This window comes from Nicotiana sylvestris, chromosome 6, assembly GCF_000393655.2.
Source record: "Nicotiana sylvestris chromosome 6, ASM39365v2, whole genome shotgun sequence".
Lineage (NCBI taxonomy): Eukaryota > Viridiplantae > Streptophyta > Magnoliopsida > Solanales > Solanaceae > Nicotiana > Nicotiana sylvestris.
The window spans coordinates 154758015-154830103 of NC_091062.1; the positions used below are offsets into that span (position 1 = coordinate 154758015).

General features: G+C 38.0%; 3 protein-coding genes across 3 annotated transcripts; 2 read left to right on the forward strand and 1 right to left on the reverse strand.

Moving 5' to 3' along the window:
- The first annotated feature begins 20556 nt into the window (after window positions 1-20556).
- LOC104240667 (1-aminocyclopropane-1-carboxylate oxidase 5-like) lies at window positions 20557-23361 on the forward strand. Its single transcript, XM_009795537.2, has 4 exons — window positions 20557-20750; window positions 21440-21672; window positions 22260-22588; window positions 22928-23361. Exons 1-4 carry the CDS (start codon window positions 20649-20651, stop codon window positions 23203-23205), a joined length of 942 nt encoding a protein of 313 aa, XP_009793839.1. The 5' UTR covers window positions 20557-20648; the 3' UTR covers window positions 23206-23361.
- Window positions 23362-25923: 2562 nt separating this feature from the next.
- Window positions 25924-26873, forward strand: LOC104240668 (uncharacterized). Its single transcript, XM_070149389.1, has 2 exons — window positions 25924-26264; window positions 26429-26873. The coding sequence occupies exons 1-2, from the start codon at window positions 25924-25926 to the stop codon at window positions 26871-26873; spliced, it is 786 nt and encodes a 261-aa protein (XP_070005490.1).
- A 7962-nt stretch (window positions 26874-34835) lies between these two features.
- Window positions 34836-53592, reverse strand: LOC104234110 (NAD kinase 2, chloroplastic-like). Its single transcript, XM_070147595.1, has 8 exons — window positions 53112-53592; window positions 50782-52731; window positions 50048-50169; window positions 49796-49937; window positions 49484-49708; window positions 49237-49311; window positions 48293-48394; window positions 34836-35199 (listed from the first exon to the last, which is right to left on the reverse strand). Exons 1-8 carry the CDS (start codon window positions 53328-53330, stop codon window positions 34996-34998), a joined length of 3039 nt encoding a protein of 1012 aa, XP_070003696.1. The 5' UTR covers window positions 53331-53592; the 3' UTR covers window positions 34836-34995.
- Window positions 53593-72089: the final 18497 nt, after the last annotated feature.

Here is a 72089-nt window from a genome sequence, read left to right on the forward strand (position 1 = left end):
AGCATTATAAATAAGGTGGGATACATGGATGCAAACGGTAGAGTGTTACAGAACCTATAGTCAAATGGAGAAAGAGACGAAAGGTGAAGGTCCTTAAGACATGGAAAGAGTATAGGCCATAAGGTTATATCCTCATATCAAGAAATAAGTTCACGACTCCAACACGACTATCAGAGGGGAGAGTTAATCTCCAGAGTAACAGAAATTAGTATGGACTGGTAAACAAGATAAACTAAATATGAATTAGGGACTGAATGATTGGAAAGTACTAAGCGTCATGGGAATTTTGGATTTCGTTCCGGCGATAATAGAAGGGACCACAGAAGAAGATTCACAATGAATTCAGAGAATAGTCATTCAAGGAGACGCTTCCCTAGAGCAAGCAATGTAAGCAAAGTTAAGTTTATGAGACTATATGTGCCAGTTACGCTAAGTGTCACCCTCGCGAGTAAGGGAATTTGTCATCCTTGGTACAGAAGAATTGTCGTAAGGCGAGTAAGGATCATTGATATTGAGAAACGACACCAAAGATGAAGAGGTAAAACATCTATAGGTAGATCCTCGTGGCTTCAACTCTTAGTACACCCCTAAAGGGGGGAATATGGAGTGATGTGGCATTAAGTCAGAATTAAGTGGTTCTAGTGACTATAGAATGGTAAAGGAATAATGCGATAAATGAAAGAGGAATGAGATGGAACTTATCCAAATCTTACAAATACGCTACGATTCAAGAATATTGTGCAAGCACGACATCAAGGAAAGGAAGTAAAGGTTCCTGCCCGAGCTGTTATTAATAAATAAGGAGCCAATGCGAGACGTAAGTTAAGACAAAGGAAATAACCCAAGAAAGATTACGAGGAATATTGATATGAGAACGAGCCAACAAGTAGTTAGTAATTGGTTAGGAAGATCCCAGTTATGGCTAAACAGGAGGTTACAGACGGGTCATCAGATCATGTAAGATAAACATAGTAGAACCCAACATGGAGAGTTCAGCCTCGAAGAATATCATTATAATACTTGAGATATATTCAAACAAGAGTTGGGGTAGTTAAAGATACCGTATGAGTGTTACAGGGATAAAAGAAAGTGTCATTGGGAAGGCATATCAGTTCATAAACAACCATACAAGCACAAGGGCATGGAAGTAAGCAAATACGGATGATCATAGGCAAGTAAGGACATCAAAAAGGTCCGTAATAAGCTCACAACTTTACGAGAGTCAAGGGTTCTCCCTAAGTACTACAACGAAAGACTAAATGAGGAGATAGGAAAGAAGGCTTCAACCTAAACACAACGACCTAAAGAGGAAATGGTCGTGTAACAACAATCTCGCAACAACATTGCAAGCATTCCAAAAGAAAGTGGCACCTACAGTGGCTAATGAACAAGGAGTAAAATCAGAAGGGATATTCAGGATCATATGCGTTGTATGGAATTTCAATATATGTGGGCACTAGGATAAGCTAAGTATGGATGCAACAACGGGGTAGAAAGATCAAGAAAATAATAGCTTATGTTTAAGGAGAGTTAAGATGGAAAAAAAGGGGGAATTACTTGATCAATGATCCAAAGTTAGTTACATTACGAACTCACTTAACGGTTTGGAGTTTTATATATGTAGCATATACAGCCGTAGAAGATTTTGGTATACGTTAAAAGAGCCTAGGTCATAAACAAAGGATTAAATTGTTAAAGGATTATATCATGCATATTCGTCAATGCCCATGAAAGGATAAACAAAATAACTAATACCAGAAGCAGCATGTTAGAAGATATCTTAAGCCTACATAGAGGCTGATCAGAAAAAAGAGGAGACTAAAGAGTTACATCGACTAAGCAAAATAGGAGGACCAAAACAATTATAGACCTCCGGATCACTCTTAAGTAGCAGAAGTAAAAGAAAGATAGTACAGTAGTGACATTTTATAATTGCTCTATGATGAAGCCAACTGAAGAGTACCAGCCTCATCAGAAGTCAGTACGAAGCTCCCACCGGATTGTGTATGCACCAAAGGTGTAAAAATTATAATAGAGCTTCAAGTATAGACGTGAATTGTACCTATGTGGAAGGGAGGTCATGAAAGAGATAGAAGATACAATGTGATATTTTAAGGTAAGAAGGTAGAGGTGAACAGCGTGTGAGATACTCAAAGGCAGAATATGTGAATAGTCCATACATCGGATAAAAGGCTAGATGTGTTGGGATTCAATATCCAGGAATGATAGTGGCATATCTCACAGCCTATGGTTTCTCGGTATCGAGAAACCTAAGTAAGAGAGTAAAGAAGAGTGAGAAATGATGTAATGTTTTGCCTGATATCTAGAATAACATAAGGAAATCAATGGTGCAAGCAAGTTGAATAAAAGTTGCGAGTAGTATAAACAGATATGTGTAGGTCGCAAGATAAAGAATGGTAAAGAGACAGAGTTCTGAAAGACAAGAATAAGGATAAGAAAAGACAAGTGGGAAGGTCATGAGAATGGATAAAGTCCTCAGGATTAAGTCCATGGAAACAAGAGAGATAATGGTTTCTCTAAGTTATAGAAAGCTCAGTATAACCCGAATGAACTCAAAAGAGTTTAAGACTAATAGCATTTAGACGAGATAGAATGCTGCCCTGGTAACAGAATGAAGGTATATTTGCGAAAGATAAAGGATGAAGTTTGGGCCTTCGATTGAGTAAAGATTTGAAGAGAATTTCATGAATTATACGGGATTAAAATACCCACATAAGATGAATCACGTTGGGATGCTATGAGATACAGTTATAAACGCCTGGTATAACCCCATGTGGATCAGTCTAATCATTTCAGATGTCCTGATGAGACATGGGCCCTAACGACAGTGTTACACCTAAAAGGTCAAGTTATCAGTAGTATAGTGGTATATTGTAGATTAATATTGAGGTGAATCAACAATGGATGGACAAAAGTCACAAAGTATGAGATGAGATTAGGCCGCCATTCTTAAGACGAACGGGAATGAAGGAGCATTGAAGGACTGAGATTTATACCTAAAGGATAGGCAACAAAAGTAACTGGGAACTTGGTAAGAATACCTTAGTAAAGGTAGATTGAAGCAGAAAAATTATGGTATAGTATAACCCATATAAATGCAGTAAAGTCATATGAATGGGTAACCAGATTTATGAAATGTGATATGGCCCTATTCGCAAGTTCTACAAAGTATCGAGCAAAGGACTTCAGTACACTGATAGAGGCCCAGAGAAGCATCCTATTAAGCCTTGTATATACAAAGTAAGTCCTAGATATTGACTAAAAGATAAAAGGAAAAAGGAAAGATGAATCGCATAAGTGCACTTACAAAGCTAGGGTCATACAGGTTGCATGACATGAGGTAACAACAGTTGCAAGATTAGGAAGATTTCGACCATAGGTCATAATATGAAAAGACTAAAGGGGGGAATACCCTAGACTTTGGATTTATTCACAGAGCAACTGCTTGACCGGAAAGAAGAGTATTAAAGTATTTATAAGAGTTATAAGTTACGAAAATGCTAAGAGCATCAGTCAACATTCGAGGACGAATATTCCAAAGGGGGGAATGATGTTACACCCCGCAATATTACGTCAATATTACGTCCCGCAGTATTACATTGCATAGATGTTACGCTTCACAGTAATAAGTTACAACAGTGTTGCGCCCTGCAGTATTTTATGTTGAATTTGTCGTAAGATAATTGACATCAGTCCAAGGAAAATATTATTTGGGGATTATAAGTGATGAGTAAATTCGTGAAGGTAAGAAGGTAAGTAATATCGAAGAAAACAAATTTTTATCAAAGTTTGGCATATTGGGGTAAAATACGGCCCGAGCTAAATTACCCGATATTTATGAATTAGTACCATACAAGGTACTACATGGCCATGCTACTAAGGTGTACAAGGTATGTTAAAAGAGAGTAATCTTTTAAGTAAGTGGGAATAATTTTCAAATTTTGTGGGTAATTGATTAACTACCGGGTAACGAGACATTATCTAATTAAATTAGTATTAAGTGGATAAATATCCTTTTTGGGCTGGCGCTTGGAACTAATCTAAGCCAAAGTAGAAAAAAAATCTTGATGAGTCATTAGGCATGAGATTCCCTATCTACACGTACAAATCTTGAAAATTGAAAAGCAAGACAAAATCATTTTCTTTGGTCTCTTTATCAATCTGCTTTTGACCTTAGATGCCAAGAATAATTAAAAAGCAGAAGCATTTCCATTTTCAAACAAAAGCTTCAATTGAAGCAATTTTCGTCCAATTTTTCCGAAAAATCAGGCCAATTTCGTTCCACAAGTTTGAAAACGCAGAAGCCTAAATCCAATTTTTGGGTCTAAGTTCACTCCATAAAGGTTTCCAACGGGATAAATATACGGAATTGTTCCTACTCCAGGTATGTTAAGACTATCCCTTCTTTCTTTTGGCATGATCCATATGATATGAACGAAACGTGCAAATGCACAAATTCCATAAGTGACTCTACTCATAGAAGTAATAGAAATATCTATGTTCTTTAATTCCCATGTGTCATAATATTTTATCATCTGTTCATGGGTCTTAGAAAAATACGAAAGTTGAAAAGAGTTTACTTTATGATATTACTCAGAGGCAAAATGGTCTTATGACATTCCGAATAATTTTATTGACGTACTTTTTATGCACTGCATTCATGTGCACTGACCCATGACCAGATGGCGTTATATACGCGTATATATGTAAATATATGTATATGGGATATGGGAAAAGGTTATGGCGTTATATACGCACCACCACCTGGTCAGCTGGTATATGATGATGTTGTTGCCCACAGTGGCTAAAATATGATTCAAACGACATTATATACGCATATATGGTTATGTATTCAAATGGCGTTATATACGTATATATGTATGTATTCAAACGGCGTTATATACGCGTATATATATAGGTATATATATGTATATGGGATATGGCAAAGCTTATGGCGTTATATACGCACCACCACCTGATCAGCTGGTATACGATGATGATTTTGCCCACAGTGGCCGATATGATATGATGGGATGCCCTCAGAGGCTGATGATGTTATGAAACATATACCTATGCACGACATGACATTCATACGCATATGCATGACGCTGAAAGTAATTTATGATTTACAAAGTTATTCAGACGTACGGGTTGAGTCATGTACTCCATATGTCTTCCATGTCTCCTATGTATTTATTTATGTGCCTTACATACTCGGTACATTATTCGTACTGATGTCCCTTTTGCTTGGGGACACTGCGTTTCATGCCCGCAGGTCCTGATAGACAGGTCGAGAGCCTTCCAAGTAGGCTATCAGCTCTGCGGAAGATGTTGGTGCGCTCCATTTGCTTCGGAGCTGCGTATTTGGTTAGTATGATTTAGACGTCTATTGTTTGGTATGGCGGGACTCTGTTCCGACCTTTGTGACACTTATGTACTCTTAGAGGCTTGTAGACATATGTCGTGTACGTGGAAGATTGTACGGCCCTGTCGGCCTATGTTTGAGTTTATAAATGATTATGTTAGCCTATTAGCCCCGTATGTCACATGTATATAATGATGTAATAATAAAGGTACATTACGTTGGTACTCAGTCAAGTAAGGTACTGGGTGCCCGTCGCGGCCCATCGGTTTGGGTCGTGACACAGAGGATCCATGGACAACCCATGATCCTATGCAGACAGACATGGCTTAGGGAGTCTTCTATATCTTTTTTCTCTATATTTTTGGTGCTTAGTTAGACTAGTTGGCATTAGGGACAATGCCAGCTTTCATTTGAGGGGGTGAAGCCCTACATTTTTTTGGATGACTGTATATATTGATATTTTTTTATGCTTTCTTGATTTTTCACATTTGGTCTGTATATAATTTGATATTTAGTTACTTTTATCGCACTTTTTATCTTTCTTTGGGTCTGTATATAAAGTTATATCACATTGTATATATTCATCCCATTCGTTGTATATTCAAATCCCCTCTTGTATATATTCATTCTATTTTCCGCAAATTTTTTTGTTTTTAGCTTCTTATTTATGTTCGTAGCTTTTTGTTTTGTTTTGGACGTTTTCAATAAACCTTTGGTTTTCTTAATGTCACGGTTCTTTCCAAAGGTGGAGTGTTGTGTGAACCGGGTAGCTCTTCCCAATGATGGATGGAGTGACAACCTTCTTAAGGTTTTGAGTTTGTTTTCTTTTTTGTTTTTAGTAGTTTGTAGTTAAGGATACCTCAAGCAAAGCTTCACTTGGGCCTAGCACATTTGCCTTTGATCTCATAATCAAAAACAAGTTGTTCTGTTTAGGATGGTGAAAGTCGTGACCTTGAGACTCTTGTGTTGACCAATAATCATCAAGTGGTTTTTTTCGGGACCATTGTGTGCTCAAATCGTATCTAAGGTCATTGTGGGCCCCCGACTCTATGTCTTTAGCAATCCCTTAGCTTGTGTGGTGAGTAATTGAATTGTAAGTCCAAGTCCCGAGCCATTAGTCTAGAACTTGCCTTGAATGTTTGTGAGGCAAAATCATAAGTGAATTTTGATTTGAGGCATGATTATAGGCTCTCCTTGATCCAAATGATAGTTTGAACAAATCCATAGCCTACCAATGATATGATCCCTAGTTAACCCTTTTGAGCCTTAGACTTTCATCTTTCAAGAACCATGGTACAAGCCTATACCCGTTCTAAAAGATACCCTCTCTTGGCACCTGATCTTTCCTTTAGCACATGGCAAAAGTATAAGTTTGGGGGGAGCGACGAGGATGGCAACAAAGTGGTAAAAAGGCACAAAAACGAAGAAAAGAAAAGGCAATGAAAAAGAAAGAAAAGCAAAAGACAAAAAGAAAGATCAATGTGAAAAGGAATAAAGAGGGATTCAAGAAAAGCAAAGAATGAAAGGTGTGGAAAAGTTGAAAAAGGAGAAAAAGTTTGAAAAGCATAAGAAAGAGTGGCAATGTGTCTCTCTAACCCCTTATAAAAGAAGTGAAATGACTCAAAGAATCAAGAGAATGTTTGCCAAATGAATCAAAAGAAGTGCTTAAGGGAAGATGGAACCCACTTAGACCAAAACATTTCCTACCCTAAACCAAAAGCCTTCACAATGACTCCAAAAAAGCCCTATATGATCTTGAGTTGAATGAAGCTTACATTAGTGGATACTCACATAAGGGGCAAGCATATGGTACTTAGAGACGGACTTGTAACTTTTTCTAGAGAGAGATGAGCGAATTTTCATTAACCTCAGTTTGTGTGCCAATATTCTAAAAATGTGAGGTTTGCTTAAGGAGAGTTGAGGATGTGTGAGTTTGGGTTCCACAATGACCAAAGTAATTGAGAGAGTTCTTTGATGTGTTGATTCAACTCTTGATGCTCTTGTGTCGCACTTGATCCATGGTTTTTCAAAGGTTAAATGTTGTTAATGATTCATTTGTATTGAGGGAAATTGTTAGTCCCAATTTATGCTAGTTGAGGTTGCTTAAAGACAACTGAAAATTTCTTGGATTTTCCCTTAAGGGGTGGGTCTTATTTTGTTTGCTTGAGGACAAGCAAAAGGTTAAGTTTGGGGGAGTTGATAACTAGGGATTTTGACGCATTTTATGCTCTTCTTGCTTGTGCTTTGATTATAAATTCATATAAAATAGTCCCAAAAGGCTCATAAGTTCTGCTTGATTGCAGGTTTGATCAACAAAGTGACGAAATTTCAAAGATCAGCTCAAAAGGAGTGAAACTTTCACAAGTACCAAAGACAAGACAAACTCAGGAAAAACAGGCCTAGTGCGGCCGCACTACACTTTGTGCAATCCGTACTAGAGAGGTTCAGAGACTCAGTATTTCAGGCTTCGAAGCAATGCGGCCGCACTAAACTTTGTGTGGTCTGTAGTGGACCTCTGCGGCCGCACTCCCATTCTGTGCGGTCCGCAAAGACAAGGTTCAAAGAGATGCAAAGTTTAGAGGTTCAAGCCTATGCGGTCCGCGGTCAAGTTTATGCTAACCGCGCTAGAAGCCTCCGCAGCCGCAGTACATTTTGTGCGGTCCGCGGAGCCTGGATTCAAAGAGTCAAGATTGCAAATTCAAGAGCCTAGTGCGGCCGCACACCATGTTGTGCGGTCCGCACTAACCCCGCAGGGGCAATTTTGTCTAGTTTTTCTAGCTTAGTATAAATAGAACTTTTTTCCATTTTTAGGGCATCAGATATAATCAGACGTTAGCTGTGCTCGTAAGAAGACTTTTCTTAGCCATTTTGGGCATTTTACTTAGTTTTTATCGTTGAATCTTTGTATTTACCTTAGCAATTAATTAATATGCCTTTATCTTCATATATTTCTCTGTTTTTCTCTTCAAGCAAGAGTAGCTAGACTATTATCTAAGGTTGTAGCTCAACCCTAGTATGGGTAATTGATGGGTGTTGTAATTTAAGGTTAGATTGACTATAAGTGTTTGTTATTTGGGTCAATTTCATGGTTTAATCTATGAATTAGTGGCTGCAAACACTAGTTTGTGTTAAGTTGACTTGGGTTCTTCTTGAGAAAGAGAGCCTAAGTATCCGAAATTGACATAACAAGGAATTGGGATGGACTCAAGAGAATTGATAGTCCCAATTATAGGGTTAAACCTCGAGAGAGTAATACCCGACTTGAACCCCAGTTGCTTGAGCAAATTTGCCTACCATATTGGTCTTGAGAAAGTCAATTGGGCAAAATCACTCTCTCTACCAAGAGGTGTGAGAGTGGGTAAAGTTGTGTAACGGTTATAGCATATTCCTCAATCATGTCAATCGTGCCTTAGGTTCAATTACCCGTCAATTGGCCACCTAGGAGGATGCCACTACCCTAGTGCCTTTTAAACTATTAGATACAACTTGTAGCAATTTACTCGTAGTTAATCTAGTAGCAATTATAATTTGTAGTTTGCTAATAGTAGAATATAAAAAAATGATTAGAAGTGATATTTGGAACAAATACGCAATTCCAACCTAAATAGATACTCGACTCCATTCCTAGCTCTCTGTGGAAATCGATCCCGACTCACAAATATGGTAAAAGCTATTACGACCATCTCTTCCTACTTTTTAGTAGTGTGGAGTAGGCTGTGATCAGGTAACACTGGTCATTTCAAAGGTTCCTGAAAGCTAGATTTCAATCCCAACAGAAAAATAATTTTTTTTTTAAAAAGTATCTACTGCTATGGAGCATGGTCCCTACAATAAAAACATGCGATGCCTGCTTGGACAAGAAGAAGTTTAATTCGCCCTTTTCCTCACTACAAGCGACCCAAACTTGTTTGGGTTCCTAAGTCTAATCTCTGACTTCCTTGTGTAGGGAGCAATGAAAGGAAGCAGCCAAAGATGGTACATGGACAATGGCTGCTCTAAACACATGACTGGTAGTACTGACGATTTTCTTTCACTCAAAGCCATGCAAGGTGGGAGTGTATCCTTTGGCAATGGCAAAAAGGGATACATTCTGGGAGTTAAAAAAGTTGGGAAGACACTCACTCACTCAATTGAGAATGTGTATTATGTGAATGACCTGAAATACAGCCTCCTGAGTGTCTCTTAAATCTGCGACAAAGGAAACAAAGTGGAATTCTTATAAAAGTCTTGCACAGTCACCAATCTTGTAACTGGTGAAGTGGTTCTGGTGGTGAAAAGATTCAAAAACATCTATGTTGCTGACTTTGAGTCTCTAAATAGTAGGTATCTTACATGTTTGAGTATTGTTGATAATGAAGCTGAACTGCAGCACAAAAGATTGGGACATACAAGCTTCTCCTTGTTGAACAAACTAGTCAAGAAGGACCTGGTTCGTGGGATGCCAAAGTCAAAGCTTAAGGATCACAAGGTGTGTGATGCATGTGTGAAAAGGAAGCAAGTCAGGTCCTCCTTCAAGCCAAAGAAGGAAGGAAGCACTTCAAGGCCACTAGATCTTCTCCATATAGATCTGTGTGGACCTATGAGGATGCTCAGAAGAGGAGGAAAGAAGTACATCTTTGTCATCGTAGATGACTACTCTAGATTCACATGGACCTTGTTCCTCAAAACCAAGGATGAAACTTTTCCAGTTTTGCTACCTTTGTGAAGCAGATTCAAGTGAAGATGAGCCATAATATTGTAAGCATAAGATCTGATCATACCGAGTTCGACAATGCAAATTTGACGAATTCTATGTTGAAAATGGTATAAGTCATAATTTTTTAGCTTCCAGAACACCCCAACAAAATGGTGTTGTGGAGAGAAAAAATAAGACTCTTGAAGATATGGCAAGGATGATGTTAATTGACAGTGGTGTACCAAAGAACTTTTGGACTGAGGCAGTAAACACTGCTTGCTATCTAATAAACAGGGGCATGGTCAGGTTCTTCCTAAACAAGACCCTGTATGAATTGCTAAACGGGAGAAAACCCAAGCAGACTTACCTGAGAATATTTGGTGGCAAATGTTTTATTTTCAATAATGGTAAGGAAACGCTGGGAAAATTTGATACCAAAAGTGATGAAGAGATTTTTCTTGGATATTCTTCACAAAGCAAAGCATACAAGGTCTACAACAAAAGGACTCAATGTGTAGAAGAAAACGTATATGTAATATTTGATGAATCACACCACTTAAATGGAAAAGATTCACATGATAAGAATGATTAAAACAGAGAACATTCAAAGGTTCCTGGAGAAGTCATTGATATAGCAAATGGGAAGGCAGATCTGATGAGTCAGGTCAAGGAGTCTAGTGAAGAAGATGCAGCAGAACCTCTAGCTGATATAGAGGAACCTGGTTCCTCCTTTATAAAAACTAAAGCAGAAAACAGAGTTGTTGATACGGTGTAAGGCACTCTTGGTGCTGAGGAGAAAAGTGGCACTCACTCTTCCATGGATGTTAATGATAGATCCCATACGACCGAACTTGGGTCTTCACACCATGAGACTCAACTTTCTAAGAAGAACAAAAGCTTACATATTCTCCAGAATATAATCACTCCTCTGGATTCAAGAATTCAGACTAGATAAAAAACCAGAAGCATATTTTCTATCTCAGCTTTCCTGTCTCAAATTAAGCCCAAAAATATCAAGAAACCATTAAAAGATGTTAACTGCATTGTTGCTATGCAAGAAGAACTCCATCAATTTGAGAGGAACAATGTATGAAACCTGGTTCCCCGACCTTCAGATAGAACTATTATTGGAACCTAATGGGTGTTTAGAAACGAGCTTGAAGAGCTTGAAAATAAAACAAGAAACAAGGCCAGGTTGGTAGTTCAAGGTTAAAATTAAGAAGAAGTACTTGATTATGATGAGACTTTTGCTCCAGTTGCAAGGATGCAAGCCATCAGAATTCTCATTTCTTTTGCATCTCATATGGAATTCAAATTGTTCCAAATGGATGTCAAGAATGAATTTCTAAATGGATATTTGAAGGAAGAAGTCTGTGCCAAACAACCACCTAGCTTTGAATGCCATTAGCATCCTGAACATGTATTCAAGCTCAACAAGGAAATATATGGCTTAAAGCAGGCCCCTTGTGCTTGGTATGAAAGGTTATCCAGGTTCCTTCTGGAAAATGGTTTTACTAGAGGGAGAATCGACAACACTCTTTTTTTGAAAAAAGATGGATGAACCTGCTAATTGTGCAGGTCTATGTTGACGGCATCATCTTTGGTGCAACAAATGATTCCTTGCGTGAGGAGTTTGCTAAGCTTATGGGAAGATAGTTTGAGATGAATATGATGGGGGAGCTGAACTTCTTCCTAGGTCTGCAAGTTAAGCAAACCTCTAAGGGAACGATGATAAGTTAGCATAAATACATTAAAGAGATTCTGAAGAGGTTTGAGATGGAAAGTTCAAAAGCCATTGATACTCCTATTGCCACATCCACTCGTCTAGACATGAACGAACCTGGTTCCCCTGTGAATGAAACCATGTATCGGGGCATCATTGGTTCACTCTTGTATCTTACAGCCAGCAGATCTGACATTGTGTTTAGTGTGGGGTTATGTGCTAGATTCCAATCAAGTCCAAAAGAATCTCATCTGAAAGCTGTTAAGAGAATCCTGAGGTATCTCAAAGGAACACAGAACCTGGTCCTCTATTATCCCTTAGGAGATAATTTTGACTTAATTGGGTATGTTGATGCTGATTATGCTGGTTATTTGGTGGATAGAAAAAGTACATCTGGGATGGCACATTTTCTAAGGTCATGCTTGATTTTATGGGGTACAACGAAATAAACTCTATAGCTCTCTCTACTGCAGAAGCTGAATATATGGTAGTTGCTTCATGTTGTGCCCTATTGTTGTGGATCAAGAACCAACTAGAAGATTTGGGTGTGTTTTCTAACTGTGTGCCATTACTGTGTGACAACACAAGTGCTCTCAACATGGTAAAAAACCCGATTCAGCATAAGAAGACAAAGCACATTGATGTGCGACATCATTTCCTCAAGGACAATGTTGAAAATGGTCTCATCTGCATGAAGTTTTGCAAAACAAAGGACCAGGTCGCTGATATCTTCACTAAACCATTGAGCAGAGAGCAATTTGAAAAGAATCGACTAGAGTTGGGACTAATCAAATTGAACTGAAAACCTAGTCCCTCAATGACTAGCTATGAAGGAATGGTAAGGTAAAATGCTAAAAAGAGTTTTCTGGCAACTTTTAACTCAATTATATACCATTACAGGTAAACACACATGGCAATTACAGGGCAAACAAGTAGCTAATGATATTGCAATTTTGTAGGAGAATGAGGCTCATATTTGCAAAATCAATCAGGGAACCTGGTTCCTTTGACTCAGGTTAGTAGTTCCTCTTACACTCATACGTATTTTAAACTGCCAAAAGTGACACATCATTAATATATGTCTGCTCTTTTTTCCATACCTTTTAAGCCTAAACGTCACACCCGTTACAAACCGATCTGACTGCTCAGTCCATTGCATCCAATTATAATCGGTCCCTCATTCCCTCTAAATAACCCCAAAAGACATGCTCTCTCATAACTGTCTATATCAAAGCCATCAAACCTTCTTCTTTTCTCTAAAAAACCTTTTTATCGTGTCTTTACTCTCAAAAACTCACCATGTCTTCTTAGAAATCAGAGTCTCCTAAAGCCACCATTGTCATTCCTACTGCATCTTCGACTCACGAAGTGCATCAGCTCGAATCTGACTCACCCCTTACCCAGTGAAACCCCCATCTCCGACCAACCACCACTCGTTGTCTCTTCCCCTACTCCGTCAAGTTATGGTTCCCATCATAGTCGGAAATATCAAACACCCAAGAAGTTTGTTTCATCAACTTCTCCATCTGCTATGCCAAAAAAAAAATGGCAGAATACGGACTAGTAGAGTGAGAAGAGGAAACAAATGTTTCGAGTCAGCGGGTTGAGGAAACAACTGTAGCCCAAGAGCTGTTGCTAGTCTTGGTGAAGCATTTGGTGTATCTACCACCCTCTCTGCTCCAACTTTTGATCTAAACATTGCATCACCATCAGGTAACACCTCTCTCACTTCTACTAATTCTACATTGTTGGATGTGAGTGAAAAGGAAGCCATAGAAAATATGTTACTTATTACTACTGAAGGGAGTTTGGTTGGGGAGTATGTGTCTGGTGATGTGAGTGTTGAGACTCAGTGGGAACAAAAAGGGGAATGGGGATGGAAGTGGGGAACTGGTACCTCAAGGTTACTTGGTACCAGTTAGCACTACAGGGGAGCCAACAGAGGGGCCTGCTCCCTCTGCCCAAGAAGACCACTCTGCTCCTACTTGGTATGAAATTTCATGCTCAATGAAAAAGCCCCTGGACAGTACTAACCCTCTTCCTTCTCCTCATCTTAATGCAGTTCCATTAGATTTTGTGATACCTGAGATGAAACCTCTGTCTAAAGAAGCTGATGATGAAAGTGAGGAGGATTATGATGATATGCTTGTAGCATAGTTTATCGCTGCTAGAAGTGATAGGGCAGTTTCCAAAGAGCCCATTCTTAAAAGACCCACTACTAGGCAACAGAAGAAAGAACCCTTGAAAATGCTTTGAAGAGGAATAAGAAGAAAAAGAAGAGAAGAAGATTGGTGAAATGGGGAAAATTAGTGAATGAAGAGGATCTGCCTCCGGCCAATGTTATGGATGTTGAAGATGAAGAGGTAAATGAGGAACCTACTTCCCTTGCTCATAAATCCTCTAAGAAGTCTGTGATTGAGAAGTCCAAGAAAGGGTCGTTTGTGAAAGGTGTTGGAATTGATGAAGAGAAGAGTGTTGAGAAGACGGAGTCTGGTAAGAAAGCTAAGTCTGGTAGGAAGGAGAAAGGTGTTGAGAAGAAGAAATCCCACAAGAGAAAGGCAAGTGACTGTGAGGAATTTCAAGTAGGCCATAGTGGAAATGTCTGAAGTTGGCAGAAGGGAAAAGTTGAAGAAGCAAAAATTAGTACTGTGGGGTAGAGTGTTTGATGTTGACATTCTTGACATGTCTGGCATGAGACAGCTAGTTGAAATCTGCGAGTTGTAGAAATGGACTCATATTTTTACTGTTTAGAATCCAAAAGTCTATGAAGAGGAAGTTCGCAGCTTCTACGATGATATATTCACTGTGGAGGATGATAATATATGCCTGAAGGTCAATAGAGCGGATTTTGTGATGGATGAAGCTATTATGGGGAGTATACCAGATGTACCTACTAAGGGGCTCTCGTCTGTTGAAGGGACATGTTCCGCCTATTTTAGGAAGGTTATTCTAAAGCCTCAAGTTGTTCAGAGAGGGTAACGGGTGCACAAGAAGGCCCTGCTTCCAGAATACTAGCTCATGTTTGAGATGGTGAACAAAGTCCTGCTCTCTCGCGCAGAAAGATGTTCCATTACATCAATAGCGGACCTATTCCTCCTGGATGCATTGGATTGACACACTACTATCAACCTGCCTGGAATCATGATTGAATATATGAAAAAGGTGGCAAACTTCAAGGATGGGAACCATAGTTTTCCCAGTGCTTGTCTTAGTCCCAGTGTCCTGTTTTGATTTTTTGTTCTTATGACTGTGGTACTTTAGTTTGCTTATTTTGTGGATGTTTTATAACAGTAATACTACTACTGTCTATGTTTTTCTTCTCTCTTCAATTAATGAACATCTCAGTCCTTTGCTATGCATGTTGTACTCTTGTGTTCTATTTTTAGCTATGTTGTATACATAGAAGTGGCTTATTGGACTTCTTTATTGTGTTTGCTTGAACTAATCTTTTTATGATGCCAAAAGAGGGAAGTAAAATTGAAGGGGGGAAATAGGTTCTTAGGGGGAATATGATTAATCTGCAGGGGGAATCATATGGAGATCTGGTTCTCAGGGGGAACTTCAATTCTAAGTTTGTCATCATCAAAAAGGGGAAAACTGATAAGTTATGCGCATTTGTGTTTTGATGATTTTAAAAACTTCATATGAGAACCAGATAGGAAACCTGATACAAAGCCTCTCTGTGCTCGGAATAACAAGTCACATGTTTGGCACAAGTTCCAATGATAATCAATCAAGGGACAAGCAAAGAAAATAGATGGCTATCAGTTCCTCCGGTCACAGTACAAGTCAACTCTTTACAACTATTAAAGTTGTGCAGACGCAACAGTGCAACAGTCACTGTTGAAGCATGCTATGTACCGGATAATTGCTTGCCTCATCCTAGTGACTTGACTTATATATTATCAACATGAAGGGATTATACAAACTTGCAAAACCTTGTATTTCTCTTTCAAGTGTGCAACCACCTTCATTTACTCCAAGGCTTGAAGAACGAAGTAGCAATAGAACAAAGGACCAAATCCCAGAACTGAGTTCATCGTGTGTCCTCAGTATTGTTGTATCTTTGTTAATGTTATTCACTTGTATTTCCTACTCAGCTTAGTTATAAGCATCTTGTAGGATATCCTTGTAAACCATAAATCTTATGTTTCTATTTGACTAGAGTTAGTCAAAGTGGTGAGCTTTGTAATAGAGTTATTATAAAGAGGCTTGGAATAGAGTTATTGCAAGTAGGTGAGGGATTAAGAGTTTAATTCCTAGGTTACAATAGGTTGTAATCTAAAGTTGCTCGGTTAGTGAAGTTGAAATCCTACGAGTGTAGGTCGTGGTTTTTAATCCCGTGAGCTAGGAGTTTTCCATGTAAAATACTGTTGTGTTATTTACTTACCGTTGTGTGTGTGTTCTGTGGGAGCTGATAGAAAATCAGGTTTTCTATAAAGCTTGGTGGACTCTTAGAGGGTGTTTGGCTAAGCTTATAAGCTGGTCAAACTGGCTTATAACCACTTTTTGGCTTATCTACGCGTTTGGCAAAATTAAAAGTGCTTATAAGTTAAGTGCTTATAAGCCAAAAATAAGCCAAAAGTCATAAGTTGGTCTCCCCAACTTATCAAATTTCAGCTTATAAGCACTTTAGGTTTGACCAAAATATTTACTATTCTATCCCTAAAATATTTATTTTTAAAACAAAACTCTTCGTATACCCAGTTCTTCAACTGATTATTATTAATTTCAGCACTTTTATCCAAACACGTAACTGCTTATTTTTAAATCAGTTTCAGCACTTAAAAATGCTTTTCAGCACCTAATGCTTATCAGCTACTCTAAATCAGCTAAGTCAAACGGGATCTTAGTCTGCATCACTTTAGATAATTAATTAACGTCAATTAAAAACAGCTTTAAAAGTTTTAATTAATGAATGAATTAGTGAAAAGAACTAAGTACATGCACCTTAGACGTTTTCATTATTAGTCAGCAACATGTGAGGGAGACCACAAACTTCTTCAAATGGAAGGGATGAAATCGAACAACCAGCTGCTAGTTCAAATTCAAACTTCATGCAATGAATGTTGCTTACTTAATGTGCTATTTTAGAAGACAATGATCTATACCCTGGATTCTTGGCAATTAATTCCATTGTATTTTTTTCATTTTTTTTTTCTCGTTTCAATGTATGTAGCCAACAAGATGAATAGACAAAGGAAACTACAAGTAGATTTTGACCGAGCGTTTATTGAACTCAGAATTTACTAGTCAGAATTTTTTTATTAATCTATTTTCAGCATTTGTCCTTTAATAGTTTGTAAAAGGATATGGTTTAGATAAATAGGTGCATATGCAGGATTTTTCATAAGCAGTATCGATATTTATAAAAGAATGGGAAATAAATAATATTATTTATCACATTTCTAGACAAAGAGTAACCTTAGCCCATAGGTTCGAATCTTAAGTTAAGAGGTTGGAAGTTCAATTCAATCTAACTACAGTTGGTAACAATAGAAGGTCTTTCAAATATTTGCTAGAAATATATTGTAACTACCATTTTTAATAATAGAGGCTCTTTCAAGTATTATAGCTGAGGTTCGGACCCCCAAACTCTAAGAGCAAAATCAAGAATTTAACCAAAGCGCTAGGCGATAATATGTGTCAAGTAGCGTCATTTCCTTTTTGTTATTTGTTTTTGCACAATATTAATATATATATTCTGTAAAAGTTTTTAATAAAGCAGTATCACGTGACACCGCTTCGTTTCACGTGCATCCACTCCTATATAAAAAAGTAGGGAAGGAGGTATTAAATTGTTGCCAATTGCTCAAGTTAACCAAGAATCATTTGAGAAACCAATATATGTAGTTCATTTATTGATATAGATTAGAGTTTTTCTATTTCGAATAATGATCATAATGGCAATAACTTTGAAGCATAGTGCTACAAGCGTGATTCTCCTTTTTCTTTTTCTTTTTCTTTTTCTTTTTCTTTTTCTCTTTCTTGACAGACGGATTGCCAAATATTTTCTTGGAGAGATTACATTCTGTTCCAGGTTGTCCATGTTTTGTGACTCTTCATTCATTGATAAAGACATGAAATATATATAGAGTGACAGCTTACCAAATGTCTTATGGTCTATTTGGTACAATTTGTATTACATTGCAGGATATATATATATACCTATCAAGGACCAAAACTGTACATTCTAAAATCTCAATATATAATAAGGGACCATTTGAATTTTTTTCTCATTTGTTACTATGATTTGACGCAAATGACTAGGGAGGTGCCATGACTAAAGGGCCACACAAATTATTAGTTGTTATATGGTACTCAGCTCTCTATTAAGCTAACTAACGACATATACATATTGATGCAGCGATTTCTTAGAAAATTTTAATAGCTTTTTCAGACCCTTCAAAAAGATCTAGATATTTCAAGATTTAGTTGTCTACGTACGTTTCCTTTTCGGTAAGGTTGCTTGTACTGGTATAGGGGAAGAAGAGAATGTTTGGCGTCAATTTAAGAATTTAATATGCATGACTCCAGTTAAATTTGCAATCAAGTATCTATTGTAGTTTATTTAGCGATCTTATGAATGTCTTTTTCATTACCACATATATTTGAACAAGGTACAACTTGTAAGAAATTTATAAAATATTAGGTCCCAAAAGAACTTACTGTAATAAAGGACTTCTCCAAAAATTTAACAATTCAATAATTCGTGAAACCAAAAATTTAACAATTCAATAACTCGTGAAAATTTTATCTCATTGGAGTAACACTGGAAAAATAACATTTTCAGTAAAGTGGGTGCGCGCATTTTATTGAACTTTATTAAATAAGTTTGAGGTCTTTTATTATGGTTTTATTTTAGGCTATCAATTCTATTGAGACAGTACTGCTAGTTCTACGTCTATTAACACATGCATGGAGCTTTATAATATGCAATGGAAACTGATTAAGCTTGTGCTTCAACATCTAAAAGGTACTGGATCATACATGCAACTGAAGGTTAAATGGTTAAGAAGTACTCCCTTCCATCCATTTTAATTTAAGAAATAAAAAAGAAGATTTTAAAACTTGTAGTTCAAAATTTATTTTCAAATATAAAAATATCTTACGTACTATTTTTTTCAAACGGACTAATAAAAAAAATATATCACGTAAATTCAAAAGTAATAAAAGTACCGTAAATGATTAGCAAGTACAAAAGTCAAAGCGCATGTCCTTTATCAAATGGTGAGTATTACGAAAAATTTTATTTTGTGTCTCATACAACTGACACTAGTTGTATGAGACATCTTTTTTGTCTCACAGTTTTATGGACCCAAAAATATAAGATTGGGGTTCACAAATTTGTAAGACAAAAATGAATCTCACACAACTAATGTCAGTTGTGTGTGAGGCACACAATAAAACTTCTCGAGTATTACTAAGATTTACGTGACTCCTCAATGATGGACCCTAATATTCGGACAATCTGAAATAAAATCAACGGTACGTGTACCAAATATCAGGTTTTCAATACTTGGAAAAAAGCTGGATCATTGATCATTCTCTTCTAGCATGTTACTCTCTCCCGTCCAATTTAATTGATTTTGCTTTTTCTCATAGTCCATAACATTTTTCTTTGTTTTTTTTAGGTATCAACAACAAATTAACTTCTTCTTTTTTTTTAAAGTTATCCTTGAAATAAAGAGTCTAGGAGTATTTGTTATATTTTAATGAGCAAATTTAAGCTAATATGGTCAATTTTCTTATTAATTAATATTAAAAGGTAAATTTCTTAATATGGATGAAAATAACCAAAAGTCAATTAAAATGGACAAGGAGGGAGTACCATATTTGTAAACATGATTCTCACCGTAGTTCTCTTTCTTTGAAAGGGAAAAAAAAAAACAAGTTTACTTTAGCAATTCCTTGACGTTGACTATCATTTATTTGTATTAATTAAAGTAGGGCTTTGCTGATACCTTTTTGTTTTCCCTATAATAATAAAAGTCATCATCTTCCTTTGCCCTCAAACTATGCCTACAAATTAGTGCAAATTACTTTATTCGTAAGATCGCTTACACGTAAAAGTATGTCCTGTTTTTGTTTTTTTTTTAAAAAAAAAAAAGTTAAAATAACAAAGTCAAAGGCCGGGACGGCAAGATTAATTGTTAACGGTTGTAGTCGGCAGCCATTTTCAAGATAATTATTGATGTAAGCTAATAAAAAATGCATACAGTTAACGATTTGTGTTCGTATATATAAATTCGATATATGTTTAACTAATTCGCATGAAAATGGCAGCTAATGTTATGTTCGTGTATATAAATTTGCAAGTTTTAAATATAAATGTTATGCTAAATTAGAAACATTGATGATAATTTCCTCTTAAAAATATTTTCTTAATGTATTTGACTTACTTTAAGTCATCAATATGTTCTTTAATTTGAAATGTTGAATTCAAATGTGACAACAACCAACGTAGGCTCATGTAAGGCAAAATGCATTAGAAAAAGGGACGTTGCTAATAACATGGAAGTATTTATTTAATCAATTATTTGGTGATTAATACTAACTAAGGCAGAATGCTTCTGTTGTAGGGAAGCAATGCCTCACAAAGACATTGACCTTGTTGTTTAATTTAATAAATATTAATCTGTCACCGTCCATTTACCTTACTCTAACTGCTATATTGGTTCAACTTTTTAAAGTTTTTAGACATTCAATAAGGTTAGAATATTTTTGGCTATAAAAAGGGTGTTCATGTCAATATTTTCTAGACCACCAAATTAAAACAGTGCCAGCCTCAAAAAGATAGGATCTGTCTGCTATTGTCTTAAGTCTGTTTAGTTTTTGTGTTTGTCATTTTATTACTATAACAAATGACTATTCCGGTGATTGATTTCTCAAAGCTTGATGGAGAGGAAAGAGCCCAAACTTTGGCTCAGATTTCCAAAGGCTGTGAAGAATGGGGATTTTTTCAGGTATTTTCTGCAATATATATATATATATATATATATATATATATATATATATATATATATATATATATATATATATATTTATTTTTTAATTCTGAAAGTTCAAAATATGGCTTGTGTTTCTGTAATTTACAAGGGTTAAAATATTATAAGGGTCACCGTCTAGTGACGTATAAGCAAAAGGAAAGTTTCTTAATTTCTCCCTTCCCACAACTTAACAATATGATAGATAATGTATTTTTATATCGATAAATCTCAAGGACGTTTTTCCTTTCTAGAGTTTTTTCCATTTTTCTCCTGCTAAACAGATAATTTCTTTCTTCCTTATTCAGTAGTGAGCAGGTTGATCACATTCTTCTTATCACCTCATCCATGAAAATGGGCCTCAAAACCTATATTTTGATTGGGAAAAATATTCTTTTTTTTTGTCCTTATTTGGATAATGGATAGTCGTACTGGGAATGCTTGTGTGAACTTGTTCATATTGCCGGTCTCATCAAGTTTGGATAAAGCAGGCGAGTTGCGGTAGGTTGACTGTCAACGTAAAACTAGTCAATGTATGGTGAATCTCTTTAATGACATGGTCAACGATAATTTAATTATATAGCACTCGAATTGAGGCATAGTTGTTATATGTTGATAGTTATGATGCGAATAAATCGATCTCAAGGAAAATGTCATAATTTGTGCAGTTGGTGAATCATGGGATTCCAGTGGAGCTGCTTGAAAGGGTGAAGAAAGTGTGCGCAGAATGCTTTAAGCTGGAAAGAGAAGAGGCTTTCAAGAATTCAACACCAGTCAAGTTGCTTAATGAGCTAGCGGAGAGCAAGAAGAATGGCAATTCTAAGGTTGAAAATGTGGATTGGGAAGATGTCTTCCTTCTCACTGATGACAATGAATGGCCCTCCAACACTCCTCAATTCAGGTAAGCATCAATTTTATTCAGTAAAGTTACAAAATTACTTTTATCACCTTACGTAACTAGTAAAGTTGTTGTCGTGTGACCAGGAGGTCATGAATTCGAGCCGTGAAAACAGCCTCTTGCAAAATGCAGGGTAAGGCTGACTACAATAGACCCTTGTGGTCCGGATAAGGCTGACTACAATAGACCCTTGTGGTCCGGATAAGGCTGACTACAATAGACCATTGTGGTCCGGACCTTCCCCGAACCTCGCGCATAGCGGTAGCTTAGTGCACTGGGCTGCCCTTTATTATAACAAGGTCACAATATTTTTTTTGTCACATTAAAGTGCTGAACTTTATCAAATATAAAAGTAAAGTCATGTTGACAGTATTTTTTATCATTATAGCGGGTAAAGTTTCGCTAATTTGATGTGACAAACAACAATTTTGTGACTTCATTGTTGCAGTTGGAAAAGTTCAATGGCCAATCTGAAATTAATTCAGAAAATTATTGGAATTTCATTAACATTGACAAGGTTATAATTCATGACAAATATATATTTAATTAATGAACTTAATTTTTAACATTTTGACCGTCTGATGTAACAGGGAAACGATGAAAGAGTATAGATCAGAACTGAAGAAACTAGCAGAGAGTGTGATGGAAGTAATGGATGAAAACTTAGGCCTACAAAAAGGATCAATCAAGAAAGCCTTCAATGAAGGAGAAGGTGACAATAATGCTTTTTTTGGAACAAAAGTGAGCCATTACCCACCTTGCCCACATCCAGAAATGGTGAATGGCCTAAGAGCTCACACTGATGCTGGAGGTGTGATTCTACTCTTCCAAGATGATCAAGTTGATGGCCTTCAAATCCTCAAAGACGGCGAATGGATCGACGTCTCGCCTCTCCCCAACGCCATTGTTATCAACACAGGTGATCATTTTTTTAGTTTAAAAATGCTAGGACTGTGCTTTGTTTGAGACGGGGTCCATTGGAATCAACCTCTCTACCTTCGCAAGGTATATATAGGGTAAGGCTGCGTACACACTGCCCTCTCCAGACCCCACTTGTGAGATTATAGTGAGTTGTTATTGTTGTTGTTTGTGATCATTTTTTTTAGTATGACGGTGTTTTATTGGGCCGGAGTTAAAAAAAATGAATTCTTTTGGCCTACATACGAAAGATATCGTTGGAACTTTTGTTCTCAAACACGCCGTGACATTTCTGTCCTACTATCAGCTGTTTGATTTCCTTCCCTATATACACACACAGGTGATCAAATTGAAGTGCTTAGCAATGGGAAGTACAAAAGTGTTTGGCACAGAGTTATGTCTAAACCAGATGGGAATAGGAGATCTATTGCTTCCTTCTATAATCCTTCCTTGAAAGCCACCATTGCTCCTGCACCAGAGCTAGTGGAGATGAAGGATAAGAAAGAAATGGAAATAACTAATTATCCAACTTTTGTGTTTGGAGATTACATGAATGTTTATAATGAGCAGAAGTTCCTTCCTAAAGAACCAAGGTTTCAAGCTGTTAGAGCAATGTGAAGAAGGGCTAATATATATAAATAGCTTTCTCTCCATTGTTTGGTTCATTGTAGAATTTCTGTATTTTGTTTGAGATACCTCAATCTTCATATAATTAAAGCTGTAACACTCCTCAAATTTATAAAAGTTTCGAGATACGCTATTTATAGAATCAAATTATTATTTTTTTCTTGCCTATAGTGAAAATATATATATATATATATATATATATACACTTAAATAGTTGGATGTGCAATTAGGGAAATATTAATAGTTTTGTTAATATTAATTATTAAAAGTAGGAATAATTAAATACTAGTTAAGTCAAAAAAAAAAATCACGTGCAACATAAAGCCATAAAGGGCTCTTGGTAGTTGGCTGGCAAAAGGCTTACGCCTTAGGAAAAGAAAAACACAGAACTCACATTCTGTTTGCCAAGAAACAAAGGCGTCGTTCAGCGAGGTACTCACACAGGCAACAAAAATTCTAGGGTTTTTTGCAAATCACTAATTCTTGAACCCTCGTATATAAAATTTCTATTGTCAATTACGTACCCTATAGTAGTAATAGGTAAGAATTGAATAGTTAATTCTTTTCTTCCTCTATATCATCAATAAATTTCACAATTAGGTGTAGTACTTTGAAATTGATCCAAATGCAATGGTTGTTGTAGAATCGATTGTTTGACTTGTGTCAATTGGACTGGGGTCTACGTATTGGCTCAAGGAGTATTGGGGTGAGTTGATATAGCCCTTTACTAAAGTGGTTTAACTCACAAAAGCACACACACAAAGTGTTTGATGAATTGCATAAAAGAGTTAATATATACTTAATGGGAGTAGTAAGTACCTATTAACTTAGAATTATTTTCTAGATAAAGTTTAGATGATTATTTGGATATATGTGCATAAATTTCAGATTTTTATGTTATTCTTATATGCCATTTTCATGTTGAAAATTCATGAAGGATCAAGAACCTTTATAAATACTTTTGAATGTTTATTTCATTCTTATGTCATGTCTTACATTTAAGGATATCAGTATGAGTATGTATAAAAGATTTAGACTTGAAAAGTCACAAGAAGAAGTTTTAGAAAGAAAAGATTTTTGGGGAATATCCTTTATTCTGAGAAGGGGTCATCGTCCAGGCCTAGGGTCCTGACCAAGGCGTTGACTTCCTGAAACTACTTGTGCCAAAATAGGGAGCACACGAGCCGAGGGTCTTGTTGCTGAGAATTTACTTAGTCATGCTAACGTATGAGACATGAGCGCTGAGAACCATGAAGCGAGTGGCACCTCGTGGATTGGGCCTATTCGATCAGGTTGGGATCGAACACGTGCCGATCACACGGTGACTGAGACAGAATTAAGTCAGGATAGTTGGAACTACCAAAGTATAAAGTGAAGTATTTTTTTTATAAGTAAGAAAAGGAAAAGAATTTCTTTTAGAATATTCATGAACTGCTATTATGCAATTATTTTAGAATTATTCTTATAAGTTTTATGTTTTACATGCATTTAGAACCTTTGCTCATAATGTATATGTTATTAAAGTTTCGCCCCTGTTGTTGAGACTCACTGAGTACAATGGATGGTACTGACGTTCTCTTTTGGGACCCTACGTTGGTCTGCGGTACAACGTAGGAACTGGATTTGCAGGTGAGCAGGCTACGAGTTAGGACTTCCTTCTCTTCCAGTGCTATTGGTGAGCTCCGCTTTTTTGTTCGTGGAGTATTCCTTAGAGTCATCTTTATTTAGTTATTTCTTTGTTACTTAGAGAACTAGCCAAGAAATCTCATGTCCTGAGCAGTGCGTCAGTTTATCAGTAGAGGATTCATAGACATAGTCATTGGGTTAAGATTCAGATATTTTTGATAATAACTTAGCAGCATTTTATTAGTTACTACGAATAAAGTTTTGAAGTTGGCTTATTTTAGATATTTAAATTATTTAAAAGTGTTTGGTTACAGTAGTGTCTTGTGGCATATAAAGTTTGAGGTTATAATAGATTTGATAAGCAGAGATGGTCCGTTCGGTCATGTTTAGTGATCGAGTGCCGGTCCCGGCTTGTTTAGAAAATGGGTCGTGACAAACTTGGTATCAGAGCCTCAGGTTTATGGAGTCCTAGGGGTCTATGAAGCCGTGTTAGTAGAGTCTTGTTTATATGTATGAAGCGTGTCATACTTATAAACAGGAGGCTACAAGCATTTAGGAAAAGTCTCTTTTTTTCATACTTTAGATCGTGTAGTAGAGTCTACCTCTAAGAAATTATCTAATTTATTCGTTTCTCCAAAACTCGCAGAAATGGCTCGTACTCGCAACTCTGACACTGACACTCAGGATGTTGCTCAAGAAACTATCGCTATTATTGTAGCTCAAGGTAGAACTAAGAAGGCTTCGACTCATAAAAGGAGGGGAAAATCCGCAAAGGGAGTCCAAGTACCCCGGGTTGAACAAGAAGAAGGGGTGGAGCATGATGATCCAGTACCTCAGGATCCAGTACCGCCCCTAACAGCAGCTCCGGTTCAGGCAACTATATCTCCCAAGGTGGGTCAGATGTTTAATGTTGTCAACAGTGCTATGGAGATGTTTAAAGCCTTTATGGCCAACCAGAACGAGAGAAGAGATGAGATTCCACCTCAATCAAATAAATAGAACAATTTTAAGTCTTCAAGAGTGAATGAATTTTTGAAGTTGAGTCCTCCAGTGTTTCATGGTTCTATAGTTGATGAAGATCCGATGTTGTGGCTGGAGGGTGTCAAGAAAGCCATCCGAGTGATGAAAGCATTTGATGATGAAGTTGTGGAGCTAGCTGCTTACCAGCTTAGAGATGTGGCTGGCGCTTGGTTTGAGATGTGGGAAAAGGAAAGAGATGAAAATGATGGTCCGCCTACTTGGGAAGAATTTGAAGAGGCCTTCATGGCTAACTTTATCCCAGAAGAGGATAGGGAAGCTAAGGCTACAGACTTCGAACAGCTCAAGCAAGGGAATAAAAGTGTGCAAGAGTACTACATGGAATTCATAAGGTTAGCTAAGCATGCTCCTCACATGGTGAAGACTAAAAAAGCAAAGATTCGCAGGTTTGTTGGCGTTTAGCTTACCACATTAAGGATACGACATCAGCTGCAGCAGTAGGGATGAAAGCCTTCTCCTCTGTTGTGGGATTTGCCAAGCACTTAGAGAAAGACAGACAACTAAGGAGAGAATAAAAAGAGCATAACAAGAAAGCCCGGACAACGGGCAGGTTTAATGGTACATCTAGCGGAGGTGGAAGGGATTCCTCTAATAAGGAGTCATTAGCACCAGCTCAGTCCAGTCATCAGTCAGGTGGTGGGTCTTCCTTCAGACGTACTCAGAGTTATGGAAATCAGTCTCGCCAGAATCAGAATTTCAGAACATCATCCTCACATAGCCAGAGTCATGCTGAGCAATATTCACACCAGCAAGGTTTTTGTGGAATATGTAAGCGGCAACATTCAGGTCAGTGTAAGCTCGGGTTTCATAGTTTCTACCATTGTGGAGACATTGGTCATATAAAGGCCAACTGCCCAAAGTTGCGACGTAATTTCAGTGGTGGATCAACTCGTCCTTCTAGTTCCTCAGCTACTGCAGTTGCACCACCTCAGACTCGTGGTTCTCATAATCAGACCGGGCATGAAGCAGGCAGAGGTGCAGACCGAGTTACTTAGGGAGGGGGACAACCCCGTTTGTTTGCTACACTTGATTGTCAGAGAGCAGAGGCATCTGCAGAAGTTATTACAGGTATACTTTTAGTCTACTCAAATAATGCTTACGCCATAATGGATCCATGTTCAATGTTTTCATATGTGACTCCATACTTTGCAATTAACCTGGGACTAGAACCTGAACAACTTAGTGAGCCATTCCTAGTATCTACTCCAATTGGCGAGTCAGTGAAAGTCACCAGAGTCTATAGAGGTTGTATAGTTTCAGTCCAAGGTCGCAACACCAATGCCGATCTCATAGAGTTAGAAATGGTGGATTTTGATGTGATCATGGGTATGGACTGGTTGTCTTCCTGCTATGCCATGTTAGATTGTCATGCCAAGATAGTCAGGTTCCAATTTCCAAATGAAGAAGTCTTAGAGTGGAAGGGTAGTTCAGCATCGCTTGTAGGTAAGTTTATTTCTTATCTTAAGGCACAACGAATGATCGGTAAGGGGTGTCTCGCCTATTTGGCTCACATTATTAATCCACAATCATAACCACCAACTCTTCAGTAAGTGCCAGTTGTTAGAGAATTTCCAAAAGTTTTTCCAGATGACCTTCCCGTACTTCCTCCCGAAAGAATCATAGACTTTGGCATTGATCTCATGCCAGGCACTCAGCCCATATGTATACCTCCTTATAGGATGGCTCCAGCAAATCTTAATGAGTTGAGAGAACAATTGAAAGACCTTCTTGACAAGGGCTTCATCAGGCCGAGTGTTTCACCGTGGGGTGCCCCCGTCCTGTTTGTCAAGAAGAAAGATGGATCTCTCAGAATGTGAGTCGACTATCGGCAGTTGAATAAAGTTACAATTAAGAACAAGTACCCACTGCCAAGAATTGATAATTTATTTGATCAACTTCAGGGAGTAAAGTACTTTTCAAAAATAGACTTGAGGTCAGGGTACCATCAGTTAAGAATCAGAGAAGAGGATCTATCTAAAACAACCTTTAGAACTCGCTACGGGCACTATGAATTTCTAGTGATGTACTTCGGGTTAACAAATGCTCTAGCTGCATTCATGGACCTCATGAACAGAGTTTTCAAGTCATTCCTGGATACCTTTATTATCGTGTTTATAGACGATATTTTAGTATACTCTAAGAGCAAGGAAGAACATGCAGAACACCTTAGAATAGCCTTGCAGACCTTGAAGAAGAGTGAGCTTTATGCCAAGTTTTCAAAATGTGAGTTCTGGTTGCAGTTAGTAGCATTCTTAGGCCACGTGGTATCTAGTGAAGGAATAAAAATAGACCCTCAGAAGACAGAAGCAGTCAAGAACTGGCCTAGGCCAACAACGCCAACCAAAATCAGGAGTTTCTTGCTGTTAGCTGGCTACTATAGAAGGTTTGTAGAGGGGTTTTCTTCACTCACAGCTCCATTAACTAAGTTGACCCAGAAAGCAGTTAAGTTTCAGTGGTCAGACGCTTGTGAGCAGAGTTTTCAAGAGTTAAAGAAGAGGTTGACCACTACATCTGTATTAACCTTGCCGATAGGTTTGGGTGGGTTCACAGTGTATTGTGATGCCTCCATAGTGGGCCTTGGTTATGTTCTTATGCAAAATGGAAAAGTTATTGCTTATGCTTCCAGGCAGTTAAAGAGTCATGAAAAGAACTACCCCACACACGACTTGGAGCTTGCATCAGTGGTGTTTGCATTAAAAATATGGCGACACTACCTTTATGGCGAGCATTCTGAAGTGTTTACAGATCACAAAAGCCTCCAGTACATTTTCAAGCAAAAGGAACTAAATTTGAGACAAAGAAGGTGGCTCGAGCTATTGAAAGTTTATGACATCAATATCCTTTATCACTCGGGCAAAGCTAATGTGGTAGAGATGCACTTAGTAGGAAGTCAATGGGTGTCTTGGCCCATCATGGTGTACAAAGGCGATCTTTGGGTCGAGAAATTCAAAAACTAGCCAATGATGGAATTAGATTGGATGAGACCGAAGAAGGAGATATAATTGCTTATGCCTTAGCACAATCCTCCCTTGTTGCGCATGTTAAGGCTAAGCAAGACGAAGATCTGTACTTAGTGAAATTAAAAGAAGGAGTCAAAAACAAAGAAATCACTGATTTCACTCTAGGAAGTGACGGAGTTTTGAAGTTGAATGATCGGTTATGTGTGCCTGATGTAGATGGTCTTAGGAAGGCCATAATGGAGGAAGCTCACAGTTCGAGGTACTCTATCCACCCAGGTGCTACCAAAATGTATCTAGATTTGAAAGAGTTGTATTGGTGGAAAGGCATGAAGAAACAAGTAGCAGATCATGTGGCTAAATGTTTAAATTGTCAGCAAGTCAAAGCCGAGCATCAGAGGCCTGGTGGCCTAGCTCAAGATATAGAGATACCACAGTGGAAGTGGGAGATGATTAATATGGATTTCGTAGTAGGTCTACCTCATAAATACCGTAAACATGATTAAATTTGGGTTATTGTAGACCGACTGACAAAGTCCGCGCATTTCCTACCAGTAAAGACGACAGACTCCACAGAGCAGTATGCACAGTTGTACATCAAAGAAATAGTCTGATTGCATGGTACTCCAGTTTCATCATATCTGACAGAAGCCCTCAGTTCACAGCGCATTTTTGGTAGGCATTTCAGAAAAGATTAGGTACCAATGTCAATTTAAGCACCGCTTTTCATCCACAGACCGATGGCCAGGCAGAAAGGACTATTCAGACTCTCGAAGATATGTTGCGTGCATGTGTTATAGATGTTAGAGGTAACTGGGATGATCACTTGCCACTTATAGAATTTTCTTACAATAACAGCTATCAGGCCAGCATTGGTATGGCTCCTTATAAAGCGTTGTATGGACGGAGATGTAGGTCTCCAGTAGGTTGGTTTGAACTACCAGAGGTGTCGTTGATTGGTCCAGAGTTTGTTTGTGAGGTCTTGGAGAAAGTTCAGCTAATTAGAGAAAGACTTAAAGCGGATCAAAGTCGTCAAAAGTCTTATTCTGACAAGAGGCATTGTGAGTTAGAGTTCATGGTTGGTGATAAGGTGTTTTTTAAAGTTTCACCAATGAAAGGATTTATGAGGTTTGGTAAGAAAGGGAAACTTAGCCCTAGATTTATCGGACCTTATGAAATTCTAGAAAAGAAAGGAAATGTGGTTTATAAGCTAGCGCTACCCGTTGAGTTGTCCTCTATTCATCCTATTTTTCATGTGTCTAATGCTTAGAAAGTACATTCATGATGAGTTGCATATAATACATGTCGATACCATAGAAACTAAAGAAGGTTTGACTTATGAAGAGGTACCTATAGAAATTCTCGATAGACAAGTAAGAAAGTTGAGAACAAAAGATATAGCATCGGTAAAAGTTTTGTGGAGTAATCATGATTCAAAAGAAGCTACGTGGGAGGTCGAGGAAGATATGAGGAAGAAGTATCCTTATCTATTTGAGACAAGGTATGTGAACCTAGGTTTGGCTTGACATTTATATTTCATTTATTAAATACAAGTTAGCAAGTGTTTATGTCCTTCCTAGATCATATTTAGTTGTTGTAGTGATTTAGTTTATGCAAGAGTATATTTAATTCATTAAAGTGATTTACTTTTGCTAAAGTGTTTTTCTTTAGATTCTTGTTAGTTATTATGGTACCTCCTTGCCGGAGTGTGAGTAATTAATTTATGAGCTATGCACGGTGCCTATGAATGGCCTGTTATGGTATATTTGGTTGTTATTGGTGTAGTTGTGGTATTTGTGACAGGGATATTTTTTTTTTGGATAGTCCAATTTACAAGGGAAACTCTGCATAAATTTTGAAAATTTAGGGAGTTAGCCAAAATTTTGAGTCCCTTGGAAAAGTGAGTGTGCTAAGAAAACTTAAGAGGTTCAAGGACCCAAGGAATGATTGTTAGCTTAATAATAAGGCCCTAGCATCATTCGAGGACGAATGTTTTTAAGGAGAGAAGATTGTAACACTCCTCAAATTTATAAAAGTTTCGAGACACGCTATTTATAGAATTAAATTTTTTTTTTCTTGCCTATGGTGAAAATATATATATATATACACTTAAATAGTTGGATGTACAATTAGGGGAATATTAATAGTTTTGTTATTATTAATTATTAAAAGTAGGAATAATTAAATACTAGTTAAGTCAAAAAAAAAGCAAAAGAAATCACGTGCAACCTAAAGCCATGGTAGTTGGCTAGCAAAAGGCTTACGCCTTAGGAAAAGAAAAACATAACTCACATTCTGTTTGCCAAGAAACAGAGGCGCCGTTCAGCGAGGTACCCACATAGGCAACAAAAATTCTAAGATTTTTTGCAAATCAATAATTCTTAAACTCAGGTATATAAAATTTCTATTGTCAATTACGTACCCTATAGTAGTAATAGGTAAGAATTGAATAGTTAATTCCCTTCTTCCTCAATATCATCAATAAATTTCATAATTAGGTATAGTACTTTAAAATTGATCCAAATGCACTGGTTGTTGTAGAATCGATTGTTTGACTCGTGTCAATTGGACTGGGGTCTACGTATTGGCTCAAGGAGTATTGAGGTGAGTTGATATAACCCTTTACTAAAGTGGTTTAACTCACAAAAGCACGCACACAAAGTGTTTGATGAATTGCACAAAAGAGTTAATATATACTTAATGGGAGTAGTAAGTACCTATTAACTTAGAATTATTTTCTAGCTAAGGTTTAGATGATTATATAGATATATGTGCATAAATTTCAGATTTTTATGTTATTCTTATATGCCATTTTCATGTTGAAAATTCATGAAGGATCAAGAACCTTTATAAATACTTTTGAATGTTTATTTCATTCTTATGTCATGCCTTACATTTAAGGATACCGGTATGAGTATGTATAAAAGATTTAGACTTGAAAAGTCACAAGAAGAAGTTTTAGAAAGAAAAAAATTTTGGGGAGTATCCTCTATTCTGAGAAGGGGTCATCGTCCAAGCCTAGGGTCCTGACCAAGGCGTTGACTTCCTGAAACTACTTGTGCCAAAGTAGGGAGCACACGAGCCGAGGGTCTCGTTGCTGAGAATTTACTTAGCCATGCTAAGGTATGAGACATGAGCGCTGAGAACCATGAAGCGAGTGGCACCTCGTAGATTTGGTCTATTCGATCAGGTTGGGATCGAACCCGTGCCGATCACACGGTGACTGAGACAGAATTAAGTCAGGATAGTTGGTACTCCCAAAGTATAAAGTGAAGTATTTTTTTTATAAGTAAGAAAAAGAAAAGAATTTCTTGTAGAATATTCATGAACTGCTATTATGCAATTATTTTAGAATTATTATAAGCTTTGTGTTTTACATGCATTTAGAACCTTTGCTCATAATGTATATGTTATTAAAGTTTCGCTTCCTGTTGTTGAGACTCACTGAGTACAATGGATGGTACTGACGTTCTCTTTTGGGAACCTACGTTGGTCTGCGGTACAACGTAGGAACCGGATTTGCAGGCGAGCAGGCTACGAGTTAGGACTTCCTTCTCTTCCAGTGCTCTTGGTGAGTTCCGCTTTTTTGTTCGTGGAGTATTCCTTAGAGTCATCTTTATTTAGTTATTTCTTTGTTACTTAGAGAACTGACCAGGAAATCTCATGTCTTGAGCAGTGCGTCAGTTTATCAGTAGAGGCTTCATAGACATAGTCGTTGGGTTAAGATTCAGATATTTTTGATAATAACTTAGCAACATTTTATTGGTTACTACGAATAAAGTTTTGAAGTTGGCTTATTTTAGATATTTAAATTATTTAAAAGTGTTTGGTTACAGTAGTGCCTTGTGGCATATAAAGTTTGAGGTTATAATAGATTTGATAAGCAGAGATGGTCCGCTCGGTCATGTTTAGTGATCGAGTGCCGATCCCGGCTTGTCAGAAAATGGGTCGTGACAAAAGCAGTACATATATAGTAATCTTGTGGCTGCTTTTTACAGGTTGTGTATTTTCATTTTTCGTTTCTTTTTTCCTCGTGTATTTCTTGAAATGTATCTATCAATTCTGTCTTTGTAAGCTTCAACTTTCATAGATTTGCTTAGCCATTCTTTATTTATTTAATAGCTTTGGTGAAAGTTTTTACATGCAACGTAACATTTATGAAAAAGTCATATTTTGTTTAACTGTACTATCCCTCGAATTCATTTTAAAATAAATTAGGCCAACATCTTTGTTTTTTTAATTGCTCTGCTACACTTAAAAACACTTTTTTCTCTCAAAAGCTTGACCAAACATTATATCTCTCCAAGACAAACTATTCTCACAAAAAAACAAAAAATAAAAGCACTTCTAGTTCCATCGCAGCTTGGCCAAACAAATTTATGAGAATTAGAAGAAGATGATTGCAAGTCAGTAAACTCGAAGATCTCAGCCAGATGTGTAGAGATTGGAACTTTGTGTCACGACCAAAATTGATGGGCCGCGATGGGCATCCGGTACCTTACTCAACCGAGTACCAACATAACGTATATTTTCGTATCATGCTATCATAGGTAAATGAGGTGGAAGGGTTGCCGTAGGATAGCTAGAACAGAACATGTAATACCTTCCAAAACATCCACATACGTCTAGCACCTTAATTTTTATCGTCAATCACTTGTTTTTCATCTTTTCTTCTTCAATCAACTTAATTAACACCTAGAAAAGCTTAACAACATTAGCCACATCATTATCAAATTATTTCTCACAATTTTCAGCCACCACAAACTATATTTTAGCCACAAAACAGTCCAACCAAAAAGAGAACCATATCCCATGTTCACATCTTATGATTTTTCGCTAAAACCACACAACCCATATGATCTTATAACAATAAGTCAACATTAATTAAGGACATATAAGAATCAACCTGAATCTCTGAAGTGCCACCGTATATGCATACTTATTATACTCATATATATATAATGCTTCTCTTTGATACTATTATCCATATCTTATGATGCATGACTGCCCAACTGATCAGTGGTAACTGTCCGACCGGCCGTCGCACGGTGGTAAATGCATGACTGCCCAACCGGTCGTAGCTCGATGGTAAATGTGTAACTGCCCAACAGGTCGTAGTTCGGTGGTAAATGCATGACTGCCCAACCAGCCGTAGCATGGTGGTAAATGAAGATGCATGTCTACCCAACCGGCCGTAGCACGATGGTAAATGAATATACATGACTGCCCAACCGGCCATAGCACGATGGTAAATGCATGGAGAGGGATGTATCACTATATTATGAATATTAACATATTTATCATATACTTCAATAGAGACGTAAGAACATACTTAGACATGCTTGAATATCACTTCATAGGAATGAATAACGTAGACATCCTAAACTACTAAGAATAGAACCATTTGTGGAATAGCATTACGTTTACGTATCGTTACTTGGATCATGTCAAAAGAAGAAAGAGTTAGCCTTAACATACTCGGTACATTGTTCGTATTGACGTCCTTTTGTTGGGGACGCTACATTCATGTCTGCAGGTATAGACAATCAATTTGACAAGCCCTCATAGTAGACGATGTCAGCATTCAGCGAAGGATCGGTAAGATTCCACCTCATTCGGAGTGCATCCGAGTCTATAAGTCATCGTGTCAAAGTTTTGCTACAGACTTATGCATAGTCGGGTACCCTGTCCCATTTGATGTCAAATAATCTTAGAGGCTTTGTAGACAGAGGTTCATTTTGTATAGTATGTCAGAGGCCTTGACGGCCCATATGTATTCATGGTTCATTGATACAGTGTTTTCTCACTTATAGTTATACATTACGAGTTGTGGCCAAGTTGGCCCATGATAGTTAAGAAAGAAAAATATTGGTTACAGAGTAGTTCACTCGGGCCAGTACGGCACCGGGTGCCAGCCACGCCTCCCCAAGTTTGGGGCGTGACACTTTGTAATTAAGGCTATGTCAAATTAGAGCTATACAAATTTCTCGCTTTCAAAAATAAAAGTAATAAGACAGCTGAATAGGAGGGTAAAACCTGACTGAATATCAGAGCCAGACAGTAAATACAACCTTATAGACTTACTATTGTAATTCTTTTGCTCTTACCTGTATGACTGTACAGTAATTTACATGAATGAGAGGACTAAATCTCAATAGCTTCAGAGTGCTTTCTGGTCTAGTCTTTCGTTCCAATTTAGACAACGAATCAAGCTACGGAACCAATCACCTGTCTGATCAGACTTGTTAACTGTAGGTAGTGGATGCTGACTCATATATATGCGAACGGAATCTCCTCTAGAGAGTTGCTGCCTTCTCTTCCCATCAAAGGAGACCCAAGCATTGCTACGTGCATCCTCTGGAATCTGTTCATATGCAAAAAACTTATAAGATTCTGGAATAGACAATAGGCTTTGAGCTTCCCACGAGAGAGAACTCTCTGCAAACACACCTGTACTTGAACAATGTCGTGACATGGATATCTAGTACCACAAAATGGCTCGGGCTAGCTAGGCCAGTTGGACTATTTCACTAGCACAACTACTGTACATCCCCTTTTATTCTTGTCACTACTAGTACCTGACTCCATCCGCTCGGCATTTGTGCAAACAACAACCCGTACTTAATAGGCCAATTCGAAAAGGACAAGGACAGCTGGCTACTGCTAAAAGTCAAACTAAGGGTACGCATTGTATGATTGAAAACTACCGTTGCATGCTCCCCGTGCTTGCAGGTCTTACAAGTACCTTCTCTCCACCAGCTGCTTCGATCAATGTTAAGTCTGCCTATGACCACATCTTTTTTTCTTTTTTTTTGAATTGATAACTATTGTATATATTAAAAACATCAGTACATAGGTTGCACTGAAAACCAGATTTACATGGAGAGGATTAGTAGATGATCTAATTCGAGACCTAGCAAGATCCTAGTATGTCTATGATTGTCAATGTATCTTCTATGTAAATCTGTTTGCACCAAAAACAAAAAAGAAGAATACAGTTGAGTTTGATCTTCTGCACTGGATTGCTTCAATCTTCAAAACATCTGAAAATGTTGGTTTATGTTTAGTCAACAATGGCATGCCAATTGGAAGAGTTGGTGGAAAGAGTTGGTGTGGATGCTAGGAGGAAGCTTCCTCCTTTGATGTCACCCATGACATCAAGAGGAGGTAGTTTGATGTCAGCAATGACATCAAGAGGAGGTCTTTACCTCTATAAATAGATGCACTCCTTCACTTGTAGAAATCATCCCAAAATAATACAATACATTGTAGTGAGTAGAGAGTTAAGAGAGAAATTCTCTTAAGTGTAATTGGGAAATCTCCCCTTCCTTTGTTAATATTAAAAGGACAATTGTTCTCTGGTGGACGTAGGATTATTTTGATCCGAACCACGTTAAATCTTGTGTTCTTTCTTTTACGTTTCCGCTAACAATTGGTATCAGAGCGACAGGATCCTTTAACGATCCAAGGAGAAAGAACAAGCAAATATGAGTTCCATGAAGTTTGAAATTGATAGATTCAATGGACGCAACAACTTCAATATCTGGAAGATCCAGATGATGGCGTTACTGCGGAGGGAAGGTTCAATCCATGCTATTGACAGAAAGTATCCTACGGATATATCAGCTCCCGACAAGGAGAAGATTGAAGGGGATGCATTGAGTGCAATCCAACTATCCCTTGCACCTAACGTGCTTTGTGAAGTGAGTACGGGTACCGAAGAGACGGCCAAACAGTTGTGGGAAAAGCTAGAAGGGCTATACCAAGACCGATCAGTGACAACAAGAATGTTGTTACAACGGCGTCTTCACACATTTAAGATGGGGCCAGGTACTTCGTTACAAGATCATTTAGATGCGTTTAATAAACTTGTCATGGACTTACAGATTGCAGGAATTAAAAGGGAGGAGGAGACGCTTGCATGTGCTTTGCTATTTTCATTGACTTCAGGATATCGTGATATTGAGAATTCAATGATGTATAGCAAGGAGCCTATCAAGCTTGAGCAAGTGCGGCAGGCACTTAACTCTAGTGATGTGCGGAGGCACATTGAAGGAGATAGAGATGACCAGGCAAGTGGCCTCTTTGTAAGAGGCCGGACTAGCCAACAGGGAAAGACCAAATCAAAGCACAGATCAAAGTCTCGTGTGAACAAGAAGAATACAGAGTGTTGGGGTTGTGGCAAGAAGGGGCACTTTGAACGAGATTGCCCAATGTCAAAGTCCAAGGAAAAGGCGAGTGCATCTACAGTTGAACAGGTACATAATTTTGATAATGATTATGTACTAACAACATCGTGTAATAATAATAGTAGTTATGAAAACAAATGGGTGTTAGACTCTGCTTGTACTCTGCATATGACGTTCCGAAAAGACTGGTTTAGCAGCTACGAGAAAAGTGGAGGAACCGTAGTAATGGGCAATAATGCAACTTGTGCAATAGTTGGCATTGGCTCAGTTCGGGTTCGCTGCCATGATGGAATCGTGAGGACTATTACACAAGTCCGTCATGTTCCTGATCTGAAGAAGAATTTGATCTCCTTGGGTACTCTGGATGAACAAGGCTACAGGTACATGAGCGAAGCAGGAACTATGAAGGTGACTAAAGGTTCTTTAGTCATGCTGAAAGGCAAGCTGGAGAATGGCCTTTACACATTGGCCGGAAGCACCATTGTTGGCTCTGCAAATGCATCTACAGTGCAGTTATCTAATGATGACAAGGCAAGACTATGGCACATGAGACTGGGTCATATGAGCGCACGTGGACTGGAGATGTTGAGCAATCGTAAACTTTTGGAAGGTGAGAAGATCAGCACGCTTGACTTCTGTGAGCACTGCGTTCTAGGGAAGCAGAAGAAGGTCAGCTTCAGCACTGGCAAACACAAGACAAGAGGAGTGCTAGACTACATCCATTCAGATTTATGGGGTCCTTCTAAACTTCCATCGAAGGGCGGAAAGAGGTATCTTCTCATTTTTATTGATGATTTCTCACGAAAGGTTTGGGTGTATTTTTTGAAGGCAAAAAGTGATGCTTTTGAAGCATTTAAAGAGTGGAAGATTTTGATTGAAAATCAAATGGAGCGGAAAATCAAGTATCTTCGCACAGACAATGGCTTGGAGTTTTGCAATGAAGAGTATAATGAATTCTGCAAGGTTCATGGGATCTCAAGACATAGGACTGTCAGGCATACCCCACAGCAGAATGGAGTTGCCGAGAGAATGAACAGAACTCTTCTTGAAAAGGCTCGTTGTATGCTCCTACAAGCCAAAATGTCCAAAGTATTTTGGGCTGAAGCAGTTCACACTGCTGCTCATATTGTCAATCGATCTCCAGCATCGGCAATTGACTTTAAGACTCCGAATGAGGTATGGTCAGGTGAACCCTCTAACTATTCATACTTACGAGTATTTGGGTGTCCAGCTTATTATCACGTTAATGAAGGAAAGCTTGAACCAAGGGCTAAGAAGGCCATATTCGTAGGGTATGTGGATGGAGTAAAAGGGTACAAACTTTGGTGTTTGTCTTTACTCAAATTTATAGTTAGTAGAGATGTCACCTTCGATGAATCCTCTATACTTGATCCCCGTAAAGTTTCCGTGGAGTTTTCAGGAAACAAGAACAACGAGCAGGTGGAGCTTCCGGTGGAGCTTGCCAAGGAAAAGGATCAAGAGACTCAGGTTAAAGATGAGTCAGAAGATGTAGGCGTTGAAGAACTTGCTGTCAATGAACCATACACAATTGCGAAGGGGAGGGAGAAGAGGCAAACACGAGAACCGGAACGCCTTATAAATCAAGCAAACTTGATTGCATATGCGTTCGTAGCTGCACAAGAAGAGATTAAAGATCTGGAGCCCTCCTCGTATATTGAAGCAACTTCTTGCAAGGATGCCGCACAATGGCGGTTAGCCATGACTGAAGAGATGGAGTCTCTTCACAAGAATCAGACATGGGTCTTAGTGAAAAGACAAAAGGGGAAGAGGACAGTTGGATGCAAGTGGGTCTACCGAAAGAAAGAGGGAATTTCTGAAGTGGAAGATGTTAGGTTCAAGGCGAGATTGGTTGCAAAAGGTTTCAGCCAAAAGGAGGGAATTGACTACAATGAGATTTTCTCTCCGGTCGTGAAGCATAGCTCAATTCGCGTGCTACTAGCATTGGTTGCACAATTTGACTTGGAGCTTCAACAGCTTGATGTCAAAACTGCTTTCTTACACGGTGATCTAGAAGAGACAATCTATATGGATCAACCTGAAGGTTTCCTAGCTGAGGGAAAAGAAGATCACGTATGCCAACTAAAGAAGTCTTTGTATGGTTTGAAGCAATCCCCTAGACAGTGGTACAAGAGGTTTGATGCATTCATGACTACACATGAATTCTCAAGGAGTGCATTTGATAGTTGTGTGTATCACAAGAAGATGTCTGGTAACTCAATGATTTATTTACTGTTGTATGTTGATGATATGCTTATTGCTGCTAACAACATTACAGAGATAAATGCTTTGAAGAAACTATTGAGTAAGGAATTTGACATGAAGGATTTAGGAGCTGCAAAGAAAATCCTTGGTATGGAGATTTCAAGAGAAGACGATGTTGTACATCTTTCTCAGAAGAGGTATATTGAAAGGGTTCTCGAGAGATTCAATATGCAAACGTGCAAGCCTGTAAGTACACCATTAGCTCCTCATTTTAAACTTTCAGAGTCACAAATGCCTCAGTCCGAGGATGAGGTGGAGCATATGTCAAAGATTCCTTATGCCAGTGCAGTTGGTAGTATTATGTATGCTATGGTATGCACACGTCCAGATATTGCTCAATCTGTAAGTGTGGTAAGTAGATACATGTCCAACCCAGGAAAGAGGCATTGGGAAGCTGTCAAGTGGATATTGAGATATTTCAAAGGAGCTTCTGGTGTTGGTCTTACCTTTCGAAAAAGTGGTACAGGTATTTCAATTCTCGGTTATGTGGATTCTGACTATGCAGGAGATCTTGACAGAAGAAGGTCCACAACTGGATACATCTTTACCCTCGTTGGCAGTGCCGTCAGTTGGAAGTCGACTTTGCAGTCGATTGTCGCTTTGTCTACGACAGAAGCAGAATACATGGCAGCAGCGGAGGCGGTAAAGGAAGCTATCTGGTTGAAAAGTTTAGTAGCGGAATTGAGTTTAGTTCAGCTGGAATCAACTCTTAGATGTGATAGTCAGAGTGCTATTCATCTAATGAAAAATCAGAGATTTCATGAGCGCACTAAACACATTGATGTCAGATTTCATTTTATTCGAGATGTTATTGATGAGGGAACTATCAAGGTCGTGAAGGTTATCACAGATGATAATGCTGCAGACATGTTGACCAAGATAGTCCCGCTCGCTAAGTTTGCACACTGCAAGGACTTGGCGGGGGTGTGCATCAACTGATGCAACTCCGAAGAGAACAGTTGCTAGGTGGAGGTGGCATGTTCAACAATGGTTTGATTCTTCTTGTTTCTTACAACGGGGTTGCCCAGTAAGCTTAGAAGTTTTGGCCAGAGTTGTTCACACGCTCGAAACGCAAACCAAGGTGGAGATTGAAAATGTTGGTTTATGTTTAGTCAACAATGGCATGCCAATTGGAAGAGTTGGTGGAAAGAGTTGGTGTGGATGCTAGGAGGAAGCTTCCTCCTTTGATGTCACCCATGACATCAAGAGGAGGTAGTTTGATGTCAGCAATGACATCAAGAGGAGGTCTTTACCTCTATAAATAGATGCACTCCTTCACTTGTAGAAATCATCCCAAAATAATACAATACATTGTAGTGAGTAGAGAGTTAAGAGAGAAATTCTCTTAAGTGTAATTGGGAAATCTCCCCTTCCTTTGTTAATATTAAAAGGACAATTGTTCTCTGGTGGACGTAGGATTATTTTGATCCGAACCACGTTAAATCTTGTGTTCTTTCTTTTACGTTTCCGCTAACAATTGGTATCAGAGCGACAGGATCCTTTAACGATCCAAGGAGGAAGAACAAGCAAATATGAGTTCCATGAAGTTTGAAATTGATAGATTCAATGGACGCAACAACTTCAATATCTGGAAGATCCAGATGATATACCCCTAAGACTAATAAAGATTTTCCATAGTTGGTCTGTAATCTTGCAATGTAGAAATAAATGTGTGACAGTTTCAGCATTTTTCCCGCACAAAAAACATCTTGAGCACAGGAAAATTCCCCTTTTTACGAGATTATTCTGGGTTAATACCGCCTCCTTTGCTAGTAGCCAAGTGAAGCAAGCTACCTTGTATGGAATCTTTGTTTTCCATATATGTTTCCAAGGCCATGGGTCCACCTGTTGATTATTATGATTCAAAATCTTATATGCATCCTTCACCCGGTAAACCCCTCTGTTGTGCCTCTTCCACCAAAGTGAATCAAAACCTTCCTGTAATCCTTTAAATGCTTCCAGCTCTTTGTAAAGGTCAGCTAATCTTGTTATCTCCCAGTCATTCAACTGTCTTCTTAGAGCGATTTCTCATCCTTGATGACTCCTCGTATCAGCTACTGTCTTATGCTGGTTTTGTGCTAAACCAAACATATCGGGGTATCTTTCCTTTAAGCTTCCGTTTCCTAACCAATTATCATTCCAGAATGATGTGTTCCTTCCGTTGTTCACTCTTATGGAGGAGTGATTCTTCATTATAGGCCAAAGTTCTCTGATAGATTTCCACACACTTACTCCATATGATGTTCTGACTTTTTTTGACACCCAGTTATTTTCCTCACCATACTTTGTTTTGATCACTTTGCCCCATAAAGATTGGGGTTCTTGAGAGTACTTCCATAACCATTTCATTCTAAGAGCCTTGCTATGATTCTTCAAATTCCTTATTCCTAAACCACCTTATTTTTTATCCATTGTGAGTGTTTTCCATTTAACTAAACGGAAGACCTTTTTCTCCTTATTACCTTGCCAAAGGAATGATCTTCGGAGTTTGTCCAATCTCTGTAAAATGCCTGCTGGAATTGTGAACAAAGACATCATATAAGTAGGAAGTGAGTCTAATACTCGTTGATTAGAACTAGCCTGCCCCCCAAAGATAGGTATTGTGATTTCCATCTTGACAGCTTCTTCTCACACTTTTCTATGACTGAATTCCAGATTTCTTTTGATTTGGATCTTGCGCCAAGAGGCATCCCAAGGTAAACAGTTGGTAGGGACCCAACTTCTCTTCCCAATATCTGTGTCAGTTGCTCCATGTTGTTAACTTCATTAATGGAAAAAATATTGCTCTTTCTCCAGTTGATGTGTAATCCTGAGACTCCCTCAAATAAGACCAAAATGATTCTTAGGAATCTAAGTTGGTCCTTTTCGGCATCACAGAAGACTAGAGTATCAACAGCATATTGGAGATGTGTGATCTCTAGATTGTTTGCCCCACTCCTGTTTACCTCAAAACCTTTAACCCATCCACTGACTTTAGCCGTTTTGATCATGTTGTTCAATCCTTCCATGGCTATAATGAATAGAAAGGGAGATAAAGGATCATCTTGTCTTAGACCTCTGTGTGAATGGAAAAAACCTTTAGGAGATCCATTTATGAGAATGGAGAATTTTACAGTAGATATGCAAAATTTCATTCATCTATTCCATTTCTGCCCAAAACCCATTAGTTCTAACATTCTGAGTAGGAGGCTCCAATTTACATGATCATATGCCTTCTCAATATCTAATTTGCATAAGATTCCAGGTTCCTTTTTTATTCTTGAATCCATAGCTTCGTTGGCAATCAACACAGCATCTATTATTTGTCTTCCTTTGATGAAAGTCATTTGTTGAGCATCGACAATTTTCCCTACCACCCTCTTAAGTCTTTCGGTTAAGACTTTTGAGAGCAATTTGTAGAAGCTCCCTATCAGACTGATCGGTCTGAAATCTCTCAATTCTTTCGCACCTGTCTTCTTTGGAATCAAAGCTATATATGTTGCATTGAAGCTTTTCTCAAACATCTCCTGAGAATGGAAGTTGTTGAAGGCCGTCATGATGTCTTCCTTCAAAATGTCCCAACACTTTCTGAAAAAACCCATTGTGTATCCATCCGGACCTGGGGCCTTGTCACTTGCACACATCTTCAGACAGGTCAAAACTTCTTGTTCCTCAAAGTTACTCTATAAAAACTCCCTTTCTGATTTAGAAATTCTTGAGCTATTTTCGAAATTGACCGTTGGTCTCCACTCTTTAGGTTCTTTGTATAACTTCTTGTAGAATTCAGTTATCTCAATCTCTATTCTGTCTGGATCCTCGACTACTTCCTGTCGAATCATTAGTTGATCAATGTTGTTGTTTCTTTTGTGTGCATTTGCAGTACGATGGAAAATTTTTGTATTCCTGTCCCCTTCTTTGAGCCACATAACTCTTGATTTTTGTCTCCATACAATTTCTTCATTCTTGAGTTGTTCCTCAATCTCCATTAGAGTAGCTGCTTTCCTGACTGATTCCTCCTCTGTCAGCGCTCTTAGTTGTTGTGTTGTCTCAAAACCTGCTAGCTGACTTAGCAATTTTGATTTTTGCAGTCCCAAATTACCTTCATAAACTCTGCTCCATTCTTTTAGCTTGCCCTTAAGAGCTTTTAACTTGCAAGCTAAAATGTAATCTGGTCTTCCTGAGAATTCAAAAGATGTCCACCAGTCTCTAATTCTGTCATCAAAACCTTCCACATTCAGCCACCAATTTTCAAACTTAAAGTATGATTTAGCTTGTTCCCACGCACCACAGTATAGAGCCACAGGTGAATGGTCCGAAATCAACCTTTGTTGGATAGTTTGCTTGATGTTTCTGAAGCTTTCATCTCATTCTTCTGAAATGAGAAATCTATCGATTCTTGAAGTGGTTGTATGATTGTCCCCTTTGAACCAAGTATAGTAGCCTCCTTCAAGTCGTAGATCTATCAACTCCATATCTTCTATAAAATCCGAGAATTCCACCATCGCTTTGGACCTCCTTGAACATTCCCGTTTTTCAGAAGGGTACCTTGTAACGTTAAAATCGCCACAAACCGCCCAAGGACCTTCCATCAATCCCCTCACTGCACCAATTTCTCTCCATACTATTTTCCTTTCTATTCTACAATTTGGAGCATACACTCTTGTTATGTGACATTGAAAATTCTGTAAAAGAGCCTCGAACTTGCAAGTCAAAGTGTATGCACCAGTCTATAACACCTCCCCTTTCCATACTCTGCAATCCCATAATAACAAAATCCCCCCTCTCGTTCCGCTCGCTTCTAAACTTGCATACCTCACTCATCTACCACCTCATATTTGACTGACTATTTCCTTAATATCCCCCTCCACTTTTGTCTCTTGCATGCATATAATGTCTGCCCTCCAGTTCTGCACTTGACTTTTTATGATCTCCCTTTTCTTCTTGTCGTTTAATCCCCTTACATTCCAGGAAATTACTTTGATCTTCATATTGAAATGATTGATAGATCTCTTCCCCTATTCCTTTTCCCGTCACTCTTGAATTTGACATAAAACGAAGTTAAACCTTTTAATTCCAGTGATCCTTTGAATCTTTGTTTCTTCACCTCCAACTCTGTCTCCACCCTTCTAACCTGTCTACAACTGTCAATTTGCATTAACAACTCCAATGCTTCTTCTTCATGGCCTTGAAAATCTACTCCAAACATTTTCCCCAATTTGATCATATTTTGATGGACCCATAGTGTTGCATCTATGTCTTTATCCATTAATGGATTGTGTTGCTGAACTGCTATAGGATTCACCTCCTCGATTTCCCAATCTTAGATAGAGCTAAAGTGATTTAGTTGTTCCAAATCACTTCCAACTTGATCTTCCTCCATATTTGTGTTTGTGCTCTGCTCCCCTGCCTTCTGTTCCAGTCTTGCTATTTCTGTTCCACCTTCTGGCTTACTGCAACTGTTAAGTGTTGCCTTTGGCATACTTTCAAGGTTTTCATTGGGGATTGGGTCCCCTGGAGTAGACTCTTTTGCCCCCAGGTAAGAAGGTCCTCCCATTTCCTCAATACAAAGGCTTCAGCCTAATATCATCAGAAAACTCACACGAGAGATCATTAAAAATGACTTGTGCAGCCAAATCAGAGTCATAGGATTTCAGCTCGTTGTTTGTCGCTTTACTGCTCTGATTCATCGAACTCGAACCTTGTGTAAGTTGCACATTTGCCTTTCCTTTATCAGTGTTTTGCAATATGGTGCACCCCACTAGATTGTTCAAATATCTCTCTATTTCAAAACATTGTTCGTTTTCTTGCATCTTCAGCTCATATCTTGTCTGTCTTTTAGCCCAGATTGGGATGAAAAATTTGATACCGTCTCTTTCAATCCCAACCTCATTGGGAGTCTTTCTGCCATCACCAACAATTTTAATTCTTGCCCACTTAAGATGATTTTTGAGATCAGTTTCTTCTTCAATAGCTATCCATCCCCCACAGAGATCTCCTATTTCTTTGAAGATCTTTTGTGACCATAGATGTAAAGGAATCCTCATGGCTCTAATCCAGCATGTGTCCTCGCTTTGTGAGTTTGGAATGCATCCAGCAATATGACTCCACCATTCCAGATGAAGCTTGAACTTTTTCCAACTCCATTCTCCTTGCATAATCTGCTCCGCCATGAATCTGTTTGGAAATTCAAAAAGAAACATGTTGCCTGTCATTTCATACATGTTTACTCCATATGCTTTGTTCCATGACGCACTAGCCCATCGCCTTATGTCTGCTAAAGTGGGTCTCTCGTTGATTTCTTTCCCAAAAAACCCGACAATGCATCTTTTTAGTAGACCAGAATCCTCGCTACCTGTCGGTTCCACAACAGAGATATCTCCATTGTTTATGCTGACCTTTGCCTCTCGAAGGGTATTGGATTGCCATTTACTCTCCTTAATTGCTTTGACATAAGGGTAGTTGTCCACAGTGATTCTAGGTGGGGCTGTGGGATTCATTTTGGGGTCTGATGTATGAATCTTTCTATCTTAGCTGCTATGTCTTTCCAACCTGCATTCAAAGCTAACTCTGGAATTATAATAACAGACCTCCCTTCTCCCTTCAGTGACAGAATGCTCATGTATCTTCCATGAACGTTGAATTTCCTGGTACAGAAATGTTCTGTCATATGTTCCTTGTACTTCCATCGCTTCACTAAATTCATTTGATCTGTCGATGCTTCTTTAAGTACAAAACAAATCCATTCCATTGTCTTTCTGCCCATGGATGAACGTCTCATCATGTTGCGGCTTCTCTCCACCCATTCGAACCATACATCTTTGTTGGAATTCCATCTGGTGATGTCAAAAGATTTGAATCCTGCGTTGAAATAAATCTGGTTGTCTCCCATATTGTACCACCCAGCTGCTCAGGTTATGGAAATTATAAGGAGTGTTTGATGGTAATCACAGTTGAGCTGTAGATGTAAAAGATACTGAAATCTGGACTAAACAGAGGTTCCCCACTCCCCGGAAAAAATAAAAGTCGTCGGAAATCTGTAAAAATTGTACAGATCTGGTCGGAATTATCAGTAGAGGAAGCTGTCCAAAAGAAATTTTTTGAAACCCTGCCGGAAAAGGGCTCACGCGCCCGGCGCGTGGCGGCTAGGTCGCCGGTAGGTGCCGCGCGTGGCAGCTTCTTCGTCGGAAAAATTGCAGTGGAGTGGTCGGAATTTCGGGGGCTTTCTAATGGTGTTCATGGAAACCTAAGATTCCTTGTTCCAAGGCTCCTCGGGGAGTGTGCCTGAGAGCTTGACAGTAGAGAGAGAAAAATTCACCTTCGCTAGAATTCTTGAGTTTTGTCACCAGGGATTAAATCCTAAGCAGAGCAAAAAAAAATGTGGGTGTTTTTTGCATCTGTCCATGACCACATCTTTTATAAAAGCAGCTCTAATGCCTTCACAGGGAACTTGATACACTACAGGGCATTGGTAGCATCTTCAGTAATGAAAATGTTAACATCTGTGAAGGTTTCCATCATTAAATGCAGGTTTGGCCCAATGAAGAGCACTCAGCTACCAAAACTATCATTTAATACACATGGTATATGGAACTAAGTTACGCCATCTCACCCTAAGCTTTATGAGGAGTTAGACTTTCTATAGAAGATTTCCCAATAGTTCTCCTTCACTAGGGCTCAAGAGACACAAGTTTAGAACTGAGCTTATTCTAATTCGCGCACAATGTATGACGCTACTAAACCCTAATGTGATGTCGAGGAGATTCCGGAAGTGAAACCTTGAACACCATTCTCTAGTAAGCCTTGTCAGCTTTGTTATTATTTCTAAAGATTCTTCTCTTTTCCCGCCTCTAAAGCAGTACTTATCCCTTTTTTTGTAATGATGTAATTGGTTTCATTGCTGGTATCAAAAAGATGCAAAATAGTTACAAAAGAGATATAGCAAAAAAGAAGGTTTGCTAGCTCCAATAGATGTTCAAGCTAATATTGGGGAGCTAACAAAATTCAAATAACTATCAGGGGAATCTAAAAGCAGCACTCATCCCTTACCAATAATAGAATCGACCTAACCGAACCATTTGAAAGAAGCAGCCATATTACTGCTCAAAAACTTAAAACAGCTGTAGACCTTTCCCACAGCAACAACTAATCAACTATACTATCTGAAGAGAATGTTTGCTAATTAACTGCACCTTATTAAGACACAACAATTTTAGCTGATTCAGCTTTTGAGAGTTTTCCATTTAAAGGTGCAACACCTAGAGAAGATCTGAACAAACCACATACTTGATCGATATGGCTCTCAAGAACAATACAATTAAACTCTTTGTTCTATCCTGTGCAACGTTGGTCTCCAGATCTAGCCTAAAGACTTTGACAAAAAGTGTCTACATATACAGCATATCATGAGGTTTTTATGTAATAACATACACTGTCCTAGAATGAACTTCAGCAACCTGTGTCCTCACCTATTGCCAGACTTGTGAACAAGGCAAAAAATTCAATAGGATGTATATCCCCCAAATTACTTGATCGATCCTCTTTTTTTTTTTTATAACCTTCTTAGCTTGCTTCCACCTTTAGTTTCCTCTATATTTTTCTTTCATCCCAAGAGATATACCATTCTGGAAAAATATTTTAATTAGGCTTCCCTGGAAAATTATTTGGGATATCACTTATATTATATATACAAAAAGCCAAGACGCTAAGATGATATACAGGAACTACATATTTCTTCCCTCTTGCATGTATTAGTGATCACATATTTCCAGACCTTTTACCATCGTATACAAATCCATGAAGCCGAGGAAAAAGATTAGCAGCACTAAAGAAGGAACAAAGGTCCTATTTCTTCTTCCATTTTAGTTGGAAAATACTGTAAATTGTATAAAGCTTTTGGTTAGGAAATGAGAGGTATTAGCACAAACTAGTAACGAGAATATTTTCGATACGTAAAATAGTAATGAGATTCTTTTCCAATAATCATAATATATATATAGAGACAGTCACCTTTAGTTCTAGTCTTGCAGAATCTGGAAGTATGACAGGCCTAAACGAGAGAGAATGTGGACAGATTGGTGTAAAGAGCATGCATGGAACATTGGGATGCACCTGCATGGCATAAATTACCGTCACATGATGTTTATGCATTCACTAACTGAAGGCAAAACAACTAATAATTGTTGGCAGGATGAACAATGGTTCAAAGAGTAGGATCTCATCACCAATAAGATCAGCAGCAAGTCAGTATAATTTTCAAAATTTTACTTCAAGAGTATATCGTTAATAACATCTTGTATCAGAATCAAATTTAAGTAGCAAAGGCCGTCTTGTCACAAAATTGCAACTTAAAGTTTTTGTTATTAGAGAAAGAATAATAAATACAATGTTAAAAAGGAAGCTGAAAAGCAGGTTTATATATGTAACGGTAAGTCAAGTGGTATGACATAGCTCGCTTGCTATAGTAGGATTTTCTGCCATTACTGCTTTTGATGCCTAATATCCCGAACAGAACAAGGAAGTTGTTTAATACAACTATTGCCTATTTGGAACATTTACCATAAAAGGGTGATACCTATTCATTTATTTACTTTAAAGTATGACGGGGGAAATCAACCCAACTCTGTCAATAATTCTTAAAAGTCATACTTGCAAAGTGTATATTTGACAATGAAGTGCACAGCGTCTTTTTTTATTTTTCATGTTTTCCGTCTTCATGTTTTCCTTGCTTTAATCTAGGGGGCAGGGGGAGGTTAGTTGGTCTTTTCTCCCCTCCCTGTAGTAACTTTGTTCAGTTTCCATTGCTGCCACATCAAACTGCTCGAGCTTTGAACCTCAACCTTCTGATTTGAATTTTAAGGGTCTCACATTTCACTTGGTCTATCGATTCTAATGCAGTATTTACTTGTGGCATTTCACAACATATACTTGTAAGTGATGTGTATCAGAAGTACCATGGAACCCCCAGCAGCTGTCGAGTAAGCTGTACTTCCAGTTGGAGTGGCCACAATGACGCCATCACCTTGCACCTGCCAAATAATATAAGACAGTATGACATGATTATTCTTTAATCTCTTGCTCATTAATTCAGCAGAGCACTTGTAGAATTTCCTATAAGAAACAAGATCTAAAATATTAAAATAGAATGTTCCCCTTCTAAATGTTTTGGAAGGGGTTGACTGTTAAGAATAAAAACGGCACCTTGGTAATGAGGCGGTCATGTTCATAACACTCTATTTTGGACAGGTATGGATTAGAACCACGATCAACTACAATTTCATTTAGGACATCAAACACCTTTCCAGGCATTGCTTTCCCGCTTCGGAATATCTCGCATTGGAGACGCATTCTTAGAGTTATATACACACCATCTAGAGTGTTGTTTCCATGGATGACTTGTCTAAGATCCTTCTTATAATCTTCAAACTGTACGAATTGATGACAGAGAAGTAAAAGATGAGTATTTATAGATAATAAAGAACCAAAGCTTAACATTTAAGTTGAGAGGCATACTGGATGGGAAGTGAGAAATCCAAGGGATCCTAGGTTAAATGAGATGACGGGTGGGACAGCACCTCGAAATATATTTGACGCATGGAGTATCACACCATCTCCTCCCAAACAGGCAACAAAGTCAACCCTCTCATGAAGATCACTGCATTTGGTACATCAGGCAAGGTCATACATCTCTTCGTGAAGTACCAGATAGAAAAAAAAAATGAAAAGGACAATGCTTCTGCACGTACAGTTTATTAGTCATCCCACCTGGTATCTTGACTATAGAAGGTCTGAACAAACCCAAAGCCTGGGATTCGTGCAAAAATATCATGCACCTCAGGTTCAACAAGAACAGTCATCTTCTCTTGGGAATACAAGAAAGAAGCAACCTTCGGGGGTTAAAAAAAGGAGATGGTGTTAGAACTTCTGCTTGTTAAGAGTGTTAAAACTTATGAGAATATGTGAATGAATGGCAGAGAACAATTGCTAATGGAAATGTAAACCAAAATATTTGAAATAAAACTTTGACGTGCATAGTTTATTTCCAGCTTATAAGCAAGTTAACATGATGTAATAAATCTAAGTTCATCAAACTGATGCCTGAGGTTTTCAAAATGAGATGGACAGACAGAAATCTTAACAGGTTAGAGAGTAACTTGAGATTCATATTGATCAAAAGATCTCTGCATCCTGCTAGTTGACTAAGTAGAATGGCACATTTAAAGTGTGCTAGAGGGAGGGGAAGGAAAGTCAGAGGTAAAGACAATCCAAATCAAACAGAGAAAACTAAAGATCATATTTTCCTTTCCACCAGTTGGTTGATGGATGGTGATTTCAGTGGGAGATACACAGAGTCATAATTAATGATAAGCATAATTTCACTTTCTGCGTTCCTCAGAGCTTGAAAGAAGTGAAAAATGAAGAGAGGTTCCCAGCATCAGTAGAAAATGAAAATCACAAGGTAAAAATTCAACTAGATTAATGAGAACTTTGAGAAGAACCTCTTTAGCTTCTTCCATGAGTTCGTATCCCAGCTTCTTTAATAGCAGTACAGTCTTTGGTGTGGATTTCCACAAAAGCATCTGCTGCTGGGTGCTAGGATGAGTGAAGGCCAAGGAAGATTCTGTTACTTTTTCTCTGGTGCACGAATACCCATCTGTGCGAACCAAGAACATCTCTGCCTTCCTTCTTGACTGCACTCTTACAACACCAGTGGCTGAAGCACACATATTTCCTTCAATCTGCTCCAAGTTATCTTCCAGCAAAGGTGTGGAGACCTCAATATTCCTCCTTTCCCCTGTAGTGACTCTAGACTCAGCAGTACGTTCTATCTCATCTCTTGCGTCAACAATTCCAACTTTTTTTATTGAGGTTTGTACTTCGCCGTTGCTGATTCCATTCAAGACTGGAGTTGCGGAGTCACTATGACCAGCATACATCTCTGTATTTGACGAGGAAGTTGAAGGGTTAGTAGTTAAGTGCTTATTGAGAGACGAACCATTTAAATTTTGTGATTCCATCACTCCATTCTCACTGTATATGCTTGTAGTTTCATTTCCCTTAGGCACTCCCTTGTAGCTATATCTTGAAGCAGAAAGCACCTCCAATCTTTTCCTTTCATGAGTAAAATATGTTGCAGGTGAAACCATCCTACTTCTGAAATACGCGGACATCTCTTTTCTGGAGAAGACATTAGAGGGAGGCAGCTGAGACTTGAGCGGGTTCACATTAATGTAGGGTGCTACTTCACTGTCAGATTCTAGCACTGTGCTTTTCCTATTGGATGAAACAACTTCGTCGCCTTCAGTCTTGCCTAGGCCCGTAGTTTCAGAAATGTGCTTGATATCTTTCACATCAGAATTTATGTCGTCTGATCTTTTAGGCAGTGATCCGTCTTGATTATCAGATGCAGAGCTGACTTCATCATTAAAGCTTGTACCTTCTTCTGACCTTGGCAACATAAATGTTTCTTCAGTTCCTCTAGCATCACGTGATGAGTTCCCAGTTGAGTCTGCTGTCTTATATGTACTGGCTACAACTTGTGGTGTATAGCGAGTAATGTATTGCCGCCATCTAGAGACCATAGCTGATGTCCTCTTAATTCCTTCTCTACTGTGGAGATATAAGGGCTTTTTGTTTAAATCAGAGACCAATGCTGCAAACTTTTCGACCTGCTCCACTGAAGGCGATATACCAACTTCAACAGGTAGTTCAATTAATTCAATTTCCCCTGACGAAATGGCTTCATCTAGCACTTTCTCATAGAAGATGTCTTTTACAGTCTCGGCTCTGAGATCTACAATGGTTTTGAACCCTCTCTCCAACAGCCATCTAAGACCTTCGTCAGTTACCTGACCACCTCTCCAGAAAGCAACCTCAGAAGTCGTAGACTGCGTCTCTTCATTTGATGTTGACAAATAAACAGGACTAAAGTTAGCAAACAGTGTATGGCTGGGTTTCTTTTCACCACGAGGAAATCCGGCATCATAACATACATTCTTCAGTCTTTGCAGTTTTTGCCACACAATAATGCTGCGAGGATCATCAGGTGTCAAATAGTTTTCAAGAGCAACATGTAAGCTCTCACAGTATCTCTTCATTTCACCTCTGAAAATTGCAAGTGGAGGAAGCTCATCATCCGTCACATGCACATCAACATCACGGAAAGAGTCTGTAATCGAGGATCTCCCAGAAAGGACTTCCTCCCTTCCTTTATTTAGAAGACATACCATGCATCCTAGAACAGAAACTAGTTTATCTTCAAGTATTTGTTTATCGTCTGAGGGTACATCATACGAGACATTACATTCTCCGGTCAGTGGATTGCATAGGGTGTCCATTAATGAATTATGAAGTTGTTCAGCAGCCCGAAAGATTCTACAGTAAGCCTCTATCTCTGCAATGTCCCCAGGTAGTGGACCCATTCGGGGCAACTGTGAAGTATCACCAGCCTGGACAATTTGATGTTCAGTAAAAAAGAATCACCCAGCAATATCTAGTTTTCAACAAACAATTATCGGAAAAGAGTGAGAGCTAGATTCCTGTCGGGGCAAGACTGATAATTAGATACTAATGAGCTAGAAATTAGACTAGAAACTGTTTCGAATCAATTAAATGAACAATGTCGCAAACACGAATTTACTCACTCGAAAAGCATCAGCATTAAAGATTTATTTTGAGGCACGTAGATTCTGTATATTTTGACATCACTAATACCTTTTAAGCAAGATCCGCTGTGAAATTCAACAGCAGTTCCTTATCAATTACCACAACCTTGTATTGTTACATTGTTTGTACAATTCCTAACTGAAGAGAAGCAAAAAAAAATTACCTGAGAATCCAAGTCAATGTTGACGGAGAAAGCATTGGATAGTTCAGCACTGACAACAAACTTGACACGACGATATCCATACGATAATCTAAGTCCAAACCCAGGCCCAGAAATCGCCTTTGCATAATTGAGCTGGCAATAGTGAAGATGGGTTCCAGTGGCTGCAACTGTAAGACCCATTTCCAAATGGCATGGAAAATAACGAAAACATATTGCCATACCACTTGAACAAATTGGTGTATCTACTCCAGTTTCCAGTCCTATACTAATAAATCAGTATAATGGATCAAGAACCATCTGAGAATTTTCAAAAAAATCAAAATTTTAGTATAGAATATGCGTGTGAATGTATATGTATGGGTGTGACAAAAGATGGGAAGTGGGAAAATTGTGTGGAAGTGGAAATTTGTGTGGATAATAGGAAAGGAGGAATAGTAAGACAAATAATTGTAGAAATCAGTGGTGGGTTTGAGATTTGGGACATCATTTTTTCCGTTTGTGTTTTTCCAACTTTGATTTGATGTCGTGGATAAATTGGATATAACCCTCTACTTTCAAAAATGGTCTAAGAAATACATTTCCTTATACTATTGGGTTATCTATACTCCTATTATCGTACTATTGGGTTATCTATACCTCTACCATCATACTTTGGAACAAAAATACCCCTATTTTGAATAGAGTACTACATGGCAGCACCAGATTAAAACGGCCCATTTCTTTTTTTTTACACGATCCGTTTTTAAAAAAACACACAACCCGACCCCTATTTTTATTTATTTTTTCAGTTTTTTATAAATTTCAATTTTTAAAAAAACGAAAATATTTTGTTAAAAAAAAAAATCAATTTTTACAAATTTGTTTTTCCACTTTTTACAAAAAAAAATGCTTTTAAAAAACTGTAAAAAAAATATTTTTCAAAAACCAAAATATTTGGTTGAAAATATTTTTTTCAGTTAATAAACAAAAATATTTTGTTAAAAAAACAAAATAAAATCATTTTTTACAAAAAAAAGTTTCAGTTTTTACAAAAAAAAATACTTTAAAAAACTGGAAAAAAATGAAAAAAAAAGTTTTTTGTAAAAACTGATAAAAATAAAAGAACACTTTCCTAAATTAGTGGACTACTGGTGCATTAATTTTAAAAAAATGAAAATATTTTGCAATTTTTTTTTAAAGTTTTACAAAAAGAAAATTTTTTAAAAAAAAACTGAAAAAATGAAAATAGGGGTAGGTTGTGGGTTTTTTTTAAAATGGGTCGTTTTAATCTGGTGCCGCCACATGGTACTCCATCCAAAATAGGGGTATTTTTGTTCCAAAGTATGACGGTAGGGGTTTAGATAACCCAATAGTATAACGAGGGGTATTCTTAAATCATTTTCGAAAATACAGGATATATTTGGTCCTTTCCTTTAGTCCTTTTCTTTTAGGAATAATACATAAATCCCCCATGAAGCTGTCCTCAATTTTCAATTAGACATTTAAACTTTGTGAACGACCTAATATTCTCCTATACTTGTTCAAAATCTATCTAATTGAAAGTTAAGCACACGTCGAAAACAACAGAAAATGAGTTGCCGACAAATCAAGAGAGCAATTTTTTTAATGAAAACACTTTGGAGATTGTTCTAAAAGGGGTTGAGAAACTTTAATCCAATGGTTTCAAAAATTTGATGATTAGAGATGAATAGGAGATAGAGGAAAAAATTACAGAAATTTAACGTTCAATTTCTAGCTAGGAGCAATGAAGAGAATGCCCTAAAGGTTGGAAAGGAAATCAAGATGGGAATAAAGGAAAACACATATTTTTCCTCTTACTTGCCAGAGAATTTTTGTGATAAAATCTGAAATTATGTAACAAGTTTTTTTACTTCTCACACATCCGTAATTTAGTGAAGACAGGTGATATCAAATGCACTTTGGACACGGGAGAGTACTAGGCCGCTTGTAAAGTTTAAGTGGACCATTGAAATTTAAAACAAATTTAGGCTGGAATTTATATATTACCCTTTTATTTTATCATAGATTCATATGTAATTCAAGGATTACTTTTTTGGTTATTTTTTTTCAAATATTCTATCTATATTCTATACTATATTAGAAGTACGAAGATTTAGCAAAATATCGTTCGCCTTTTTTATCCTTTAAGATTAGATTTCACTTCAGACAAAATAGTCATTTAAATTATTTTCTAATATTTAGGAGTTTGAAATTATTGCTTATCAAGTCTTTCCTTATTTTAACTATACAAAAAATCCTAATATTTAGGATTTCAAATCAATTAAAATTCAACCATATATAAATTCTTTCATTATTGAACATGTGATGACCCAAAAGGTCATCGCTTGTTTGAAAAGTCAAATATGAGTTCCAAGGCCTTAAAAACCTCCTTTTATCTCACCTCGATTTACGTGCACAGTCCGAACGTATATCCGGAAAGCCTTTATGTGAAAATTTGAGGAAAATGCTAATTTTGCCTTTAAAATTGAATTTAAGTTGACTTCGGTCAATATTTTGGATAAACGGACCCGGACCCGTGATTTGACGGTCCCGTAGGGTCCGTAGGAAAATATGGGATCTGGGCATATGCCTGGAATTGAAATCCAAAGTCCCTAGCCCGAGAAATGAATTTTTGAATAAAATTGTTTAACTGAAAATATAAGAGTTTTTGGAAATTTAAAGATGGTTGAATTTGATGGTATCGGGCCCGTATTTTAGTTCCGGAGCCTGGTACAGGTTTAATATGGTATTTAAGTTATGTCTGTAAAATTTGGTGAGAAACGGAGTTTATATGACGTGATTCAGACCCTCGGTTGTAAAAATGAAAACTTTAAGAGTCCTTGAGATTTTTCCTTGATCTTGATGCTAAACTCGTAGTTCTAGGTGTTATTTTGGCGATTTAATCGCACGAACAAGTATGTATGATGTTTTTAAACTTATGTGTATGTTTGGATTGGAGCCCTGAGGGCTCGGGTGAGTTTCGGATAGGCTTCGGGGTGTATTTGACTTAGAAAATCTGGTATGAGGTTGTTGTATCTGGTGTCTATTGCACTGTGCTTCGCGCTCACGTAGTCACTCTCGCGATCGCGAAGGGGAAACTGGGTTGGGGGAGGATCTTACTCTACGCGAACGCGAGACCAAGGTCGCGAACGCGGAGCATTAGGGGGACTGCTCTACGCGAACACGACCGGTCAACCGCGAACGCGTAGCTTTAGGAGGCATAGTCAGGGAACCTAGGGAAATCCTATGTGAACGCGAACCCCTTATCGCTAATGCGAAGGTAGGGCGGGCTAAACCTTCGCGAACGCGTAGCCTTTCCCACAATCGTGTAAGTCCTTAGGAGGCTGCTCTTTGCGAACACGACAGTGCTCACACGAACGCGATGAACGTTGTCGCCTAGCACTTAAAGCAGAAGCAGAAACGGGAAAAGCCATTATTTCATATCTTCTTCCATAGAAACCAACCTTGGGCGATTTTTGAAGAGAAATTTCAACACCAAATCCTAGGTTTGTGTTCCTAAACTCATTTCTTTTATTTTTCATCAACACCCATTAGATTTCTAGGCCTAAATCTTGTTCTTTAAGGGTAGAAATTAGGGATTTTAAGAGAAGTGGGAATTTTACAAAATTTGAGGATTTAGACCTCGATTTGGGTCGGATTCCGAAACTAATTGCATATTTCTCGAATGGGTGAATGGGTTTTGGTTCGAACCTCGAGTTTTGACAAAGCGAGCCCGGGGTCGGGTTTTGACTTTTTTGAAAGAATGTTGGAAAATTTGTAATTTTCATTTGAATTGGTTTCTTTGGCTTCAATTAATGTTAATAAGTTAATTATGGCTAGATACAAGCGGATTGGAAGTGGAAACTAAGGGAAACGGTATTTGAGGCTTGACTTTTGGCCATGGAATCGAGGTAAGTATTTGGTCTAACCTTAGCTTGAGGGAATAAGTGTTGTGTCTTATTTTCTACGTGTTAGTGTCGAGTACGACGTATAGGTGAGGTGACGAGTATCTATACGTTGGTGTCAAGCATGCCCATGAGTCTTATACAATGATTGTTGTGACTTTGATTATGTACTGTTCATGCTTAAATTGATTATTATCACTGTGGAACAAGACTTGTGATAAATTCTTGGAATTTGACCATTGTCGAGTATTGGCTCAAGTTGAGGTTTATTTTGTGAAGTAACTGTTGAAACTAGGATGGTTATAGTTGATTCCCTTGCCGGGATATTAGTGTTTCTATTGTTGACTCCCTTGTCGGGTCAATATTATTTCTATTGTTGATTCCCTTGTCGGGATGTTATTATTTCTATTATTTGGGTGAGGAAGAGTGTCAAGCACGAAGGGTGATGCAGTGCATGATATTGTGAGTGAGTGATAATGCATGAAGGGTGATGTCGTGCTGATTTTATGAGTGTTAATGCACGAAGGGTGATGTCGTGCCATATTCTGTGAGTGTAAAAGCACGAAAGGTGATGTCGTGCCATATTATTGAAAGTAAAAGCACGAACGGTGATGTCGTGCCATGATTATAAGAGAGTAAAAGCACGAAGGGTGATGCCGTTCCATTTCTGTTAATTTCTATGGTGAGGATGAGAGTAAAAGCATGAAGGGTGATGTCGTGCACTTGTTACTGTGTTATCATTTCCGTTGCTTTAAGTTTGATATTTACTTTGTCGCTTTACTTTATTATTGTCATAATCTGATATCCCCCCTCAGCATGTTCCCCTTTCCCGTCTTATTCTGTTAAACTCTTGTTATTATTGCTTCTCGTATATAATTTAACTGCACAGGTTTATATGGTTGTTGTGTCCTAGCCTCGTCACTACTTCGCCGAGGTTAGACTCGACACTTACCAGTACATGGGGTCGGTTGTACTGATACTACACTCTGCACTTTTTGTGCATATCTTAGTATTGGCCCTTACGGACCGTAGTTCGAGGTTGTTGCCTTCAGTCCTGTAGAGACCCAAGGTAGTCCTGCAGGCGTTTACAGGCCTTGGCGTCCCCTTCTATCGTATTTCTTTTCTGTTTTCTGTATTTTCGAGACATATGTATACTTTTTGTTCAGACATTTATTTGTAGTATTCGTAGACCGTCCGTGAGATTGTTACACCAGTTCTTGGTGGAGTTTTAGTACGGTTTCGCATTTGTATTATGTTAATCTGTTAAACCCTCTTCTTCCGCATTTATTTTTCCGTTGTACTTCTTATGTTAACTTGTAAATTTCTAAGAGATAAAAAAAGGCGTAAAATAAACAGTAACATTGGCTTACCTAGCGGGTACAATGTTAGGCACCATCACGGTCCCGACGGTGGAAAATTCGGGTCATGACAAGTTGGTATCAGAGAACTAGGTTGCCTAGGTCTCACAATTCACGGACAAGCTTAGTAGGGTCTGAGGGATCGGTACGGATACGTCTATGCTTATCCCCTAGAGGCTACAGAGTTTAGGAATAACTTCACATCTATTCTTCTCTGTCGTGCGATTTGACTTTTCAATGCTAATTGAACTTCTACTCCGTTCTTTTGTAGATGGCGAGAACACGTGCTTCTTCATCCGCTGATCAGCAGTCCGAGCCCCTAGTGGTAGCTCCTACGAGGGGCAGAGGCAGAGGCCGAGGCCGTGCTAGAGGCCGAGGTAGGGGCAGGGCTCGGCCCAGAGCAGCAGCACCAGCAGTGGAGCCTCAGGTAGAGTTTGATGATGAGGTTCTAGCCCAAACCGTTCCAGCAGGCCAACTCATGTTCCAGAAGGGTTCATCGCTACCTCGGTACTCCAGGATGCTCTGGACCACCTAGTGGGCCTTATGGACAGTGTCACCCAGGCAGACTTACTTCCTGTAGAACCAACCATCTCTCAGGTTGGAGGAGGAGCACAGACTCCCGCTACCCGCACTCCGGAGCAGATGGCCCCTCAATTTCAGACTCCAGCAGCTCAGCCAGTTGGAGTAGTTCAGCCGGGTGTGGTAGCTCAGACCGGTGATGGAGCAGCTATGTCTGTTGATGCTTTGTAGAGGTTGGATAGGTTCACCAAGCTTTTCACTACTACCTATGATGGTACATCTTCAGAGGATCCCAGACAGCTGTCATGAGGCTTTACAGAACATGGGGATAGTGGAGACCAATGGGGTCGACTTTGGTGGAGGGATTATTGTTTGTCCAGACCAGCTGGGTCGCTTGCTTTTACTTGGGACCCATTCTCTCAGCTATTTCTAGAGAAATTTCTTCCTATTACTCAGAGGGAGGACTATCGGAGGCAGTTTGAGCGTCTCCAGCAGGGTTTTATGACCGTCACTCAGTATGAGACCAGATTTATTGCCTTGGCCTATCATGCTCTTCTTATACTTCCCACCGAGAGAGAGATGGTGAGGAGGTTTATTGAGGGACTAGCTTAGCCTATCCGATTGCAGACATAAAAGAAACATAGAGTAAAGAACTCAACCTGTAATTCTGAATAGCTCCGTGAATCATGATAAATTTATAATGTCATGAATGTGCGTATAAATGACATACCATGCATATGTATATGCATACATAACATCATCAAGCCTCTGAGGGCATCCCATCATATCATCTCAGCCACTATGGGCGAAATCATCAATGTATACCAGTTGATCAGGTGGTGGTGCGTATATAACGCCATAACCTTTTTCCATATCCCATATACATATAATATACGCGTATATAACGCCATCTGGTCATGGGTCAATGTACATGTATAAATGAATGCAATGCATAATGAAGTAAGTTAGTAAGATTTCTCGGAATGTAATAAGATCTATATGCCTTCGGATAAACTTTAACAACTTACGTATTTTTCTGAGACCCATGAACAGAAGATATAATAATAGGAAATATGGGAAATCAAGAACATAGGTACCCCTAGTACTTCTATGAATAGAGTCATTTATGAATGTTCCGCGTTTGCACGTTTTGTTTGTATCATATGGATCATGCTAAAAGGAAAGAATGGATAGCCTTAACATACCTTAACTCCATTGAGTCCTTAATACCTTCCAAGCAATTCTTCAAACAACTCAACTCAATCTACCATAGCATAAGGAGATTAAAAATTAGTGTTGAGTAAAGGCTAAGTCCGCAATTTGAACTAGTAGCTCGTTTATGTAGATTTGGGCATCATCTCCCATGTAACAAGAGCCTCCTCCAATACCATATACCAACAAGAATGACCAGAGAAATCCATCAATACATAATTATCAATAACAAGACACCATATAACAACAACAAGTCACAACTACTTTACGACGAGCGGCAAGCTCAGATTGGAATCTGTATACCCCTAATCACCCCTTATAGACTTTTTAATTTAACTTAATAGTATCATTAACATGATAATGAAGCCATTCATCACTTATTCTAGCCTTATACCAAATATTTATAACAAGAAAAACAATCCACAACTCCAATTATCCTCAATTAGCAACTTTATTCACTAGTTCACGTCTAGTTCATCCATTTAACTTAATCAATGTCAAGATAGCCTTAAGAACATAAAAGAACAGAATATAATGACCTCCTACAGTGTATTCAAGTTGAAATCCATGTTATATTTAGGTTACAATATCCCAACACACCCCAATCACTTCATACCCAAAACAACAACTATAATAGTGTCAAACACCCCGAAAATGTTACAAAGAATGACTAATCCACCATTTCGCCATTATGTGGTGATTCTCCATACCATTTCTCCTCCAAACCTCCAATAAACAGTAGCAAAATAGACATCCCAAAAGTAACACAAATCAGTCCATAAAATAGTCCACTACAAGTCGAATAATTCGAACTCACGGCTTCCAATCACCGTCTCGTGAGTTCTCCCTATTAGAACTCAAATTTATCAACCTTCTTTGAAATTTAAAAGATTAAATACAGAAAGTATGTGTTTTATTAACTATTAAGTACTTTACAAAACTCAAACTACAAAGGAAAAGAGAGGTGGTATAGCGATGCTTACGTCGTAGGAATTGTTCTAATATTATCGGTTCTTGATTTCGTACCCGGGATGTTAATCTTCTTTGAAACCCTAGAAGATAGCTTAAGGGAGAACTTATGGGGGTTCTCTAGTCGTTTTCTATGAAAAATGAAGAGAAAGATGAGTTAAAACTTATATATATATATATATATATATATATATATATATCAACTTTTGAAAAGTCAAGAGGTGCTAGCTTGGCACCCTAGCATTGTCCCATCTTCCGATGCTTATATCTTTTTATCTGGGTGTTATATTAGTGAACGGTTAAGAGCACTGGAAACTAGATTCCAAGACCTTAAATTTAGTATATAATATGTCCCAGAAAGACCTCATATAACATACGAAACATGTTGCTCAAAAAGCTTTAGTGACACACCTACTTGTCATCTATGCAACTTGTGTAGTCTCGCAAAACTGCAAAATCTCTATACTCCGATGTTTTATCGACAAAACATTTAATATGTTAAAAACTAGACTCGTAGATCTTCAATTGGATATGTGGATCATCCTGTAATTCCAAGTTCACTGGGAGAAAAGCTCCACTACATTTGACCTAATTTTCAGTACATTTATGAATGTAACTTGTAATGACCTTTGCTAACTTTTGTTCCACAACTCGCTTGAATTCAAAACGTAATGCACGACTATCATAAACCTAAAATAGCTTATATCATAACTCCTTATCACATTAAGAACCCTAGTCTCACCCCAAAGTGCATGTTACAACATTCCAAACTTATCGACTTTCGACGAAACTTATTTTCTTCAATTTGTTTAGCTTCTAAGCCTTTTTAACCATCTTGGTACTTGTTATTGATGATCTTAAATATTTGTAACCCCCAAGGTAACATTATTAACTTACTTTATGTACTTTCAAAGACAATCTCATTTCTGAGCTTACATCAATTGACTTACGATGTACTCTTACGTACGAAAACATGGGGTGTAACATCATTCCCCCCTTTGGAACATTCATCATCGAATGTTGATTGATGTTCTTATCAGTCTCATAACCTATAGCTGTTACAATTGCAATATTATTATCCTTGCCACCAGGCAACTGTTTTGTGAATAAATCCCAAAGCCAGGGCATTCCCCACTTTAGGCCTCTTTCTCACACCATGACATGTAGTCGGAATTCTTCCAATGTCGTAACTATTGCTGCCTTTTGTCGTGCAGCCTATACAAATATGTCCTTGTATGTGCGCCTATGCGACTTTTCTCTCCTTTTTCCTCCAGCTTTTAGCCAATCTTTAGGCCTCACTTTGTAAACATATACTGAACTATGACAAGTTGTCCCTCAAGGAATCTATAGGTGTACTAAAGTTCTTCGCTTGGTGCTTTGTCGAACTTACGACTACTGGAATTTCACACCTCCTTTTTCCTACACTCCCGAGAAGGGAGCATATAAGGAGTTTTTCCAATTAAATGACAATCGAAACGGGACTATTGTAATTAAAGATTCAGAGTCGTCACTTGGGAGATTTATGGTGTCCCAAGTCACCGGTTCAAATCTCGGATCGAGGAAAAGATTGACTCTGTATTACAGTCGGCGAACACAGAAATCCAGGTAAGGAATTCTGTTAACCCGAGAGAAGGTGTTAGGCATTCCCGGATTCTGTGGTTCTAGCGTGGTTGCTCAACTGTTATAATTGGCCTATTATCTGATTTTAGTACATGTTTTAGCCTATGGTGCAATTTTAACTTTAAAACCGCTTTTATTTATTATTTGTTTTTTAAAAAAAAATTCAACGTCATCTAAAACACGTCTTGAACCATGTCACATAAATGCACCCGCGGTCCACGACACATTTTATTTAACGCTGTTAGGATTTGAATTTGGGTCACATGAAATGCACACCCGATTTGAGGAAGGTAATTTTTTAAATAGCGCGCCTAAAGCAACTATGAAATTCATTGCTTATTAAAACAGAAAAATGTGTGCGGATTCACATACATGATTCGTAAGGGTGGCTGTTTAACAAAAGTCGACAGAGATTACACTACTCAATTGACAGAGTCAAAGTTGTATTACTATGTAGTACATACAATAACAAACAACAATATCTATAATTTTGTTGTACACCTCATTTAACTATTATCTACACTAGTAAATGAACTTCAAAGTTCTTATAAAGGCTCAAATTCAAAATTGGTATGCTCCAGAATTGGACTAAGCCTAACCGTACAATGATGTTATCAATAAAAGAACATATCAATGGATACAATTTATTAACATCTAATCTTCAAACATATTTTTAGCTAGTTTGGATCAATTAAATTTAACAAAAATAGTGATCTATTTCATTAAAAATTCAAATCCCACAATTTAGTTAGTCAGTAAGAATTCCTCTGTCACTGAATCCAATTGGTGAGACACTCCAAATAATCATAACGTAACAACTTGACAAGAAAAATGAATGCAACCAAAGCATGACTAACAAAACTCATAAAGGAAATCAACACAAAGAGTCCCTAATCACGGCAAGCTCAACACATCATAAAAAAATGAATTATGGTGTCAACTAAAGAGGAAAGCAAAATTAATAAAATCATTCACTAAACTAACAAAATTAACTGAAGATAAAATAAGTGTAAAGAATGAACCTCTGTGCAACAAACTTTCTTCAATCAAATAAAGGTCTTCGTCTTTACACTTGAAAATCGCAAGCACAATAGCAATAGGAAACTCGAACAAGGGACCACGACCGAAACTTTTGAAACTCGGCGAAATGGACCGCCTCAACTGATCTCGCAACACCGATTATTAGAGAGATGGGCGAGGTTCTCTTTTCTCTCTACTGTATTTGCGTGTACGTTTTTGTTTCTGGGTGTGTGCACCTCGGCTACGGGTGGTTGCCAAATTTTCGGTCGTGGCTCGCCGGAGCTGGAGCCAAACGAGAGAGAGTATTGAGGGTGCCGATGGTCTCTTTTTTTTTCTGGTGGTGGCAGCGATAGGATTTTTAAAGGGGTCCGGAGGCTTAAGCTTCTTTTTAGTTCAAAGAGATGATATCTTGGAGGTCTACTAAAGATTAGGGTGTGGAGAAGATCAGATTCTATTTTTCGCTCCTTTTTTGGTGAAGGAGATTGGGGTTAGCGGCTGATTCTATTTTTTTGGTCCTAAGGTCTTATAGGCCTAGAGTCTAGATTTACATTTTGTGTATTTTGCCAATTAGTTCCTAGGTCTTTTTGTGTTAAGTCCTTAAGGTCTTTTTTATTTGTTTTTGTTCCAAAGAAGAGTCTAGACGAGTCTCTAGGATTAGCTTAATGGGTATTGGATATTGAACTTAAGGAATGAGCTAGAAACTTGGGCCTTTATGACTAGCTACGTTTAAAATTAGCTTAATTAACTAAAAGTATTATCAAAAATATTAATTAACTATACTTAAGTAAAAATAATTATTATAATAAGACTGACCATTAAAACAAAACTATTTTTTTTTGGTATTTTTCAAGATTAAAAATGACTACAAAATATTAATGAACCTATTTTTGTAATTTTCGTTTCATGTAATAAAATAAAGTAAAAGAGTCAAAATTAGTTGAAATAGCTATATTAGGCCTACATTAAATATTTACATGCTAAAATATGAAAAATCTTGGGGAGGGTAAAAAATCACATGTCTACAGTTGCCCCTCTTTGACTGGAAACGTGAAGAGTTTTCAGACAAAGAATGACTAGACAGTTTTTTTGACCCGACTCTTATTTAAGGAGACCAAAAACTAAGAGGAAGGAGAATGTGATCGAGCTCTGGTATCTGAGCTATCTATATATCATTGGCTATAAAGGAATCAGGCCACGTGTAGTTCAGAGGTGAGTGAGATGATGGAGTATGCCGAGGTGAAGAGCCGGTCGAGGTGCCGTTTCGCCGAGGTTCCGGTCCGCGGTCCTGATGTTACATCAAAAATCAAAACATGAAAAAGACTAGCTAAGCCTATCAACTACGAGTTACAAGATTCCTATCTATAAGTCTTCTGAAGCTTGATCTTGAGTCCTAAATGGTTCTTCATGCAGACTTTAGATTTGAAACTCGGCACTTGTTAGCTGCAGGTGCTAGCTCGTTCTTCTTTAGCTTTTTGGATCAAGACCGAACCTGCAGTGCTTGTGACCTCAGTCATGTCTTGAGCAATCCGCCTTTTGTTTCAGCTTCTGCATTTTGGCTTCACTTCTTGTCTTTCTTTTTGTTTTTTTTTTCTCATCTTGGACTGCTGACTCGCATTCTTGACGCGAGCTTCTTTTGTTGCTGACATGAATTGCATTCTCTTATTTTCCAGGCGGGCGCCTGATTGCTGAACTTGAACCGTCTTTTCTTGTTACTTGACACTGTTTTCCCTTGCACCTTGAACCATTTTCCCTTGAAACTTGAACTGTCTTCCTTCAAAACTGCTTTTCCTTGATACTTGAGTTGTCTTCCTTCTACACTGCTTTCCCTAGAAACTTGAGTTGTCTTCCCTTGTTCTCCAGGTGAGCGCCTGATTACAACAAAATAGACAAAACAAAAGAAAATTTTCTACCCCAGTTTGATATTGGGAACATCTGTGAGTGTTAACAAAACTATAAATCACATGCGATGCTGATAAATGATGCAATGATAAAAGTAAAATTAATGACTCGACTAGGATGTGCGTCTCCTAAACGTGATTGATCTTGCGGAAAACTATAAACTAAGCTTGACTAAAGTAAAAAGCTGACCCTATTCTCCAGGCGGAGCCCCTGATTTCAGGAAAACTAAACATTGATAACCTTAAGAAAACTAAAAAATGACTCCCTTTTTTTCAAATTCAGACTTCCTTTTTTTAAAAAAATAAATTATTATCCTAGTAGAAAATTCATCGAACTAGGTTTTCTATCTTAGGAGAAAGATTTATCAGACTAAGATTTTGATCCTAGGAGAAAGTTCATCAAACTAGGTCTCTTTTCTACTTCTTTTTTGGTATCTTAGGAGAAAGGTTCACTGGACTAAGATTTTTATCCTAGGAGAAAGTTCATCAGACTAGATCTTCTATCTTAGGAGAAAGATTCATCAAACTAAGATTTTGATCCTAGGAGAAAATTCATCAAACTAGATCTCATATTTTTGGTATCTTAGGAGAAAGATTCATCATACTAAGATTTTTATCCTAGGAGAAAGTTCATCAGACTAAGTCTTCTATCTTAGGAGAAAAATTCATCAGTCTAAGATTTTTATCCTAGGAGAAAGTTCATCAGACTAGGTCTCTTTTCTACTTTTTTTTTGGCATCTTAGGAGAAAGGTTCATCGAACTAAGATTTCTATCCTAGGAGAAAATTCATCAGACTATGTCTTCTATCTTAGGAGAAAGATTCATCAGACTAAGATTTCAATCCTAGGAGAAAATTCATCAGACTAGGTTTTCTATCTTAGGAGAAAAATTCATCAGACTAAGACTTCGATCCTAGGAGAAAATTCATTAGACTAGGTCCATTTTTTAAAAAATTATTATCCTAGGAGAAAATTCATCGGACTAGGTTTTCTATCGTAGGAGAAAGATTCATCAGACTAAGATTTTGATCCTAGGATAAAGTTCATCAGAGTAGGTCTCTTTTCTACTTCTTTTTTCTTCTCTTTTTTGTTATTTTTTTTCTTTTCTTTTCTTTTTCTCTTTTTTTTTGGAACCACTTTCCTTGCACTGCTTTGTTCCTATTCATACAAAGAAAAATTTGTCAGTTTTGAAAATGGTGGTCGGTTTGTGGCCTTGAGTTTTGGGCAGCTTGGCTTTTGCTCAATCAGCTCGACTAGGTCTCAAGAGACTTTTGTTCTGCATTAACCCTGATTGTTTCACACCTGGTACCATTTGTATTTCTGGCTCAATCAGCCTTATCCCAACTGAAGATCCTTTCTTAGATGACCTTTTCTGATATCTTGAAGGACTTCCTACTTTTGAGCAATTTGTCTGTCAGAGGGAATCACAAGTTACCTTTGTTTGCGCCAAGCAAGCTGACAAGAGTCTTTTGGGGAAGCCTTTGCATGAATCCTCAAGGCATGTTGATATTAACAACTAAGTGTACTGTCCAAATTCACTTTATGCAACTAAAAAGCTGGTAGCAGATTTTGAAATCTTTTCTTGCTTGTTTTGAGAAGGGCTGACTCAAAGTGAAGGTTACAATGATGCAAAGAAACAAGTATTAACAAGAAATGCCCATGTCGGAAGGACAGAAGGAAGAGTTCTTTTTTTTCCCCAATAACTAGCCTTAATGATCATGACATGCATTTTGGACTTAACGGCCGATCTACCAAACTAATTCAATCTTTCCTTTTACCATTCTTATGATCTTTGAAGTCGGGCTTGTTTATGCCAATTCTTCGCATCAGCTTCACGACTCACTTTCGACAAGTAGTGCCCGAGGGGTTTTCACCAACAAGTCTCTCTCATTTATTCATCTCTGCTTACCGTCGCCTTACAGTGTCCGTGAGGGCTTTCACTAATATGACTCTCTCATTTTTTTTTTCTTTTTCTTTCCCTCTTTTTGTGAGCAACTCGACGATGTTCTACGTCGTGTGATAACTATTGCTCATTGCATGCGTCTCTTGGCATTCTTGAAGGAATATTGGGAGGTCTTTATTTGGAAGGTTTTTCGATAGGATTGGAAAGAAAGGTCGGCATGAAGGCTCAAAATAAACTCAAAATGAGGGGTTGTATACTTACAACTCTTTGGAATCGACTCTTTCAAATATGAAATAAAATCTTTGCCCCAGTTTTAGATGCCGGGGATTTTTGGATTTTTCTATTTTTTTTCCTTCTAAATTCTTATTTAGTTGGACCGAACCGTGAGGCTGCCTACGTATCCTTATTTTAAAGGAATCAGGTCTAACGTAGTTCAAACATCTGGCCTAAACTGGTTTTCATCTTTCTTTCTGATTTTTTTCTCTTATTTTTCCTTTTCTTTTTCTTCTTTTTTTTTTGTTTGCCCCAGCTTCTATTTTTTAGGGCATGGACCTTTGACAATTCTTTTTTTTTTTCACTTGAGCTTTCTAAAAGCTGCCCCAGTTTGTACTCTTGGGGCATGGACTTTTTTTTGACTCTAAACTTGATTCCAAAAGAGGGTAATCAAAGAAAAATAACACAGACTCAAAAGGGGTAGCAAAGGATATAAAGTGTTTGGGTAGCAGAAAAAGGGCCTCCCAACCTCAAGAATGTCAAACATGGTATCTTTTTGCGATCACAGCATTGACGAACATGTCTGTCTTCTTGGTGTGCCATGGTCACAAGACATTTTTTCATCCCTTAGTGACAAACTTTTTAACAAACATCAATTAATTAAACATCCTCAGACCCGATCTTCACAATGATTTGAAGGTGAATTTTACTCGACCTTAGTTCCAAAGTATTCCAACTATTTATTCATCCTCAAAAGTATTTTTTTTAGTTATCGAATTCCAGATTAAATCAGTTCCTAAGATCTGGCCAAAATTTCCGCATGCATGTCATGTCATTAGAACTAGCGAGAAAAGAACTAGGAACATAATGACACAAAAGGACAAACTGTATTTTATTGAGTAAAGGATGAAAGGGTTTTACAACTAAACAAGCAACCTAAAATATGAGTTACAACCCTAAAATAACCCGAATAATGAAAATAGCAACAGAATAGACAGACAAGACTCACACAAACAGAATGGAGGAATAGAAGGGTTTGACTAAATAAAGCAAATAAAATCTGGATCACAACCCTGAAATAACCCAGATAATAGAAAAAACATCAAAACAAGCTACCAAGATTCCTTCCTAGTGCGGAGAGAATGACTTTTCAATTGCTAGGCTTGGCATTTAGCCACAAATTTGCTCATCAGAATCAGTAGAGCCTTCTCCAATTTCAACATCATTAACTTCAGTTAGCAAGTTCCTGAGAGGATTCTCATACTCCATGTCATCAGGCATCATCCCCACAAAGTGTGCATCATGATGTGCAGGTAAAGGATTCTGCGCGGTCTTCTGGATGTCACTGCCTTGGATCACAATCAGGTTTTCCTGGATCATCCTTTCTATTTCTCTTTTTAAATCCCGACAACTTTCAACATTGTACCCCTGGGCATTGGAATGATATTCACACCTTTTAGATGGGTCAAGCTCCTTGCACGTGGGCCCACACGATTTGGAGGAATGGGTGCAATCATGTCATGATTCTTTAACTTCTTAAATAAGCTTGCATAGGATTCTCCTATTGGTGTAAAATTACCTTTCAATGTTTGTTCCTTTCAATACCCCTGGAAGGGATGTGGGTTATATGGCACTTGAAAATTTTGTGGAGGCTGGTAGAGATTTTGTGATGCTCGTGCTCGCCTTCTGGGGTGTTTTGGTGGCTGGGCAATATACTGAAGTGGAACAACAGAGTGTTGTGGGTTCTGAGGGGGATAGTAATGCTCAGGGGAGTCATGGGAAACCTGATGAGGCTACGCATACCTTCGAGGTGTTTTCCTAGGACCTCTTCTCGAACCTGTTGTCATCATGATTTCTTCATCCTTCTCATTCATGCCACTGAAATTATCAGATTCAACTTGGACAGCCTGAATTGTGGCTTTAAGAACTGCTTGACTTATAATTTTTCCTGTCTTAAGACCATTCTCTACCATTTCTCCCATTTTGATTGCTTCCGAGAAGGATTTGCCCACTGCGAACATCATGTTTTGAAAATAATCTGGCTCTTGAGCATGAAGGAAGATAGTGATTAGCTCGTGGTCGTCCATGAGTGGCTTAACTCTAGCTGTTTGCTCTCTCCATTTAATGGCATATTCCCTGAAACTTTTAGTTGGTTTCTTCTTCAGGTTTGAAAGGGAATTGCGGTCTGGGGCAATGTCGATTTTGTATTGGAAATGTTTGACAAAGGCCTATGCCATGTCATCCCAGACATACCAGTGAGACGTGTCTTGATCCACAAACCATTCGGAGGCTACTCCCGTAAGGTTTTCCCCAAAATAAGCCATCAACAATTCTTCATTTCTTCCCGCACCTCTCAGTTGATTGCAATACCTTTTCAGGTGGGCTATGAGATCTCCATGTCCATCATACTTTTCAAATTTGGGAGTCTTGAAACCAGGAGACAAGTGGATATCGGGGAACATACATAGATCTTTGAAGGCAACACTCTTTTGACCTGCCAACCCTTGCATGTTTTTCAACCGTTGTTCTAAGCTTTTCACTCTTTGGGTCATTTCTTCCTGTACCATCTTTTGGGCAGGCTTCTTAATGTTTGCTGGAAGATCAAACGAGTACGAGTGGTACTCAGGAGAGTGGTATTGCTCTTGCTGTGTAGCAAATTGTGACTCATGACGAGGTTGTCCTTGACCAGTGGCCCATGCTTGACACATTTCGGTTATTTGCTGTTTCAGCATTCTATTTTTCTCAAACACAGTAGACTCTTGTTGAACCCTCTAACCCTGAGTCTCTTGAGCACTTGTAACAGCTTCGATGTTAGTTATCATTTTTCCTTGGATGTTGTGTTTCCAGCTTACCACAAACCGACCACCTCAACTTTCTTCACAATTCAAAACAAAACATGTTAGAATGGACTCAGTCGGTCCTTATTATTATCAATATTTTTTCATTTCTTCATTTTTTCATTTTTTTTCATTTCTTATTAATGGTGATCGAACCTGATGTGGGTTGCCTACGTATCATGTGGGAACATGAATCAGATCTTGTGTAGTTTGGAAAGATAAGGAATAAAGTAAATAAACTAACTTTTTTTTGAATTTTTATTTTATTTTTTCGAAAGAGAGACTTATAAAGAAGAACGGGAAAATTTTTGGATTTTGATTTTTCTTCAGCATTTTTGCAAAGAAAGACTTCTAAAGAAGAAAGTTTTTTTTTTGAATTGTTTTTCTGGAATTTCGTAAGAAAAACTTCTAAAGAAGAAAGGAAATATTTTTGAAATTTTATTTTGAATTTATGAAAGAAATGCTTCTAAAAAAAGAAAATATTTTTGCATTTTGAATTTTCTTTTCAATTTTGAAAGAAGAATGAAAATATTTTTGGATTTTTGGAAGAAATAAAAAGAAAATATTTTGGTATATTTTTATAAAAAAAAACAATTAGGGTCTAAAAGAAAAGCTTTCTAAAGAAGCAAGTAATGGAAAATATTTTTGGATTTTTTTTAAAATTATGGGCCGGAACCGATGAGATTTGCCTATGTATCTCACATCCGGTGAGAATCAGACCCGCGTAGTTCGCCCATTTTTGGCGGAACAGAAAAATATAACTTATTTTGAAATGACTTTTCTTTTTTTCTAAATTTCGGCGGAGTTTCAACATATTTCAAATACCTACCTCTCACTTTTTTTTTTCTTTTTTTTTCATTTTCTTTCCCTATTCTAGAAGCCAGTCAGCATGCAAGCCGAAATAGACAGATACGCAAGTAGCACGTAAGATGCATCAGGATGGTCTTTTCATTTCGGGTACACCTGTCCTAGACAGACCCAACCCCTGTGTTGAGTCTCTAAAGTCAAATGTACATGATGCAAACAAACGTTCCTACTAGGGATCCGACATGAGGCTGAGTTATTCTAGGTTCAAAACCTGGGTATGTGTTCTAGACTGTGTACCCGAGCGAACAACTCGAGCTGAGGAGGGGGTTATGTACCGGGAACCAAAAGGCCATTCGGCTTAGTAACTTGTTCGAGCCTCTTTCTTATTTCAAGGTATGACACTAACAGAATAGGGAGTCACGACCAGCGTGCACATCCCCGAAGATGAGAAGAGAAGGGTTTCGTAGCAATTTATATACAGTTCAGATAATATCAAAGCGGTAAAAAGCAACATTTAGCACATTAGGCTCAAACATGTAATAAAATCAGATAACAGATAAAACCAAATGTAACAATTCATCTAAGCTCGAATTCTTGAACCATGAACCAGAGATTCTGGGTTCGATCCCCAACAAAGTCGCCAGAGCTGTCACACCTCCTTTTTCCTCCACCCCCGAGAAGGGAGCATATAAGGAGTTTTTCCAATTAAAGGACAATC

What these genes read in the sequence shown, in the direction of transcription:
- LOC104240668 (XM_070149389.1), top strand. Translation starts at nt 25,924, where the DNA reads ATGTTGTGGCTGGAGGGTGTCAAGAAAGCCATCCGAGTGATGAAAGCA. An exon ending in AAAAAAGCAAAGATTCGCAG is followed by an intron (nt 26,265 to 26,428) that starts GTTTGTTGGCGT and finishes GACAACGGGCAG; the next exon opens with GTTTAATGGTACATCTAGCG.
- LOC104234110 (XM_070147595.1), bottom strand. Translation starts at nt 53,330, where the DNA reads ATGGCAATATGTTTTCGTTATTTTCCATGCCATTTGGAAATGGGTCTT. An exon ending in GATTTCTCACTTCCCATCCA is followed by an intron (nt 49,709 to 49,795) that starts GTATGCCTCTCA and finishes CAATTCGTACAG; the next exon opens with TTTGAAGATTATAAGAAGGA. An exon ending in ATGACCGCCTCATTACCAAG is followed by an intron (nt 49,312 to 49,483) that starts GTGCCGTTTTTA and finishes ATTATTTGGCAG; the next exon opens with GTGCAAGGTGATGGCGTCAT.
- LOC104240667 (XM_009795537.2), top strand. Translation starts at nt 20,649, where the DNA reads ATGACTATTCCGGTGATTGATTTCTCAAAGCTTGATGGAGAGGAAAGA. An exon ending in TCCAACACTCCTCAATTCAG is followed by an intron (nt 21,673 to 22,259) that starts GTAAGCATCAAT and finishes CTGATGTAACAG; the next exon opens with GGAAACGATGAAAGAGTATA. An exon ending in CGCCATTGTTATCAACACAG is followed by an intron (nt 22,589 to 22,927) that starts GTGATCATTTTT and finishes ATACACACACAG; the next exon opens with GTGATCAAATTGAAGTGCTT.